This window comes from Triticum urartu, chromosome 5A, assembly GCF_056163025.1.
Source record: "Triticum urartu cultivar PI428250 chromosome 5A, HENAU_Tu73, whole genome shotgun sequence".
Classification (NCBI taxonomy): domain Eukaryota; kingdom Viridiplantae; phylum Streptophyta; class Magnoliopsida; order Poales; family Poaceae; genus Triticum; species Triticum urartu.
Window position 1 is genome coordinate 62,816,817 of NC_141877.1, and position 71,554 is coordinate 62,888,370.

The window sequence follows — 71,554 nt, forward strand, 5'->3', positions numbered from 1 at the left end:
GTTGTAGTAGACAATTGAGAAGTCATCGTGATAAGGTCTCATAGGACAGGGCCCCGGAATTGATTGAACAGAATTTGTAATTTTTTTTTGTGTGTGTGTGTGTGTGGGGGGGGGGGGGGGGGGGGGAGGGGGCGGGATGGGGGGGGGATTTAGACCATAGAAAGGATTCCTGTACTTTTTTTATATAGATTGCTTGGTTTGTGCTCCATTCGTTTTTAAAAGGAAGACATATAACTTCGGCTCTAGTCAAACTGTACAAAGTTTGACCGAGTTTCTAGAGAAAATATCAACAACTATAATACTACATCATAAAATATAGTTTTATATTACTTTTAGTTTTTTTTGCAGGGTACTTTTAGTATTGTAGTTGTTGGTAGTTTTCATGTAAAATTTGTACCCTTTGATTTCATTCAAAAGTTATGTGCCTTTCTTTTGAGAACTGAGAAAGTAGGACTTTTTGCATAACTGTAATTCTATTTTCTTTCCAATCACATGCACACAACAGAACTATACGGTATACCGCAAAAAGAGCACTATATGGTAGCTAGACGCGCCGCTTATGAAACCACGACACAGTTAAATGAAAGGAACGTGGTGCTTGGCATAGCAAGATCCCGGACAACAGGGGTGAGGACACGAAGGGTGGCGACATGTGTTTGTCAGTGATTGTAGCTACAGTAGCAATTGTGTGTAATCAACCACATGTTTTACGGAGTTGGGATACCATCAATGACATTTACGGTGTTATCTATAACCTGATACTTTTCTCTCTCCTTAATACAAGAGACACACAATTCTATTATGTATATTGAAAAAAAAATAACTTCCAGTCTCTGGCACCAATGCTCCTTGTGCCAAAAATATTTCCACTTTTGTAGACACATTTTCCACTTTTTAGGCCTGTCAAAAAATCACCAAAAGAATATACACATTGTTGAACTAATAATTGTTTTATAAAATAATTCCGACGGATGTTTCATGTGCAAAAAATAAGAAGCTTGGCCGTTTTTGTACAAGTTTAAATCAGCCTTTTCGACCCCTGCTGCTTGTATTTTTGTGCAGCATGCTAATCTAAGTTTTAATTTTGAAACTTTTTGCGATGGGAAAGAACACCCCAATCTGCATGCATAAACTTTTATATGTTTTTCAGTATTACTAGAAATTTTGAAGAGAACAACATGCACCAAGAACTTTAGTGCGGGAGTCCCAAAAGGCTGCTTCATACGGAGGAAAAATATTCCATCCCATTTCATATTAATTGCCGCGGGTTTAGTACTTAACTTTGTATTAAACCATCGATTTAATATGGGTGAGAGGGAGTATTTGTTTTTCACTCGCAGAGAAAAGAGTGTTTCTAAAAAAAACTAGATGGAAAAAATATATCTTAATACAACTAGTACTACATTTTCTTTTTGGGTTGAATACAACATTTCAATGGCCCTATAGCCCACCCACTCATCAATTCCCTCTCAACCCCTCAACTCCACACACGGGCACATAGGCGGCCGGAGCCATAAATAAATAGACACCGGCCACGAGCTCCCCATCTCCACCACCACCTGAGCTACAGCCATCCAACATCTTCTTCTCCGGCGGGCAGGGCATCAGAAAGGACAGCCGCCATTAGCGAAGCTTCGTTCGGCATGGCGAGGCAAGCCCTGACGAACGGGTTCCTCGGCGGCTTCATGTACGTGGGGCTGGCGCTGGTGCTCCTCGCATACCTCCCCGTCGCCTTCCTCTGCCGCCTCGTCTACAGGCTGCTGATCAGGCCCTTCGCCGCCGGCGAGGACCTCCGCGGCAAGGTCGTGCTCATCACCGGCGCCTCCTCCGGCATCGGCGAGGTCAGTAAAGCCTGCCTGCCTCCCCCTAGGCTCTTGTACAGTCGTTCCCGACTTCCCGTTGCGCAGGTCATTCATGGCTTGGGTTCCACCCATGCGGTAAGATCTTGACCCGTCCGTCAGTCTCTGACCATTCCCTGCATCTACATGCATGCGTACATATGTACGTACGCGGTAATAAACAGACTAGACTAGACCCGTACGTACGTGTTGGTTTGTGCTGGCCACCCTTTTACAGTTCTACTACTGAAACTATCTCGACCGAAAATTATACGTTAGTTGTTTCTGTTCCATTGCTGGCATACTCGTTGTCAGATTATCGGTTGGTTCAGCAGAATTGGGTTTTCTTTTTCCTTCTAAATTTTATTATAAAGTCTGGTCCTCCTTTTGTTGGTGTATATACATGCTTTGATTTGATGATGATAGCTCGTACAGACCTCGTTTTGGCCCCTCATTTAGATTCCATGTACACTCATGAGGAACGCTGATTAGCAGCAGGCGTCTGAAAATGTTGTTCAAACATCTCTCTTTTGAAACCTTGTGCCGTAGCTAAAATAGCGTTTATCTGTGGCGGCCTGGCCCACGGTTTCCATAATCCACTACCACGTGGGAACGTCTTCTCCAGCGGCTTTCTTCTTTTCGGTTAGCGACACTCAAAACCAGAAAAAAGAAGTAGCACACATAAATTGCGCAATATTTGGTAGTAGTAAAACGCAAACTGACTAGAAAACCCACTCATAGATAGAATAAATAGAGAAGAATTGTTATACGTGTGCAGAAGCTGCAGGAAGAATATAAGGAGAGGAGATACTACAGGAGTATATATATAGTACCACCTTGAAGGCCTTGAAAGCTTCCGGTAACTAGCGTAGTACCAGGAGTGTACAGTAGTACCAAGATGGCATCAATTGCTGATGCAGCGAGTAATTCCCTGGCCGGGCAGGGCAGCGCAGGATGGAATTGATTGAATTGAATTCTCACCGTCCACCCCATAAATCCTGGAGCATGGGCGCCAGTCCTGCCCGTCGCATCGGCCTCCTGGAAACCTGCGAGCACCGGCAGCTCTCGTGCACGCTGCCGCTGCATGTGGCTCCGCGGTCACCGCCCGGCCGGAGTAAATTATGAAGGAGAGCCTCAGTTATAAGGCGGTGGTCATGAATGAACTACAGTATTATTTACAGATTTTGGCTTGTGATTTGGATTTGCAGCACCTGGCGTACGAGTACGCGAGGAAAGGCGCGTGCGTGGCGCTGGTGGCCCGGACGGAGATCGCGCTGCGCGCCGTGGCCAAGACGGCGCGGGAGCTGGGCGCGCCGGACACGCTGGTGGTGCCGGCGGACATCACCGACGTGGACGAGGCCAAGCGGGCCGTCGAGGAGACCCTCGCCCACTTCGGCAAATGTAAGTGCTCTGTTAATCTCAGCGTGCGGTACCTGACACTGACAGCAAGCTCTCACTCAGATAGCGACGGAGTATGATTATATATACTCCTACGTGCATCATTATGGCTATTAGTTGAAGCAAATCACTTTCCGGAGCAGTGATGCATGTGAGGTTGTCCATGCCTAGTCCGGTTGATAGGAATGTACCCCAGCTACTTACGTACGGTTGTTTGCACCGATCAGGCGTTGAGTGAGTGAGTGAGTGCGTGGTCGTAGTCAGTTCAGCTTGCCGATTCAAGTCTCGCTGGATCATTTGGAGTTACTAGCTAGCAAAAAATGGCACTGCTCCAGTGAGTTTCAGCTGCTAATACTTCCTGTCTCGCTGGGTTCTGCATGAATGCACGCAGTGAATCACCTGGTGGCCAACGCGGGCGTGTGGTCCAGCTGCTTCTTCGAGGAGATCACCAACGTGTCCGCCTTCCAGAACGTCATGGTAAGCAACCTACTCACTTGAGAAACAAGCAACAGAAATCCACGATTAGTTTCCTCATTAGCTACTACCTTGTAAACAAGTTTATACCAAGTATAATCATGTTCTTAATTTCTCCACCATATGTACTACGTACGTGTACGCAGGATCTCAACTTCTGGGGCGCGGTGTACCCGACCTACTTCGCGCTGCCCTACCTGAAGGCCAGCCGCGGCAACATCGTGGTCACCGCCTCCGTGGCCGGCAGGGTCCCCGTGGCGCGGATGAGCTTCTACAACGTACGTAAACCCTTGTTTTTGATGTTGCTGATTTGAATTTAATCACCGCAATGAATTCGGGATCAGCAGCTCACCAAACATCTTTATCGATCGCTGCGTACGTGCCACGTTGAGAATTAACGCTCCGGTCGGTGGATGTACTCCATTGCATTTGCAGGCGAGCAAGGCCGCGGTGATCCGGTTCTACGAGACGCTGCGGGCGGAGCTGGGGCCGCACGTCCGCGTCACCATCCTCATGCCGGGCTACGTCGTCTCCAACCTCACCATGGGCAAGGGCGTGCAGAAGGACGGCAACGTCGGCTTCGACGAGGACGCCCGCGACGTACGCGCACACCCAACCATCTCCCTCCCTCCCTCGCTGAACCACCATTACATTCACGGCAGTTCCTCCGTCGATCGATAGGTTGGTTTCACTGATTGATTGATGACGGATGGGATTGCAGATAAACGTCGGGCCGCTGCCGGTGGGGAGGACGGAGACGCTGGCGGAGGTGGTGGTGGCGAGCGTGCGGCGGGGCGACAGCTACGTGACGTGGCCCGGGTGGTACTGGCCGTTCCACATGGTGATGTGCGCCGCGCCGGAGCTCGTCGACTGCTTCTCCAGGGCCTTCTACGTCTCCAAGTCCAGCGACAAGGACGGCGACGCGCTCAGCAAGAAGATCCTCATGGCCGTCGGCGGCGACAAGTTCTACCCCAAGAACATCCGCTCCTCCCAGCCCCAATAAGTCGATCATGACACAGAGCTAAGCCAGCCATGCACGCAGAAAACGTATGCTGGCTTGGTTTAGCACCAAAGTATAGCAGTGGTGTACTTGGGTCTTTCTTTTCTTCTCCTCTCTCGTTTTTTCTTCTTCTTTTCTTTCGGTGTGATGTGATGTGAGTCCATACGATGTGAGATCTGTTGTTGTATTGGTGGTACACGACACAGGCGGTGTTGCAAAGAGGGTGCTTCTAAATGACCGACTGTTGTTTGCTTGTACTGACGAAAAAGCATGAGGGAGACAGGTTGTGCGTGGACGACTGCTTCTCCCGGTCACCGTAATTTGTGTCTGTACAATGGTACGTACCTTCACGCGGATATCAGTGAAATGCGCCAACTATTACAGGGCACCACTGACAAGGAGCTTATCGCAAAACTTTCTACCCGGCGATCGCCAACTCGGCAGCTTACTGTGCTCTGCACTCTGCAGTAGGAGTATGCACACAGCTGACTGCTGACATGCCTTCCCAATTCCCTTGAGAAACCTGCTTCTCACAAGCATTAATTAACATATCAAGGTATATGTCATGAAAAAAGAATGGACATTTTCCTTCAAAAAAGAAAAAGAATTGACATCAGGACTACGGCAAAAAATACGGTTCAGAATCGTGTCACTGGAGCCTGGACATGTCCTACGTGTCAATAAGAGCGTCTAGATCACTAAAGTAGTGATCCAAATGCTCTTATATTTCTTTACAGGAGTAGCTTCCTCTATGCTTGTATATAGTTCTATACATGCTCATGAAAATGTCATATGGTGACAGCTGCTTGTCCACTCTACAGATTATAACTTTCCTTACAAAATTGCAAGAGAGAAAGGGTGCTACATTATTCTATCCGGGCATATACTCACCAAGACCGTTTGCTATATGCATTCAGTTGGGGTAAGAAGATGCTCAAACCCCCCCTCCCGGGATCACACTATGGAGTAACCACTGCTGGACTCGTTGTCAGGTGGTTTCTGCTCCTCTGCCACTTTGCGGGGCGACGCCTTGGGTGACGGCGGCGAGGAGTGTGACGGGGACGATACCGATCTGCGCACCGGGCTCGGCGGCGTGTGCAGCCTCCGCAGTTCACTCATCGAGCTTTTGGGGCTCAGGAGTAGCGGGGGTGGCGGTTGCTGCGCCTCCGGAGCTTCTGCGGCCGGAGGGCGGTGCTGCTGCCCTTGTTGTTGCGGCTGCTGCTGATCAGTTGCGACTTTGTTTAGAAGATTCTGCAGAGTGGGTAGTAGTTTTGCTGAAACAGATAGGATCCCAGGAACCTGCAGAGTAACATCAATTTAATTTATGTGTTCATCAAGATGAAGAGGGTTCAGTTCAATCTGTCACAAGCTTATTTCGGAATAAACAGAGTTAAAGCTAACTAATACTAGGTCTCTTCTGTCCTCCTAAAATGGGCTATTCAATGTTAGGAACAACTGATTTTAGGAGCATAGAAACCCATGCCTCGGAATTGACTTGTTCTATAAAGTACTGTAGCTCAATAGACAATGCAGTTCTCTGGTCTATAGGATTCCTGCACAGTACTCGTGCTTCCTCCACAATATGTTGCTTTCTGATGAAACATAACCAGGCATCAAAACATGTATGGTAAGTACAAAATTAGTTGACATTCTGTGCATTTTTTTCAACACACCTTCTGCACAGATGATTTCACGATAGCATTGTACTCCCTCCGTCCGGAAATACTTGTCGGAGAAATAAATGTATCTAGATGTATTTTAGTTCTAGATACATCCATTTCCATTCGTTTATGCGACAAGTAATTCCGGATGGAGGGAGTACAACAAGAAAAACACTACTACTCTGTTCCATTTTAACAAATGTTCAACATCTTACCATTCCATTTTGGAATTCTCTGCCAATATCTAGCTGCACTGCTAAAACTCTGACAAGTAAATAACCCACAAATAGCAAGAACACGTATATAGGATTCCTGCACAGCAGAACAAGAATGACAGCACACCATGTTAATAGTTTTTAGTTTGTGTAAGAAACCCCTGCGCATACTGTTGAGCTACGTACCTCAGAAGCATCATGATCTCATCAAAACCAAGAACTGCCATAGCAACCAGCGCCCAAGGAGGAGGCAGTCTGCCATTACCGCGCCTGTGAGCTTGCTGGAGTGAGATAAAAAAAGAGTTCAAGTCAAAGACAATACAATAAGAATCTATTTCACCCTCTAGAAAAAAGAAAGCATCATCAGAAAATAAAATCGAATCCACCACTACACAAAAAATGCACAATCATTAATAATCCAATTTATGGAGGGGAGCAATAAATTCTTCAAACTGAACAATTCTCTAATGCAACTATAGAGGTATTCTAAGGCCCTGTTTGGTTCATAAGTCCTAGGACTTTTTCTAGTCCTAACTAAAAAGTCCCTAGTCCCTAAAAAGTCCCTTGCCGTTTGTTTCCAGAGACTAAAAAGTCCCTAGTCCCTTCCTACAGGTTATTAAATGACCATGTTGCCCCTAGTATATAAAAAAATAACAATCAAACAACACCATGGGGTGGCGGGCCAATGGGTGCATGGAGGGGCATTGTTGGAGAAGTCCCAAAAAGTCCCAAAAAGACTCTCCTTGAGAGTCTTCTTCATTTAGTCTCAAATGCCTAATTTAGTCCCTAAAAAGTCCCTCCCGTTTGGTAAAAAAGTCTCTAAGAGGGACTTTTCTAGTCCCTACACAAAAAAGTCCCTGGAAACAAACACCCCCTAAAGCTCTTTACTTCTTAAATGCAAAGGCATCACACCTGCCATGGTTCCTGAAAAGAGTTGTTCTACAGAAATACTCCCTCCGTCCCAAATTAAGTGACTCAACTTTGTACTAGCTTTAGTACAAAGTTAGTACAAAGTTGAGTCACTTATTTTGGGACGGAGGGAGTAAATAATTTGCTAGCACAACATCTCTGAATATTAAATACACTAAAAGAGACCAAAACTATGTACTCCCTCCGTCCCATAATATAAGAACGTTTTTTACACTACATTAATGTCAAAAACGTTCTTATATTATGGGATGGAGGGAGTATTAAATAAATTCAAACCTGCGTTGATACTGCTTGTGTAATGGTGAACTCAGTTTCTGATTGGAACTGCTTCCACACTGACTTGCACTGAGCTGGCGTAATAAGCGTATGCTTTGGATGAACCTGTTTCAGTTGTTTGGTAAAGTGATGGATCCTCGGTATAAGCAATTCCACTTTTTGCTGCATGAATAACAAATAAACACTAAACTACCTCTTCCCAGCTAGTTGAAGCAAGCGGGTCACCAGAAGAAGCACTTGAACTCTTTGACGCAACAGAACCATCTAGAAGTGTGGAAATCAGAATGTTTTCAATCCTATCTGGCTTGTCATCCCAGCGAATGACGGCTAATACAGACAGAAGTTTGAGAGCCTGCAATGTAAGTGTAAGAGCACTTAACAATAAAACAAAGGGATATATTGTTTGTCATCATGTTAGAAAGGCGAGAATCCTGTACAGCAGATCGAGCCTCCTTTGCTATTGCACGGACATCTTCCTTTCCTGTCCAGGTCCTTGGCATTGAGTCCTTGTCATGACTAAACACCACTGTGAACCTGGCAATAACAAGGAACTTTATCAGAAGGTTATAATGTTAATTGGTACATGGAACAAGCAATAAGTATTTCTGTACCTTTCCTTCATATGCATCAAAATTTTGCTAGCTTCTTCTTTAGCCTTATTTTCCACAATGCTTTGACCATAATCCCTTAATTTTGACACCATTTCTTCTGAGAATTCGCTTCCCATTTCAAACCCAGAAAGAGCTTTAAAAACCTCTGGCAGGATGGCCTGTGTCTCACGTTTATAGAGGCTTTCTATTGATGCCCAAGTTGTTTGGCCGGCGGCATCAAAAAGAGATTCCACAGGTTCAACAAGTGCTTTTCTTAGTTTCTCCTGAAAGTATACATAACTTAAATTATGACCACGAGGTAACCAAAAGCTATGGCAAGTGCCAAAAATATGCAGAAGCGAAGTATGTGCTGAGAAACTAATAAAAAAAAACTTCTCTAGGTTTCCATACTTAACCTTAGCATGATTTGTTAGTTCTGTTAGCTTGCTTTCACGAACTGAAAGTGCATGGTCTTCAATATCACGCCGAACTTTCTCTAGGATTTTAGAGTAGTCCCAATCCGCCTGCTTGATTACAGAATCTAGAATATGAAGACTTGTCAGATTGCAGTTTCGGTTTGAAAGGGTTGGTATTCCAAAGAAACAGACAAAATTGCCTTCCCAAATTGCATATCTTACAGGCACATGAAGTAGATAGGACAGACCCAGTGCATAGAAGCTCCCACACAAGGTGGGGTCTGGGGAGGGATTATAGGAACCTAGTCTTACCCCTACAAAGTGCAATGCAGAGAGGCTGGTTCAAACCCAGGACCTCTTGGCACAAGTGGGGAGGACTTCCCCACTGTGCCAGGCCTGCCCTCAGGCACATGAAGTAGATACAGGGATAAAAATGCAATACCAGAACAATAAGGTACACTGGCTCTAGACAAACCCAATGTACTTGGACTTCAAACATCACACTACTTCAATACAGGGAGCATATGATGGCTTGAAAGTTAGATTTATGGGAATCTCAGGATTGCTGGGAATCCTAACCGCAGAAATGAGATAGCAATAAGAATGTGGTGGGAATATCAGATACCTTCCTATTTCAAAGGGAATGCAAAACTCCTAAATCCCAGAAACTTGTTCCTCCCGTAATCTAATATTGCTAACTACTCTAGGTTCTTGTGTCAAACTCAGGAACCTTATTGGATTACCCTCTGATTCCAGGGAAGCCAACTGACATTCTAGTTACCAATCCCCATCAGTGTAGTCCTTGAATAAATTCTACATCATTGGGAAAATAATATTTATACAAATTATCAAGCGTGCAAATTTACCTGCACACCCTTGATTAAATTCACTGAGAGAGGATTCAGTAGTTTCTCGAACAGATGCTGCGAAACCTTTTCCACTCTCAAGAGATTGATTAAGGCCGGTTTTAAATTTTTCAAGAGCCTTAGTACGTAGATGACTCAAATTTTTCTGGAATGCAGGCTGGACAAGCTGCAAAGAATATGGGACAAAATAAGTGAAATGAAGGGGAAGGCGTAACAATGCCTATGTACAATAGCACCTTACATTCAGTATTCTAGATTCCAGCAGTTGCCGTTTGGACTTCCTAACAGCTTCATCAAAATAGACAGCTTCTTTGTCATACCTGACAAATAATGATGCACCTTAGTTTTATTCGTCAACATTAGTTTCCGTTTTTTTAAGAGAAAAATCAACATCAGTTTCCTGTTATCACAAAATATAGGGAATTCACAAAGGCCAATAGACAGTCAAATAACAACTTCAAGATTCAATGCCAGTACTTCAGTGATTGGATCACAGAGACGAGAAAGACACCAGCAATTTTATATGCAATTTAAAAAAATAAGGAGGCAGAGTAAGAAATGTATATTCTGTAATAAATCTTGAAACAGTAGATCACCAATTTTTTCAGTGTTCAGTACCAAAGTATATGCCCTAAATAGTGATAAAGTGTCTCATTCTTGCGACATTGTATGGTTCGGTGGTAGAGTTTTTAGATCTAGTAGAGATGAATTGTTGCTTCAGGGGTGGTTGCTTTGATTCAGAAAATGTTGTATTTTTCTCTGTTTTCTGAGCAAAACTCTGTCTTGTCAGTTGAATGAAATGAAAGGGGCCCCTTAACTAAAAAAACAGAGGCAATCAGGCAAACCAATATTATCTCTTATATAAATATCCCAGTACTCACATTCAAGAGTGCTGGAAATTTTAGAGATTTTCTTTGCGAAGTACAACATGTTTATCAATCTACTGGTAGATGCATAGAACATACAAGTGAACTTTGTGCGGTCGCAAGGACCGAGAATCATGTTGAACAAACTACCAGGATGAACAACTAAAATAACACGCAGGCTTACTCTTCCATGTGGACCTCCACAATAGATCCAAGTTTTTTCCCAAAACTGAGTACTGAACCAGCCTGTACATCATTCTCCAAATCTAGCCATTCCTAAAGATCACAAACATATTAGTGAAAGCAAAACATCCATGAGTATTAAATGATAAGTGAAGTTCTTACAGCATCCGAGGTTAGGCAGCCAAACCTCTCATTTGCAATTTCATCACAGCGAACAGTAGCAACCATTACCTTGCATGATGAAGCAAATGGAATAAATCAACAAGTAGCAAGTTTGGGTCGTTTCTTCTGTTGGTGGTGCTACACCTCAGCATAACATGTAGGTTCGTAATCACAGCAAACAATTATAACTGATGATGTTTGACATGTTCCGTTTCAACTGTTGACAAATACCTAGTCTGCCGCTGAATGAGTCCTACTCCTGTTCTATGGGGTCTGCAAGGCATCTATCTATCCATGCACCAACGTGCTCACACAACTAGCGCATGTAATTCTCTCTCCCTACACAAAATATGACTATCATGGTACCAGATTAATCCCAGATCCTGCCACGGCTCCCAAGTAGGGCCCTTCGCGGCCACAGCCATCTCTGCCCTTTCACGCCCTGCAACCCACCTCCTTCCCGCTGCTCTTCTCCCTCTCTCCTTCCAGTTTCGCGGCATGAACAGGTCATCACCGTCGTGCTCGACCTCTACACTAGGCCATACTCCACATGGAAAGAAGCTCATGGAGCTCCTCGTATCCAGCTACAACGTCGGCGATCACATCGACACCGATGCGGAGCTGCAGCTCGCCGACAACATATGTGATGAGGACATCCCTACCACTGTTACACCCACAACCCCTGCCACTCACATGTTCAACTTAGAGCAAGACAAAGATGAGTCACTAGAGCTCGCGCACACCAATTAAATTATCAGGTACTTCCATTTCTCGGAACTAATTGTAATGTTCACGAGAATATGATACTGCCTAAATTACATATGTTTGTATTGCTCAGGAATGAAGGGACTAGCATGGATAATGGGATGAGCATTAGAGCATGATCAAGCATAGAGATGAAGGAGAGTGCTTGGGGAAAGACAATGAAGCCTCAAGTGGAGATTTAAGAACTAGGAAGCTACCATGATGACACATGAAAACATGGATGAGATATACAAGATGAGACTTCATATTTTCATTCATAGCTGATATAAGGGATCGAGGACAGGGCACACCATACATTCCAGGCTGGTGCAGCTGGTCGAGCACCGAGGATGCCAAGAGCATCACAAAGGGAGCGTCGTGTCAAATGGCATGTGCCATGCCTGAACCATGCCAGCCCAGGGGCAAGGACCTGCTTTCTATGGAGATGGATCGGGGCACCAAATCCACTGTGGATGATGGAGCGCTTGCGCTCAGTTTGACGAGGGTAGGCTTGGCAAGCCATAGGAATTGTGCCCGCCATGGCTTGGCATGGGTGTGGAGGAAACACCATGTGTGCCAGATGACGGGAAGCCAGCAGCCAACAAGCCACATATAGAGAGCAACGCCAACTTGGACGTCAACCTGTTGGAGGAGCATGTTCTACACGTCGACGAAAGAAATCTTCGTTGTCTTTGTCTGGATGATCTTCTCCACCATCTGATGACGTTGATGCTGGTCACAGATGAGAACAAGGACGAGGAATTGAAGATTGATGTGCCGACGTCGTGCCGTGTGTCGGCGATGGACTTGAGGTGAGCGCAATAGTCCTTGGTGCCTTGCACATGCTGGTACAACTTTGACGTTAGATGAAGCACACTGGTGCGCTTGTTGTTAAGGAAGACGGACTCAACTACAACCCATGTCTGGCGCGTGGACTTGGGAGTGTCCATGACCATGGTAACCAACTCTGCAGAGATGGTGACGTAGATCCAAGACCTGCGGATGAGATTGACAAGCCACTACTTGTTTTTGCCGGGCTTTGCATCCGCGTCAATATGAAGGCTGACGTTGTAGCTTGAGATGAGGAGCTCCATGAGCCCCTTTCATGTGGAGTAGTTGTGGAGACAGACAGAGAGAGGGAGAGAGAGAAAGGGAGGGAGGGAGGAAGAGAGGGAGAGGATTACATGCACTAGATCCTAGCATTGCATGAGAGAGAGACAGAGGGAGGATTGCATGCACTGATCCTAGCATTGCATGAGCATGTTTGTGTTTTATATTTATGATGCCTTTTGGTTTTCTGTATTTGGCATTTGGCCTCCCTTCTGTACTTGTATATATGACGACTTTGGCCTTCAGATAATACTAAGTTGCTATTCCTAACATGGTATCAGAGCCCTAGATTTTTTTCTCGCACGCGCAACTCGTGCTCCTCTGATCCAATTTCTCGTGGCGGCCGTCGCGCTTGTATATATTGCTGCTGTTTGCTATACCCATGTTCTTGATCTGCTATGTGTTCGTCCACGTCAGGACGCCATCAATCGTTGGCCGCCGCCACCTTGATTCATCTGCCTTAGTCCAGATTGAGTCACCAAACCAATTCCATCTCCTCCGGGTGCAGACTGTCGACCGCGTCCACCCGATTCCGCCCAAGATTGGCCGCCGGTTCCCGCTGTCGTCCGCCGGTACGCCCAGGTTGCCATCCATGTTCGTCCGTTTCCGCCCAAGATCGGCCACCGGTTCCCATGCTATATCGGCCGCTGACTGCCGATTCCCGTGCTCGATCGGCCGCTGGCCACTAGATCAATGTCACGCGCGTGCTTTGACTGCAGGGACGTGAATCGATCCACCTATGCATGTCTGTGTGCATGCGCGCTCCCTGCACGGCCCGCTCTACTTTGGGCTGCGAGCGGCCGGGCTACTCTGCCAGGTAGCCTGATTCGTTATGCTGCGGCTTGAGTTCTGTTGTCTAAAAGAAGAGTAAAAAAAAGGTACAATGCTTTCGCAAGGTACGCGTCTCCCACGTTGCCCGATGTTTTTCGATGGCATTCCGTACATTGATCCTGTCTCGCACATGCGCTCGGTGCTTGGTGCTCGTCAGCTTGGAGGTGGTGGTTGTCGCTCTACTTCGACACCTTTTGCGAGTTCCATCGGTGCTGCTGGCCGCTCTACAACAACTCCTTCAGTAGTTGCACCGCCTCCTTTAGCCGCTTCTCTGCATGGCAATAGTCGTTCTACATCGATTCTCTTGGCTTCTTCTGTCGTCTATGTTGGTCGTTCTTCATCGAGTCTTCTCACTGACTTCCGCACCTGGTGATTGTAGCCCTACGCCAACTCCCTTAACGAGTTCTACACCCGGTGGTGACCACACCATGTCGACTTCCGTCGTGGCTTCTACCCACAGTTGTAGCCGCTCCACGTCGACTCATTCTATGTCGACTCACCACACAGCCTCCACGGGTGATGGCAACCGCTCTTCGTCAGCAGGTGGTTCTACCTCGACCTCTAACATTGTGTCACTGCCTGCGCATGAGATTGCGCAACTCCAATGACTTTTTGCTACTTGGGATTCTTCACCAAGAGGTTCTATAGGTTCGGCGCCTGAGTTTTGCATTGAGAGACCACCTTCTACTCATTCAGGCACATCCTCATTCAGTGGCGGAGACAGGCCCTAGGCAGCCGGGGCCGCTGCCTGGGGCATGAGATGTATTTCCTTTGAATACTGTAGCACTACTGTAGCTACAGTTCTACAGTGCCCTAAAGGCTGCCTGGGGCGTTGAGTTTTCCTGCCGCCGCTACTGTCCGCATTGATTCTTGATACTGGAGTGTCTTTTCATATGACTTATGATTCTTCGACTTTGACCTCCATTCGACCTATTGAGTCTCCTATTAGTGTTTTTACTATTGATGGTACTCCCCTCCCTGTCGCTAGTCGAGGCACTCTTAGCACATCCACCTTTCATGTTCCCTCTGTTGCTCATGTTCCTCAACATAGCATGCAACTCTTTTCAGGTAGTCAGATTGTTGACTCTCGTTGTAGCGTCAATCCCGACTTTGGTTCATGTTCTGTTCAGGATCATCGCACAGGCGCTCTGCTTGGTGCTGGCCCCGACGCCGTGATGGTCTCTCGGAGCTTGACTGACTTCGTCTTCCCTCTGATGTCGCCGCTGCCGGTCTCCCGGCCCTGTTGCTGCATCTGCTAGCTCTTTTCAGTAGTGAAATCATCGCCTTGGCCATTTATGTGATTCTCATCTCTCGTCTTTAGTTCATCGTGGTGTTCTGGGACTTGTATGCGGTAACGCTTCGTTGGATTGTCTGGGTTGTAGGCTTGGTAAGCAGATTCAGCTACCCTATCCTCATAGCGAGTCAGTGTCCGAGCATACTTTTGATCTTGTTCACTCAGATGTTTAGGGTCCGGCTCCCTTTATAGGCGATTTTACTCGCTACACTTGGATCTATTTCATGTCTTCTCGTAGTAAGGTCTTATCTATATACAAAAAAATGATGCCATGGTTCATACCCAGTTCTCCACTCCTATATTCGTGTTTTTCGCGCAGATTCTGCTGGTGAGTATATCTCTCGTGCATTGCGAGGATTTCTTGTTGAACAGGGTACCCTTCCCCAGTTCTCTTGTCCTGGTGCTCATGCTCAAAATGGTGTGGCTGAACGCAAGCACCATCATCTTCTTGAGACGGCGCGTGCAATGATGATCACTACCTCTCATCTGTCTCACTTTTGGGATGAGGCTATACCCACTTTCACTTGTTTCATCAACATCCAGCCATCTGCTGCTTTGCAGAGTGGTATTTCTTTTGAACGGCTTTTTGACCGTTCTCCTGATTATTCGGTGCTTCGTTTGTTTGGTTGTGTTTGCTATGTTCTTCCACCACGTGAACGCACAAAAATGACTGCTCAGTCTGTTGAGTGTGTCTATCTAGGATACAACGATGATCATAAGGGTTATCGGTGTTGGGATCCCGTTGGTCGACGGATGCATATTTCCCGGGATGTGACCTTTGATGAGTCTCGTCTTTTTTACCCGCATCCATCCTCCTCGACCTTTTCTGTGGAGGACATCTCTTTTATCACATTTCCCGATACACCTCCCTATGTGCCCCATATTCCTACCCCTGCTGTTGTAGATATGGCGCCGTCCTCTCCCACAGTTTCTTCTCCTCCCTTGTCGCATGACTCTCCACCTTCATCCCCGACACCTTCCCTGTCTTCACCTTCATCAACAATGCCTTCCTCGTCAGCACCGATGTCTTCCCCGTCTTCATCTCCAGTGATTCCTAATCGTCCATCTTTTCCTTTCCATTACACTCGTCGTCCACGTGTTGCGGATGCGTCCACTGATGCGCCATCTACTTCCGGTGTGCCCTCTTCCTCTTCTCAGCCGACTTATGGTCTTCGGACTCGGCCTTGTCCTCATCCTGACTTGAGCCTACCTCTTATCGCGATGTTGTTGTTCATCTTGAATGGCAGTTTGCGATGGCAGAGGATATTGCTGCACTTGAGCGCCACTGGAACGTGGGATCTGGCTTCTCTTCTTCCCAGTGTTCGTCCCATCACTTGTAAGTGGGTCTATAAGATTAAGACTCGCTTTGATGGTTCTCTTTAGCGTTATAAAGCTCCTCCTTGGCTCGTGGCTATCAGCAGAAGCATGGTCGTGATTATGATGAGACATTTGCTCCTATGGCCCATATGACCACTGTTCACACACTTCTCGTCGTGGCTTCTGTTTGCCATTGGTCTGTGTCTCAGCTTGATGTTAGGAATGCCTTTCTTAATGGTGAGTAGCGTGAGGAGGTTTATATGTAGCCACCACCTGGGCATTCTGTTCCTGATGGCATGGTTTTTCATCTTCGTCGCTCTCTCTATGGTCTTAAGCAAGCCCCCCCGCGCTTGGTTTGAGCGTTTTGCCTATGTGGTGACTGCAGCTGGTTTTTCTCCTCGTGCTCATGATCCAGCGCTGTTTGTCCACCTTTCTGCTCGTGGTCGCACTCTTCATCTTCTATATGTTGATGACATGATCATCACTGTCGATGGTCTTCAGTACATTGCCTTTGTCAAGGCCCGTCTCAGTGAGCGGTTTCTTATGTCTGATCTTGGTCCTCTTCTTTACTTTCTTGGGATTGAGGTTTCCTTCACCTCTGATGGCTTTTTATTTCCAGAGAAAAGAATATCCAAGATCTTCTTGCTCGTGCGGCTCTTAGTGATGAGCGCACTGTTGCGACTCCTATGGAGCTTAATGTTCACCTTCATGCTTCTGATGGTGAGCCCTTGTCTGATTCGACTCGTTATCGCCATCTTGTTGGGAGTCTTTTCTATCTCGCCGTCACTCGTCCGGATATCTCTTATCATGTCCATATGTCAGTTTGTTTCTTCTCCCACTTCGGTTCACTATAGTCACCTTCTTCATAATCTACGATATCTTCGTGGCATGATCTCTCACCGTCTATTCTTTCCTCGTTCCGGCTCGTTACAGCTCCAGGCCTATTCAGATGCTACCTGGGCTAGTGATCCTTCGAATCATTCACTTTCTGCTTACTATGTCTTTGGTGGTTCTCTCATTGTCTGGAAGACGAAGAAACAAACTGGAGTTTCCCGTTCTAGTGCAGAGGCTGAGTTGCGAGCTATGGCTCTTCTCACGGCGGAGGTGACTTGGTTACATTTTGGTATTTCTGTTACAAGACCTACAACACTCTTGTCAAACAGTACAGGTGCTATCAGTATTGCGCAGGACCCTGTGAAGCATGAGCTTACCAAGCATATTGGGGTTGATGCTTTCTTTGTGCGCGTTGGTGTGCAGGACCATGTTATTGCTCTGCAATATGTGCCTTCCAAGTTACAGCTAGCGAACTTCTTCACGAAGGCCCAGATTAGAGCGCAACATGGGCTTTACCTCTCCAAACTCAGTGTCGTGGATCCACCATGAGTTTGAGGGGGGGGGGGGGGGGGGGGTAGAGTTATATTTATGATGCCTTTTGGTTTTCTGTATTTGGCCTTTGGCCTCCCTTTTGTACTTGTATATACGATGGTTTTGGCCTCCAAATAATACTAAGTTGCTATTCCTAACAGTTTGTACATGTATAGGACATGATCTGCATCCATATTCCATAGATAGATAACATGCATATCCTATGGAATAAGGGTAGGGCTCATTCAGCCGCAGACTAGGTATTGTCTAGCAATTTTGTGTTAGATTTAAGATAATTGGCAAGATAAGCACTTCTTTAAGGAATAGCAAAAATGTTTGAAAATATTGTATCGACAGGCATTAAGTAGGCTCAGGAACAATGCACTCCCATTTCATGTCGTCTCTTTTCCAGAATTGTTTTGGCTGTTGATTAAAAATCAGAGGACGAGTTCTTTTACATAAAAAAAACAGGCTTTAGAGGATTGGTGTAGATGGATACTGTGGATTTTCTTATGTATGATGCATTTGATGCATACACCAACATTATGGAACTTAAAGTAACTCCTTTATGACTCATGTAATACCGATCCAGTGTACATCAAATTGTACCTTATGAGCAGGAAGATCAAGATCCTTGTTCTCTCGGATAATTTTCCAAATCTGCTGTGAACTAAACAAAAAACCTGAAGCAGGAACAACTCCTCTCCTATCACCTGCAAGACCTCCTGGTGCAATTGAATTTGCAAATCTCTGCCTAAGTTGTTGAACCTGGTCGAGATAAAAGTAAAGCGCTTGAAAAATAATATATTTAGATTCTCTTTTTATTTGGAAAATAATGTTGTACATTTATGTAGAAACAACTTAAGACGACAAGTTTCAAGTAATTGTTGAAGTACCTGCTCTCTGAATTGTTCTTCTTTTTCTTCAAAACTGGGCAATGCAGTGACTTGGACCTTCATATTTACAAAAGGTGTTATAATCAGTATAGTCTATAAGTCAATCAAGATTGTATAGCAGAATCAGAAAGCCCACATTGAAAAATTCACTGAGAGGGGTATCCTTGTGTGCCTCTGGCTTAGGAACCGAGTTCCATATCTGATCAAATCAGTCACAAAATTAGAACCAGGGAATGGGAATAAACTACTCCCACTGTTCACCAATATAAGATGTTTTAGATTTTTCAATATGAACTACATACGGACTGAAATGAGTGAACAAACACACTAAAACTTGTCTATATACATCCGATTCAGAAAAAAGTTAGAACATCTTATATTTGTGAACAAAGGGACTCCCTCCGTTCACTATTATAAGATGTTCTAACTTTAGTGTGTTTGTTCACTCATTTCAGTAAGTATGTAGTCCATGTTAAAATATTCAAAACATCTTATAATAGTGAGCAGAAGGAAAAGTAAACAATCATGGAACAAGAGTAGGATACCAGCACCTTTTGAATATCCTCCCTTAGAACTGGTTCTAGATGTTCAAGTGGAGTCTACATGAAAATAATGATGTGTCTGAGATTCGCCCAAATAAATGGAGCAAAGATTATATTTCTGATAATAAAAAGAATTTAGTAAATATATTCAAAATAGGAAGATAACAAAGGAGAAGCAAACCCTTGTTTTATCGCGTATAACAAATAATAGTGTTGTCTTCCTGGGACTGAACAAACGCATCATGACCTACATACCAAGTTGTCCGAAAGTTACAAGTAAATCAGGACATATATCCCCATTGCTATTAAGGGTATACCTAAAAGAACAGAGATTGCACCTTGGTACCTGAAATACTGTCTTTAGAAGAGGTTTATTAGCAGCTTGCTCCCGACCAATATCATGGCACCACCTAGAAGAATACATGCAGTTAAAATATAAGGACTTGAGTGTATGGACAAAATCTCAATCTATAAGCATAAGGGGAGGGGTAGTTATCTTGACATCGAAAAATTGGAGCAGCATCCTGTTATCACAGAGAATGACTCACATGTTAATCAGAACTATGTCTGAAATCGCAAGAGCAAATAATGAACTTTGCTTCTCAAATGCCGTATCATCCTAAAATGAGGCAAAAGCACAGATCATCAGAAAAGAAGTGTCCCCAGTAAGCTCCTTACAGCAGTATGTCTAATAAGCCTCTACCATAATTCCATATGACATGACCAAGTCGCTTTAACTCATGCAAAATCACCTTTTGAACATAGTACTAATCAAACATGATACTCCCCCAGTCCCATAATATAAGATGTTATTACAACCGATATACTCACATATTGGCTGTGACAACATCTTATACTACGAGACGGAGGGAGTAGTTTCTATTTTTGTTCTTTTGAGGATCAATCACGTTTATATTTGTTACTTGAAGACAGGAAAGCCAAATCAGTTGAGAATGCAATGCTCTTGCTTTGCTCAAGCACTATTTGAGAACTAAAATTCGCATTCTATTAAGAAATGATACCATACACAGGAGGAAAATACTCCCAATTATGTGAAGCTTCGGTCAGCACACTAACTGTGTCTGATGCCTGGATTGTATGTAAATTAGGTAAATTATCGCAAAAGACAAATGGAAACAATCTGTTGATATCAGGTATCATTTCATAAATTCGTCCCATTCCATGCTTTAAGGTCCAAGTTTTTCTGGTCAGGGCACTAAATACTCACAGAATGACAGAAAAAAAGAAGGGCAGCCCGGTGCATGTAGCCCCCGCTTGCGCAGGGTCCGGGGAAGGGTCCGACCACTTTAGGCCTATAGTACGCAGCCTTTACCTACATTTCTGCAAGAGGCTATTTCCAGGGCTCGAACCCGTGGCCTCATGGTCACAAGGCAACAGCTTTACCGCTGCGCCAATGACAGAAAGAAAGAGAAAATGCAGTGTCTTTATTTCCAATCTTCTAGGTCTAATTGACAGTTTGGTGATTGTTATGTCAAACTGTACCAGTAACTATTCTAGTTACCAAGTCCATAACCTTCCAGTATCTCTCTAATGTTGCACTTTGCTACTCGAAAAGTCAAAAGAACAAGGAAATTAAACTGTGCAAGTAAGCATACCTCTCCTCTTTCTCTTCCATCAGTACCTTCCAAATCCATTACAACAGTACAGGGCTCAACACCAACACAGCGTGCTATCCAGATGCCTTTGGTAGTTTGGCTCCTAGAGACAGAAATATACTATCAAATCTAAGAGTGTACTACATTTGAACGCACAAATTCATGATAAGATAAATGAAAAAAATGAAAGAAAGATAGGTAAAGAAAATTGAGTATACCTTCCCCTGAACGCATCCATCTCCCTAAAATTAGTCCCAAAGAGTAGGTTCAACAAGGTACTCTTTCCTGCTCAAAGTAAAGTATGATTAATATTATGCCAACTAAATTTTGAAGTGCGTACTGTCAATTTGTGATAAAGGGAAGGAAGTCCACACTCACAGATATCATCCAAGAATACATGTTTAAGTTCAGTATTAGACTATCAGTCAAATGATGAAAATAAGCATTTTACAGCTAATATCAGAGAAGACAAACAAATAACCCCCAAGAAAAAGGATGTACAGTGCATTTATAATTGATTGTTCATCAGTGGACTCTGATTCTTAGATGTCATTCATGTCAGCAAGTGAAGGGCTTCAAAATAGATATGACCCTAGCTACTTTTACAATATACACATGTCACCCAGTTGGGGTTGCAAGGCTCAGTGGAAAAGAGTAAACCATGGTGGCTTACAAGTACTATGGCGCTATTGTCACCATAGCTTTGTAGAAATGGCAATGTCACGCACGAGCAATGCAGATTCCCCTCAATGTACATACACCGAAGCAAACAAGCAATGATGCACCGGTCCCCATGCAGCCACTACGAAATTACCCTCTAAACTGGCAAAGCTTATACTGGCAGTCTGAGTTTGGAATGATATGTATGATATAACATGTTACTATTTTGCAACCCAAACATACTGAGCCCCGTCATTATTCATCGGGCATCGGCGGAGCGTCAATAATCCATCCGAAGACGAGGGCACGCCCTGAAACAACGGGAACATGCTGCCGTTCTATCGGACAAACCGCATCATGCATGGATAGCGGTTGACCTATTCGATCGACAAAATGGGCGTCCCCGACCACCCGCACCAATTAATGCTCCAGAAACAGCACGAAACAAATCGGCGGCGGTGCGGATGCCCAGCGAAATTCACGAGCATTTGATCAAACAGGTGGCCAGCGCCGCGCATGGGACGGGAGCACGCCGGCCATACGATCGAGCCAACGCGACGGGCGTTCGCGCGCAGTGTACGTGCGTGCTTACCGCTGCTCTGGGGGCCCATGATGGCGACGACGGCGTAGGAGAGCCCGCAGCCGGCGACGCCCGCGTACGTCATGAACCGCTCCGCCGACTCGCCCGCGAACTCGCCCTCGCCGTCGATCAGCTGCACCGCCTGCGCCCCGGCCGCAGCCGCGGCCGCCGCGTCCACCTCCGCCATCTCCGGTAGATCCAACGCGCGCCGGTAGGGTTCGTGGGGTGGTGGGGAGGGGACGGAGGCGATCGATGACGGACTGACGCGGTCGCTGGCTCGCTCCGTCCGCCCCGCGCCGCGCCTCGCTTTCTCTCCGGCCTCTCGCCTTTCGCGGGCCACGACACGATTCGAGTGGCCTCCGCTGATTCTTTTGCATATATACCACGCCCCGTTATCTTTTTTCCTTTTTGAACCCTGAAAAAAATTCTTGTTTACATTTTAATTCTTGTTAGATTGCGCATAATTGCATATGGAGTAGATTTTTGTTCTAAAATACGCCCAAACATGCGTATCATTACTCTTATAAAAGATGCGGACACTTACCGTTCGTCGTTTGTAACAATGTTCCTTAGTTTTTTCTGGAGTGCATGCGTATGAGCTCGACTCTAGGTTTTGGCTGGGTTCGTTTGTTTTGGGTAGGCCCTTGGGTGTAATTGTACGAGTGGGCGTGCTCGTGCGCCGTGATCGACCCCACAACTAACTTCCTTACCCAGCGCTTCGCGGCTGCATAAAACGGCGCCATCCGGATGCCCGATAACCCTAATTTCTTTTCCCATTTCTCTCACCCAATCCCTTCTCCCATCCCGTCTCAATCTTTTCTTCGCACGCGGCGGCTGGCGCAGGTCTACGTTTAACACAAACTTGCTTTTCAGAGTGTCAAAAGACTACGGTTAACACAAACTTGCTTTTCTCTCACAACCCGGTAGATTGACCGTCTGTTATGATTGTATATGCCAAAACCAAGTTTCACAAGATTAAAAAATATATACACAAATTTTGGAGTTGTTCCTATTTTTCAAAATGCAAATTAGCATGACAAAAAGTAACTTGTACTACAACTCGTACTTTATCATATCACACTGCTTTGAAGAAACAAGTGCAAGCCCTAAAAACTACACAAAAACATCTTAAATTATATGCAACCAACATTTTTTTATCATATCACATTGCTTTGAAGAAACAAGTGCGATTAAAGGAAAGTTGTTTCTACACAGGCAAATTTATAAAGCAATTCTTCTTTTCTCACATGGCAAAGTCATATCATGTTTGTTTTTCTAATCATGGCCGATTCGTTTTTTCTTAATGTCCACATGGAAATTTAAGAATTTTCAAACTTGTCACATGGCAACATTTGAAAATGTTCACATGGCAAAAAAGTCATGATTACATGGTAAATTTTGAATTATTTGGTTTATAAGACATGCCAATTTTTTTGATATGTTTCTAATAATCACATGGCAAATTTTAGATTTTAAGTTTATAACTTAACAATTATTGCATGTTTTTTTGTCTCATATCACTTGTTATATGTGATAATTCTTATTGAAACTTGTCACGTGACAATTCAAGACATGAAATCGCATGGCAAAGCAATATTTTTTGTCTCTCTAAACATGAATGTTTTTAGGTTTTTTTGTAATTGTAACACCTCGAATGTAACTTTCCCAATTTGTACTCCAACTCTAGCCGTTTTCGGCGTTAAGTTAATTTATTTCCTCGGGTTCGGGTCTTTGTCTCCGTGTGTTGTTATCGTTGTCATGCATCTCATATCATGTCATCATGTGCATTGCATTTGCATACGTGTTCATCTCATTCATCCGAGCATTTTCTCCGTTGTCCGTTTTGCATTCCGGCGCTTCGTTCTCCTCTGGTGGTCATTTCTACCTTTCTTTCATGTGTGGGGATTAAACATTCCCGGATTGGACCGAGACTTGCCAAGCGGCCTTGGTTTACTACCGGTAGACCACCTGTCAAGTTTCGTATCATTTGGACTTCGTTTGATACTCCAACGGTTAACCGAGGGACCGAAAAGGCCTCATGTGTGTTGCAGCCCAACACCCCTCCAATTTGGCCCAAAACCCATCAAAACTCTCTCCAACATCTAGAGCGTTCGATCACGATCGCGTGGCCGAAAACCGCACCTCTTTTGGACTCTTCCAGATCCCTCTATGCCTATAAATAGACCCCCCCCCCCCAAAATCCGGATCCTCCCCCGTCCTAACCCTAAATTTTCGGATCTCCGCCGGGCCGGACATTGTCTGCCCGATCCGCCCGGGCCAATCCCGCGAAGCCAAGTGGCGCCGTGCCCACTTCACCGCCTCCCGCCGCCGCCGGCCCGCGGGGCCCGCATCAGGCCCGCGGGGCCCGTTCCCTCCGCCGCTCCAGCCCGACCCCGCCGCCCCTCCGCGCCAAGCTCCAGGGAGAGGAGCTCCCGAGCTCCGGCGGACCTCGTCGCCGGCGCCCTGCGCGCCGCCAGCCCGCGGGCGCCGCCCCGCGCCGCGGCTGCCGTCTCCTCGGCGTCCGTGCCGCCGCCGCCGCCTTTCCCTCGCCGCCACGAGCTCTGGCCGACCTCCTCCTTCCTTCGGCCACCGCAAACCGCAACTCCGGCGAGGGATCCGGTCAACCTCGGAGTGCGTGCCCGATCTAGATCCGGGTGAACAGTAAACCCTAGGTGATTTTCTTCTAAGTCCCGAAATTCCAGATCCAAGTGCTCCTGTTCATAGCCCCGTAACTTTGCATCCATAGCTCCGATTCATGCATATAGCATATCAAAATGTTCATCTCAGAGAGTACATCATTTCATTCCATTGCATCATTTTCATTTGAGTTCATCTTGATGCCTGAAATGCTATTAGAAGGAGGCTACTTGAGATAATTGTCAGATCTGCTGCTTCATTTAGGTTTTTGTCATTTTTACCATGTTTAATGTGTGCATGTTATTCCCTGATGCTCTACATATGTTTTGTTAAGAGTTTTTCCATCTTTCCAGAGGTGCAACCCATGTATTTTTGTGATGTGTGTGGTGACTAGCACAAGCTTGCAAAGTGGTGCACTTGATAATTCTGATTTCAGGGACTTAGCATTTCCACCAAGTCCTTGATCTGTTTATCTCACATGCTCATATGTTCATGTTGTTTCTTAGTGATCCGTGCCTCTTTTGAGGATGGTCAGTAAGGATGTTTTGTTAATCTTGTAGTGCTCTATCCATCCATGTCTTTATTTGCAATTATGAAGCACTCTAGCTTGAGTCAATCGAGCTCTACTTTTGCTACTTTGTGAATCTGGGCAGATTGTCAACTTGTTTGCAATTTTGCCGATGTTGTTGTAGTTGATCCGTGCATGCTATGCTATTCTTCTTGCCATGTCTAGCTTGCATTTTGTGCCTTCTTGATGGATGTATGCTTAGTTTGTCATGACTTGCCCTGTGGTGAGTGCATCGAGCTCGTAAACATGCCTACTTGAGTTATGTTTCAGCATGTGCCAGTTTTTACCAAGTCTGAAAACTGATTATGTTTTTGCTATGTTCACATGCTTGCAATTGTATTTTCTGATCCCTTTTGGCTCAAGGTCACTAAGGGACTTTTGATAAGCTCTTTGAGTAGCTCCATGCCATGCTTTACTTTGCCATGTTCAGGTCATGTAACATGTAGTTTTGATGCTCCGAAGAGTGCTACCTGATCTGAAATTCCAGACAAGTGTTAATTTCACTAAGTCTGAGATCTGTTTGCCATATGCATTTTTGCCATACTTGTTTGAACCTGTTAATGGATGAATTGGCCGTAGCTCAGTGCTAGACTTTTGTTAAGCATCTTGAATGCATCCCTGCCATGTATTTTGTTGCCATGTTTGGGTGCTGTAGCATGTTCATCTCATTGCATTTAGATGGCTACTTGCTGTAAATCGCAGAACGTGGCCATATTTGAATCGCTTGCCATTTCCAAACCGTAACTCCGATCCCGACGTTCTTTATATCGTTTTCAAGCGATTTCATCTCATTTTTCCAGTGGCACACTTGGATCTCCAAGTTGAGGCCAGGTTCTTGCATTTCCTGTCATATCTTGCATATGCATCCCGCATCGCATCCCGCATAGCATATCATCATTGCTTCGTATTGTTTGTTTCTTGCACGTGGTTGATTGTGTCCTTGTTGCTTGTTTGTCTTGTTTGGGTAGAGCCGGGAGATGAATTCGCTAACGAGGAGCCCGTTGAGTTTGCTTTCGAGGATCCAGTCAACTCTGACAACTGTGCAGGCAAGATGATCATACCCTCGAAATCACTACTATCTTTGCTATGCTAGTTTGCTCGCTTTTTTGCTATGCCAATGCTACGATGCCTACCACTTGCTTTCAAGCCTCCCAAATTGCCATGTCAAACCTCTAACCCACCATATCCTAGCAAACCGTTGATTGACTTTGTTACCGCTTTGCTCAGCCCCTCTTATAGCGTTGCTAGTTGCAGGTGAAGATTGGAGGCCGTTCCTTGTTGGAACATTTATTTACTTGTTGGGTTATCATTATATTGCCATGTTATCTTAATGCATCTATATACTTGGTAAAGGGTGGAAGGCTCGGCCTCTCGCCTAGTATTTTGTTCCACTCTTGCCGCCCTAGTTTCCGTCATATCGGTGTTATGTTCCCGGATTTTGCGTTCCTTACGCGGTTGGGTTATAATGGGAACCCCTTGATAGTTCGCCTTGATTAAAACTTTTCCAGCAATGCCCAACCTTGCTTTTACCATTCGCCACCTAGCCTCTTTTTCCCTTGGGTTTCCGGAGCCCGAGGATCATCTTATTTAAACCCCCCCGGGCTAGTGCTCCTCTGAGTGTTGGTCCGAACTGAGCTGCCTGCGGGGCCACCTCGGGGAAACTTGAGGGTTGGTTTTACTCGTAGCTAGTCTCATCTGAGTGTGCCCTGAGAACGAGATATGTGCAGCTCCTATCGAGATTTGTCGGCACATTCGGGCGGTGTTACTGGTCTTGTTTTAACCTGTCGAAGTGTCTTGAAGAACCGAGATACCGAGTCTGATCGGAACATCTTGGGAGAAGGTCTATTCCTTCGTTGACCGTGAGAGCTTGTCATGGGCTAAGTTGGGACTCCCCTGCAGGGATTTGAACATTCGAAAGCCGTGCCCGCGGTTATGGGCAGATGGGAATTTGTTAATGTCCGGTTGTAGATAACTTGAACCTTAATTTAATTAAAATGAATCAACTGAGTGTGTTACCGTGATGGCCTCTTCTCGGCGGAGTCCGGGAAGTGGACACGGTGTTGGAGTAATGTTTGTGCAGGTTGCTCTCTAGTTTCTCGCTCGTGCTTTGCCTCTTCTTCTCGCTCTCTTTTGCGAATAAGTTAGCCACCATATTTGCTAGTCGCTTGCTGCAGCTCCACATATTTACCTTACCTCACCTATAAGCTTAAATAGTCTTGATCGCGAGGGTGCGAGATTGCTGAGTCCCTGTGGCTCACAGATTACTATTACACCAGATGCAGGGCCTGATGATTCCGCTCCAGGAGACGCGCTTGAGCTCAAGTGGGAGTTCGACGAGGACTCTCAACGATACTATGTTTCCTTTCCCGATGATCAGTAGTGGTGCCCAGTTGGGGGTGATCGGGACCGTGTCGCATGTTGGGTTATCTTTTATTTTGGCGCCGTAGTCGGGCCATGAGTGTTTGGATGATGTAATGTTATTTATGTACTTGATTGACGTGGCGAGTGTAAGCCAACTATGTTATCTCTCCTTTATTATTCATATTACATGGGATGTTGTGAAGATTGCCTAACTTGCGACATATGCCTTCAATGCGATTATGTCTCTAAGTCGTGCCTCGACACGTGGGAGCTATAGTCGCATCGAGGGTGTGACAGTAATGCTCCCATTACAAGCTTCAGGAATTTTCTACCATACTCATGCAATTTTGGAAATGTTTCTAATTTGTCACATAACAATTTTAGATTATTATTTTTGCATTTTTCTACACATTACAACTTTTGTATGGCAAACATATTGTTTGGACCATGGCAAATTTCACTATACACACCATGGCAAATTTCATTGCACACATCACTAAATTTTTATTTTGAACATAACCATGGTAAATTATTTTTGGACCATGGAAAATTTGTTTCACACAATGGAAAATTTATTCAACAAACAATGTATAACAAAATTTAATAGCATGGCAATTTACTTTGAACATACCATGGCAAACTTGTTGAACAGAATACCATGGCAATTTATCTTGCCATTATCTTATGAAACGAGTTCTTTGGTAAATCTTGATATGTGATGACAACAAACAAGGATCAATATTTGTAATGCTCTTTTGAGAAACAATTCCCCCTTTAATTTTCCATGTGACCATTTTTTCCCTAAATCTTGCCATGATTTTTTAGTAAAAATATTTTTTTATAACCATCCTAACTTTTATAAGTTTTGCCATGACCTAGATAAACATTTCTTCTGTTTAAAGTTGCCATCGGACTATTCTTGTAGTTTATAAATTAGAGCTTGGCATATTTTTTCTGTAGATACCTTGGCATATTTATTGAATATACTCTGGTAAAATTTAAATTAGAGGATGGCAGTTTAGCAATGGTAATTTTTAATTTTAGAGTGTGACAATTGTAATTTTTTGTTTCTATGTCTTTTACTCCAAATTTATTCAACAAACCATGTTTAAAAAATTGAATAGCATGGCAATTTATTTTGAACATACCATGGCAAACTTGTTGAACATAAGACCATGGCGGCAATTTATCTGGCTATTTTTCACATTTTCCCTTTAATCGCTTTTGCCATTATCTTATGAAATGAGTTTTCTTTTTTGTAAAATCTTGCTATGTGATGGCAACAAACAATTTCAAAATTTGTAATGCTCTTTTGAGAAACAATTCCCTCTTTAATTTGCCATGTGACCATTTTTTTGTATATGTTATATATCAAAATATTCACTTTTCATACAACCAATTCCCTTTGAATTATATCGCAACCGATTGCCACAACAATGATTTTTTGCGGAGAACTTTGAGGTTTATTCAAACAATCTCAGCGCCAACATGATCAGACATGACATTGGTCATGAGGAAACAGGTTGGGGAGTCCATCCAACAGTCGATGACCCCAAGTATGCTAGCATGTTTCGCACACAAGTGGGCCGATATATTGGCATTTCTCATTACATGTTGAATATCAAACGAAGAAAGGAAAATGCTAGCTCTTCAGCAATGTGCGAGGTATCATTAGTTTCACAAATTTTGAGATACGTACATATGGAGGAGCAAATTACAGTGTCTGTTCGTCGAGCTACTACTTAGTACATGATACCATTGTAGGCTGAAAGAGGCAGAGTGAGCCAATCGTCATTGTCTCCGCCGTCGCTGATCAGATCATCGCCATTGCCGATGCTGTCGAGCGCATCGAACACGTCTTGTGCTATCACGCCGTCTCCTCGCTCGTCAGCCACCAAGCCCTCCAGCGACCTCGCATGCTCATGTTCATGCTCATGCTCATGCTGACCTTGTTCATCTTGGACGTGTTCCTCTGGCAACTCTTCTGCGTCGGAATCAAACCAGCTCAGCAAGTCGCTCATGTCGACCTCTGGCGGCTGGGACTCCGACCCACTGGCCAGCTCGTCCTCGCCAGCTTCTTCTTGGATCGTGGTCTGGTGGCCTCCTTGCTGGATGGTGCTCTGGTCCTCTGCCATTTCAAGATCAGTCTCCAGTGACCTCGCGAAGTCGTCCATGTCCTTGGTCAGCGCGGGACTTGGTTTACGAGGGCTTGTCGTCGCGTGGCACTGAGGCGGCGGCGCCGACAGGAAAGCCGACGGCTCCGAAGGATACCAGGATGGTCGCTTCGACCCACCGATGGCTTGTCCAACTGCGACGTTGAGAGCCGACAGTGCTGCGGACCCGGGGACAGCAGCAGCAGCAGCGCGGATCCGCTTGGGGAGCGGCGGCTCGGCGACGGGATGCGCCGGCCGCTTGGCCACCTGCTGCGTGGACGTCGTGGTCACCATGGTCGCAGGCACCGCCACGCGACGTTTATCAAGGGCACGCGGCGGCACGAGACGCGGCGGCGCTGGCTTCTGGATCACCTGGGGCTGCCTTGCTTCTTGCGGGCGCGGGAGCGCTGGTTTCTTGTTCACCTGCGGCTGCCGTGGATCATGTGGACGCGGCGGTTGCTGCTGCACGGCCATTGCGGCGTGTGCTCCGGCGACTCCACGTTCAACAAGAAGACGATCCCCTGCTTCAGATTGCTGGCGCGTGACGGACCCTGGCTTCGAACCGGGCGAGACGTAGATCCTGCAGAGGACGCGCTCCTCCCCCTTGTCGTCGACGGCGAATTCGTCCAGGCCGCAGATGTGGTACTCCTCCATCAACCAATCCGACTCTTTGCTCTTGTCCTTGTACGTGTACCGCAGGGTATCGATGAACCCGATCGTCTCGCCGGCGTCGTTCTGGACCACCTTCTTGCCGTTCGAGGCCCACCCGCCGGCACCGGCGCCGGCGGTGCGCGAGATCCTGTAGCCGCGCCCCGCTTTCTGACGCTTGCACGTGGTGAAGAAGAAGCGGTCATGGGTTCCCGGAAGCCGAGGGAACACGGCGGCGAGGTCCTTGGGCTCCCAGTCGTAAACCCTCGCCTCGCGGATGACGCCGGCTGCGTCCGGCAGCGGCTGGCGGAGGACCCGGCGCCGGAGGACCCGGCGCCGGAGGTAGAGGTCGATGGCCACCGCGGGCGTCGGGTTGAACTTCATGCCGCAACGGAGCGCAGCCGTCGCCATCGTACTTGCCAGATCGTATCGTAAGAGCGTAAACAGGCAGGTTGGTGGCCTGGCCTGGCTACATATATTTATGCTGCGACGACCTAGTAGACTAGCAGGATTCAGCTAGCTTGCTCCGATTCGGATTTAGACTCATGAATCCGTATATATTCCGTATTAGTATGTTACATTTTACGTGAGCACCTAAATGTCACGCACCCGAAAACGTTTTCACTACCGGAACAGGGCTCTAAGCCGACAATATATGCCGACGGCTACCGTCGGCCTAGTCCGAGATATGCCGACAGCTAGCTCCTGGCCGTCGGCGTACAATGGCCGTCGGGCTATCCACGTCTACGCCGACAGCAACCGTCGGCACATAACAGCCGCCGGCTTATCCCAGACTACGCCTACAGCTGCCGTCGGCATATATAGGCCGTCGGCATAGATGCAGGCCCGCCGACAACGGGCATCACGACCGGCTAACGACGTCAAATCTATGCCGACGGCCGTGACGGGTGGCCGTCGGCATAGATACGAGTGACACGTCACCGATCTAGAGCGCACCGACCAGGACCTATGCCGACGGCAGCCGTCGGCATATCTGACACGTCATCGATCCGCGGCGCTGTCCATCTGCCCTGGCCGCAGCTATGCCGACGGCTTTGCCGTCAGCATAGTTTTTTTTTCTTTTTTCTTCTTTTTTTCCATATAGTATTATTATTATTATTATTACTAAGCATACAGTATGTGTTAATAAGCATACATATAGATTGTGTTAATAAGCATACATATAGTATGAGTTAATAAGCATATAATATGTTAATAAGCATATAGTATGTGTTAATAAGCATACATATAGTTTTTTTTCTTTTTCTTCACTGTTTTCTTTATTATTATTATTTAACTAACTTACATACAGTATGTGTTAATAAGCATACATACATTATTTTTCGGTTCTGTACAGAGCGGTGTGACCCCCCTCATGAACGGTGCCGCCGCCAGCCGGCAACTGGAATGGGGAACAGCCGCATCGGGTCTATACGAAGGGGACTTTGCTCCAAGTGTTTATATATATATCGGATGACCTACCACAACCGGATGGTGTTATGGCATGTCCAAAGAGGCGGCACGCATCTCCGGGGTGCGGCCCCGTCACGGACGGTGCCGCCGCCGGCACCTGGAGGGGGGGGGAACGGACGTGTCGGGTCTACATGGAGTGGATGTATCTGTGGGTTTGGCCCGGATGTTGCTCCCGGGTGTCCCTATGGGCGGACCTGACACAACCGGGTGGAGAGATCCATTAGTCAAAGCCCATCCATGCAAAGTCAAAGGGCTAGATCCCGTGGTCAAACGCTACAGGGTTAGCCGGGACGGGGGCCCTAGGGGGGTAGTAATGCCACCGGAGCATCGTACCGGGCCCTCATATATGCGGGGTGGTGTTGTGGCATGTCCGAAGAGGCGGCACGCGTCTTCGGGGTGTGGCCCCCGTCACAGACGACGCCGACGCCGGCACCTGGAGGGGGAAACGGACGCGTCGGGTCTACACGGAGAGGATCTTGCTGTGGGTCTGGCCCGGATGTTGCTCCCCAGTGTCCCTCTGGGCCGACCTGACACAACCGGGTGGAGAGGTCCATTGGTCAAAGCCCGTCCGTGGGAAGTAAAAGGGCTAGATCTCGTGGTCAACCGCTCCAGGGTTAGGCGGGACGGGGGCCCTGGGGGTAGCAATGCCACCAGAGCGTCGTACCGCGCCTCATACATGTGGGGTGGTGTTGTGGCATGTCCGAAGAGGCCGCACGCGTCTCCGGTGCGTGGCCCCCCTCACGGACGGCGCCGCCGCCGGCACCTGGAGGGGGGAAACTACCGCGTCGGGTCTACACGGAGTGAATTTAGCTGTGGGTTTGGCCCAGATGTTGCTCCCCGGTGTCCCTCTGGGCCGACCCGACACAACCGGGTGGAGAGGTCCACTGGTCAAAGCCCATCCGTGCAAAGTCAAAGGGCTAGATCCCATGGTCAAACGCTACAGGGTTAGCCGGGACGGCGGCCCTGGGGGGGTAGCAATGCCACCGGAGCGTCGTACCGGGCCCTCATACATGCGGGGTGGTGTTGTGGCATGTCCGAAGAGGCGGCACGCGTCTACGGGGTGTGGCCCCCGTCACGGACGGCGCCGACGCCGGCACCTGGAGGGGGAAACGGACGCGTCGGGTCTACACGAAGAGGATCTTGCTGTGGGTCTGGCCCGGATGTTGCTCCCCGGTGTCCCTCTGGGCCGACCTGACACAACCGGGTGGAGAGGTCCACTGGTCAAAGCCCGTCCGTGGGAAGTCAAAGGGCTAGATCTCGTGGTCAACCGCTCCAGGGTTAGGTGGGACGGGGGCCCTGGGGGGTAGCAATGCCACCGGAGCATCGTACCTCCCCCTCATACATGTGGCGTGGTGTTGTGGCATGTCCGAAGAGGCGGCACGCGTCTCCGGTGCGTGGCCCCCCTCACGGACGACGCAGCCGCCGGCACCTGGAGGGGGGAAACTACCGCGTCGGGTCTACACGGAGTGGATGTAGCTGTGGGTTTGGCCCGGATGTTGCTCCCCGGTGTCCCTCTGGGCCGACCCGACACAACCGGGTGGAGAGGTCCACTGGTCAAAGCCCGTCCGTGCAAAGTTAAAGGGCTAGATCCCGTGGTCAAACGCTACAGGGTTAGCCGGGACGGGGGCCCTGGGGGGTAGCAATGCCACCGTAGCGTCGTACCGGGCCCTCATACATGCGGGGTGGTGTTGTGGAATGTCCGAAGATGCGGCACGCGTCTCCGGGTTGTGGCCCCCGTCACGGACGGCGCCGCTGCCGGCACCTGGAGGGGAGAAACGGACGCGTCGGGTCTACACGGAGTGGATTTAGCTGTGGGTTTGGCCCGGATGTTGCTCCCCGGTGTCCCTCTGGGCGGACCTGACACAACCGAGTGGAGAGGTCCACTGGTCAAAGCCCGTCCATGGGAAGTCAAAGGGCTAGATCTCGTGGTCAACCGCTCCAGGGTTAGGTGGGACGGGGGCCCTGGGGGTAGCAATGCCACCGGAGCGTCGTATCGCGCCCTCATACATGTGGGGTGGTGTTGTGGCATGTCCGAAGAGGCGGCACGCATCTCCGGTGCGTGGCCCCCCTCACGGACGGCGCAGCTGCCGGCACCTTGAGGGGGGAAACTATCGCGTCGGGTCTATACGGAGTGGATGTAGTTGTGGGTTTGGCTCGGATGTTGCTCCCCGGTGTCCCTCTGGGCCGAGCCGACACAATCGGGTGGAGAGGTCCACTGGTCAAATCCCGTCCGTGCAAAGTCAAAGGGTTAGATCCCGTGGTCAAACGCTACAGGGTTAGCCGGGACGGGGACCCTGGGGGTAGCAATGCCACCGGAGCGTCGTACCGGGCCCTCATACATGCAGGGTGGTGTTGTGACATGTCCGAAGAGGCGGCACGCGTCTCCAGGGTGTGGCCCCCGTCACGGACGGCGCCGCCGCCGGTACCTGGAGGGGGGAAACGGACGCGTCGGTCCCTCATTTTATATGTAAACGAAACTTTTCAATGCATATGAAAATAATATACACTAAAAATATATTTGAATACAGTTAATAATATTTTTATAAAAATGTTAAACATGTATAAAAGTTGTTGCAAAAAAAATATATTAAAAATGCATTATGAAAACATTAAAAATGCATATGAAATAATAATACATAAAAATATAAAAATATAACTTATGACTATAAAAACATCAAAAATTTATATGAAATAAAAAAACAGAAAGAAGAAAAAATATAAGCTATTAAAAACATTAAAAAAATAAAAAATATAACTATGCCTACGGCTAAGCCGTCGGCATAGGTGCCATGTGGCATCGCTTCCTATGCCGACGGCTAGTTCGCTCTTATCCTCAGCCGGTCGACCTCCACCACTCATTCGCCCTGATAGCTGCTTGACCCGCGCCACCGCCAGAGCTCGACCCGCGCCGCCACCGCCGCTCCCCGTCGCCCGCGTCGCTCCCCGCCGGCCGCCCGCCGCCGCTCCACCCGCGCCACCCCCTTCCCTCGCCCCTCCCCGCCTACATCCCCGCCCCCTTCTCGCGCCGCCGCTGCCACCACGCCGTCGCCAGCTCGTCTCCGCGCCGCCGCGACCACCCTCCTCTCCGCCCCTCACCCCACCACCACCCCCGTCCCTCTGCCACCTCTCGCCAGCGCCGTCCACACCCGTCCCCGACCCCGCGCCCTCCCTGTCCAGCTGCACCGACCGGCCCCGTCCACCCTTCGCCGACGCCCTGCCCTGCTGCGCCCCTCCGCCGACGCCCTGCTGCGCCCCGGCCGGCCCCGTCCACCCTTCCCCGGCGGCTGCCCCCTGGCCTCCCTGCTGCCCGCTGCACCGGCGGCCAAGGTGAGGCTTTTTTCAATTTTTTGCAATTTGTTACTGTTTTTTTACATAGATGGATATATATGTAATGAATGTATATATGCATGTACAGATTGATGCTAGATAGATGGATGGATGCTAGATGAATAGATAGATGGATGAATATTTAGATACATACGCATGCAAATATGCTGCCATTCTGGAAACTTGGATGGGTGTTTTTCCATTGGTTTTGAATGGAAAACATTGTGGCACCTTGCAAACACAGGGCCATGTCATTATCAGGGCACTGCACTAATTTTTTTATGATAGCAAAAAAAGGCTGCAAAATAACAAATTGGAGCAATTTTATAGAAAAATATATACAGAGTTGTCAAGAACAACATGGAAAATAAATAGGTAATAAATGGTGATGGTAGGCCAAGAAGCAGACATGTATGGAGGTCCATGGAGCAAGTTAGTGTTTTGGTAATGTTGATTCATATATAAGAAGCAATTCGAGGCACTTGGTTTCTAAAATATTTAATGAAGTTTTTTTTTACAATTTGACATGTTGTTTCATGTTCATTCATAATGTTGTGTCAATGCTTAATGTGAGGTGACGACCTAATTTTTTTCACTCGGTGTGATTAACAGGATTTGTGGTGTTCCATCTTCGTGGAGTGATCGTTGACGTTGGAGGTGTTGGTCCACGATCGTCCGTCTCCTTTGATCGACTACATCGGAGGGTGAGCAACAATTCCATGACCTCATCCACTTTTTTTCGATGTCACTAGATTAAATTTTCACATCAAGTCGCGTAACCTAGGTCTCCCGTCCGAAAGGGTTGCATCGATAAATATGCATTCAATTGCATATTTATCACCGCAGCTCTTTCGGATTGTCCAGCGCTTTCCACGGACAGCCCGAGGATGTGTAGATTGGGTACGTTGTTCATGCTCTACCCCGTTCCGAGACAGGATTTTGGCGGTGCCTCCCTGTTGTTCTCCGGATGCACATTCTCTCGGAATTTTGCCGAGACGTGTATTTGGAGAACAGCGAGGAGGTGCTGCCGAAATTTTGTCTCAGAATGGGGTAGAGCATGGACAACGTACTCAATCTACACATTCTCGGGTGGGATTAGGACCCATCTTTACCTATTAGAGATGTAGGTGGATTAAATGTCGTTTCTCGTCAACCTTGTAAAAAATAAAATATTGATGTGAGTAATTTAAATGAATCCTTAATTTTGTTGTGTGGCTTTCAATAAAGCAGAGATGACAGATAATCAGTGGATGTATAGTGGGTTTTTCCGTCGGAATCAAGTAACAACAGAGTGGGTCGAGAAAACTGATGTGTTTTTGAAAGAGATATTCCGTAGTCCAATGAGGATGGTGCCAGAATGCCCGTGTGCCAGATGTAAGAGGCGTATCCGCAGAGATAAGAGTGAGATGACTAAGCACCTTCGCACGCATGGATTTATGCCCAACTTTAATATGCCGATAAACTTTGCCCAGCGGGACCGTGGTAGAGAGGATGTGATACGACAACGCGTCGCTGGTTATGAGGACGATGGGGTTAGAGACATGCTAGATGATGTCTTTGCTGCACAGTCGACACCTCCGTCACATTCAGCGAATGAACCGGAGGAGCCGGAGGAAACCGCAAAGGCCTTCCTGGAAATCTTGGCCTCGTCAAAGGAACCTCTCTATGAGGGTGCCAAGCTGTCTGTGCTGGATGCCATCTCGCAACTGATGGCAGTCAAGGCTGAGTACGGCTGTAGCCGAGGTTGCTTCGAAGCATTTCTGGGAGTATGGGCTAACAGCCTGCCTGAGGGCCATGAACTGCCGAAAACCATGTACGCTACGAAGAAAATCATGAAGGCGCTCTCGATGGACTATGAGAAAATACATGTTTGTCCAAAGAATTGCCTTTTGTTTAGGCATGAGTATGCGGATGACAAGTACTGTAGGAAGTGCGGTTCCTCTCGGTATATTGAGGTGGTCGATAAGCATGGTCAGAAGCAGCAGCTAAAAATCCCTGTGAAGGTTCTTCGGTATCTTGATTTTATAAAAAGACTGCAGCGCCTTTTCATCACCAAGGAGTCTGCCAAAATGATGAAGTGGCACAAGGAAGGGAAAAGGTACAATCCAAAAAAAATTGTACATCCATCAGGAGGTGAAGCATGGAAGTCATCCGATATAGAGTACCCGGAGGAAGCAGCCGAGGCTGGGAACGTCAGAATTGCTATAACAGGTGATGGGTTCAATCCATATGGTATGTCGTCTAATCCATACAGCTGTTGGCCCGTATTTGTTATTCCGCTGAATCTCCCTCCCGGCGCCATAATGCAACGCAAGACCATGTTCCTGTCGCTTATAATTCCGGGGCTTGAATATCCGGGGAAGAATTTGAGTGTGTTTATGCAACCGTTGGTGGATGATTTGCACCATTCTTGGTACTTCCCGAGGTTGACATACGACCGACATCTGCAGAAAAATTTCTTGATGAAAGTTTGGCTACAATATTGCATGCATGACTTTCCCGGTTATGCCCTGTTCTGCGGATGGTGTACAAGTGGAAAGATGCCTTGCCCAGTGTGCATGCAGGCCTTGATTTTCATTTGGCTGAAGAAGGGTGGCAAGTATGTTGCATTTGACCTGCATCGACAGTTCCTCCCTCCAGACCATCCTGATAGGGAAGACAATAAGAACTTCACAAAAGGCAAAGTTGTCCATGAAGTAAACGAGATTCCAACGTTTTCTGGTGCGGATGTGCTTGCTCAGCTAAAAGCTCTTAAGCCTGCCGGTGAGGGGAAAGGCAAAGGCAAAGCCACAGGCGAAGACGAGGGCGAGGGCAAAGGAAAAGGTAAAGGGAAATTTTTTTTGAAGGATATGGTGAGACGCACAACTGGACTCACATTACCCCCTTCACGCAGCTTCCCTATTTTAAGGACCTCAAACTTCCATACAACATAGACGTGATGCACACCGAAAAGAATGTCGCAGAGTCCCTTTTTCACACGATCCTCAACATTCCTGATAAGACAAAGGATAATGTTAATGCTAGAGTTGATCAACAGAATATTTGTGATAGACCACGTCTACACATGCAGCCTCCCACAGGCAGTCGAAAATCTTGGTTCAAGCCAGATGCTGACTTCGTACTTAAAAAGGATCATAAGATGGAGGTATTCAAGTGGCTGAAACACGTCGTGAAGTTCACTGATGGTTATGCGTCGAATATAAGTAAGGGGGTCAATCTTTCAACGGGCAGAGTGACCGGGCTCAAGAGTCATGACTATCATGTATGGATTGAGCGGATTATGCCGATGATGGTTCGGGGCTATGTTCCCGAGCGTGTCTGGCGTGTGCTTGCGGAGTTAAGCCATTTCTTCCGCACGCTTTGTGCTAAAGAAGTATGTCCTGAGAAGATAAAAGAAATGCATAAGAAGGCGCCGGAGTTGATATGCAAGCTAGAGAAGATCTTCCCGCCAGGCTTCTTTACTCCGATGACACATCTCATTTTGCACATCCAGAACGAGGTATTGTTGGGGGGCCCTGTGCAGAATCGTTGGCAGTACGGCCCTGAGAGACAGAACAAGCATCTGAGACAGAAATGTGGAAACAAAGCTAAGATTGAAGCTTCCATAGCTGAGGCAGTTATCCTAGAGGAGGTGGCAGTGTTGGGTTTCGTAGTAATTTCAAAAAATTTCCTACGCACACGCAAGATCATGTGATGCATAGCAACGAGAGGGGAGAGTGTTGTCTACGTACCCAACGCAGACCGACTGCGGAAGCGCTGACACAATGTAGAGGAAGTAGTCGTACGTCTTCACGATCCAACCGATCAAGCACCGAAACTACGGCACCTCCGAGTTCGAGCACACGTTCAGCTCGATGACGATCCCCGGACTCCGATCCAGCGAAGTGTCGGGGAAGAGTTCCGTCAGCACGACGGCGTGGTGACGATCTTGATGTACTACAGCAGCAGGGCTTCGCCTAAACTCCGCTACAGTATTATCGAGGACTATGGTGGCTGGGGGCACCGCACACGGCTAAGGAATAGATCACGTGGATCAACTTGTGTTTTTGGGGTGCCTCTGCCTCAGTATATAAAGGAGCCAAGGGGGAGGGGGGGCCGGCCAGGAGGAGGGCGTAGGAGGAGTCCTACTCCCTCCGGGAGTAGGACTCCCCCCCAATCCTAGTTGGACTAGGATTCCCCGAGGGGGAAAGAGGGAGAGGGGGGCCGGCCACCTTCTCCTAGTCCTAATAGGACTAGGGGAGGGGGGAGGTGCGCAGCCACCTTGGGCTGCCCCTTTCTCCTTTCCACTAAAGCCCATTAAGGCCCATATGGCTCCCGGGGGGTTTCGGTAACCTCCCGGTACTCCGGTAAAATCCCGATTTCACCCGGAACACTTCCGATATCCAAACATAGGCTTCCAATATATCAATCTTTACGTCTCGACAATTTTGAGACTCCTCGTCATGTCCGTGATCACATCCGGGACTCCGAACAACCTTCGGTACATCAAAATGCATGAACTCTTAATATAACTGTCATCGTAACCTTAAGCGTGCGGACCCTACGGGTTCGAGAACAATGTAGACATGACCGAGACATGTCTCCGGTCAATAACCAATAGCGGGACCTGGATGCCCATATTGGCTCCTACATATTCTATGAAGATCTTTATCGGTCAGACCGCATAACAACATACGTTGTTCCCTTTGTCATCGGTATGTTACTTGCCCGAGATTCGATTGTCGGTACCCAATACCTAGTTCAATCTCGTTACCGGCAAGTCTCTTTACTCGTTCCGTAATACATCATCCCGCAACTAACTCATTAGTTGCAATGCTTGCAAGGCTTAAGTGATGTGCATTACCGAGAGGGCCCAGAGATACCTCTCCGACATTCGGAGTGACAAATCCTAATCTCGAAATACGCCAACCCAACATGTACCTTTGGAGACACCTGTAGAGCTCCTTTATAATCACCCAGTTACGTTGTGACGTTTGGTAGCACACAAAGTGTTCCTCCGGCAAACGGGAGTTGCATAATCTCATAGTCATAGGAACATGTATAAGTCATGAAGAAAGCAATAGCAACATACTAAACGATCGGGTGCTAAGCTAATGGAATGGGTCATGTCAATTAGATCATTCATCTAATGATGTGATCCCATTAATCAAATAACAACTCTTTGTCCATGGTTAGGAAACATAACCATCTTTGATTAACGAGCTAGTCAAGTAAAGGCATACTAGTGACACTCTGTTTGTCTATGTATTCACACATGTATTATGTTTCCGGTTTAATACAATTCTAGCATGAATAATAAACATTTATCATGAAATAAGGAAATAAACAATAACTTTATTATTGCCTCTAGGGCATATTTCCTTCAGTCTCCCACTTGCACTAGAGTCAATAATCTAGTTCACATCGCTATGTGATTAACACCAATAGTTCACATCTCCATGTGACTAACACCCAAAGGGTTTACTAGATTCAATAATCTAGTTCACATCGCTATGTGATTAACACCCAAAGAGTGATCATGTTTTGCTTGTGAGAGAAATTTAGTCAACGGGCCTGCCATATTCAGATCCGTATGTATTTTGCAAAATTCTATGTCTACAATGCTCTGCACGGAGCTACTCTAGCTAATTGCTCCCACTTTCAATATGTATCCAGATTGAGATTTAGAATCATCTGGATCAGTGTCAAAAACTTGCATCGACGTAACCCTTTACGACGAACCTTTTTGTCACGTCCATAATTGAGAAACATATCCTTATTTTACTAAGGATAATTCTGACCGCTGTCCAGTGATCTACTCCTAGATCACTATTGTACTCCCTTGCCAAATCAGTGCAGGGTATACAATAGATCTGGTACACAGCATGACATACTTTATAGAACCTATGGCCAAGGCATAGGGAATGACTTTCATTCTCTTTCTATCTTCTGCCGTGGTCGGGCTTTGAGTCTTACTCAACTTCACACCTTGTAACACAGGCAAGAAACCTTTTCTTTGACTGTTCCATTTTGAACTACTTCAAAATCTTGTCAAGGTATGTACTCATTGAAAAAACTTATCAAGTGTCTTGATCTATCTCTATAGATCTTGATACTCAATATGTAAGAAGCTTCACCGAGGTCTTTCTTTGAAAAACTCCTTTCAAACACTTCTTTATGCTTTGCAGAATAATTCTACATTATTTCCGATCAACAATATGTCATTCACATATACTTATCAGAAATGTTGTAGTACTCCCACTCACTTTCTTGTAAATACAGGCTTCACCGCAAGTCTGTATAAAACTATATGCTTTGATCAACTTATCAAAGCGTATATTCCAACTCCGAGATTCTTGCACCAGTCCATAGATGGATCGCTGGAGCTTGCATATTTAGTTAACACCTTTAGGATCGACAAAACCTTCTAGTTGCATTGTATACAACTCTTCTTTAGTAAATCCATTAAGGAATGCAGTTTTGTTTATCCATTTGCCAGATTTCATAAAATGCGGCAATTGCTAACATGATTCGGACAGACTTAAGCATAGATACGAGTGAGAAAATCTTATCGTAGTCAACACCTTGAACTTGTCGAAAACCTTTTGCAACAATTCTAGCTTTGTAGATAGTAACACTACTATCAGCGTCCGTCTTTCTCTTGAAGATCCATTTATTTTCTATGGCTTGCCGATCATCGGGCAAGTCAACCAAAGTCCATACTTTGTTCTCATACATGGATCATATCTCAGATTTCATGGCTTCAAGCCACTTTGCGGAATCTGGGCTCACCATCGCTTCTTCATAGTTCGTAGGTTCATCATGATCTAGTAGCATGACTTCCAGAACAGGATTACCGTACCACTCTGGCGCGGATCTTACTCTGGTTGATCTACGAGGTTCAGTAGCATCTTGTTCTGAAGTTTCATGATCATCATCATTAGCTTCCTCACTAACTGGTGTAGGTGTCATAGAAACAGTTTTCTGTGACGTGCTACTTTCCAATAAGGGAGCAGGTACAGTTACCTCGTCAAGTTCTACTTTCCTCCCACTCACTTCTTTCGAGAGAAACTCCTCCAGAAAGTTTTCGAATTTGGTAACAAAAGTCTTGCCTTCGAATCTGTGATAGAAGGTGTATCCAATAGTTTCCTTTGGATATCCTATGAAGACGCACTTCTCCGATTTGAGTTTGAGCTTATCAGGATGAAACTTTTTCATATAAGCATCGCAACCCCAAACTTTAAGAAACGACAGCTTAGGTTTCTTGCCAAACCATAGTTCACATGGTGTCGTCTCAACGGATTTAGATGTTGCCCTATTTAACGTGAATGCAACTGTCTCTAATGCATAACCCCAAAACGATAGTGGTAGATCGGTAAGAGACATCATAGATTGCACAATATCCAATAAAGTACGGTTATGACGTTCGGACACACCATTATGCTGTGGTGTTCCATGTGGCATGAGTTTGTGAAACTATTCCACATTGTTTTAATTGAAGACAAAACTCGTAACTCAAATATTTGTCTCCGCGATCATATCGTAGAAACTTTATTTTCTTGTCACGATGATTTTCCACTTCACTCTGAAATTCTTTGAACTTTTCAAATGTTTCAGACTTATGTTTCATCAAGTAGATATACCCATATCTGCTCAAATCATCTGTGAAGTTCAGAAAATAACGATACTTGCCGTGAGCCTTAACACTCATCGGACCGCATACATCAGTATGTATTATTTCCAATAAGTCAGTTGCTCGCTCCGGAGAACGGAGTCTTAGTCATCTTGCCCATGAGGCATGGTTCGCAAGCATCAAGTGATTCATAATCAAGTGATTCCAAAATCCCATTAGCATGGAGTTTCTTCATGCGCTTTACACCAATATGACCTAAATGGCAGTGCCACAAAAAGTTGCACTATCATTATTAACTTTACATCTTTTGGTTTCAATATTATGATTGTGTGTATCACTACGATCGAGATCCAACGAACTATTTTCATTGGGTGTGTAACCATGTAAGGTTTTATTCATGCAAACAGAACAACAATTTATTCTCTTACTTAAATGAATAACTGTATCACAATAAACATGATCAAATCATATTCATGCTTAACGCAAACACAAAATAACACTTATTCAGGTTCAACACTAATCCCGAAAGTATAGGGAGTGTGCGATGATGATCATATCAATCTTGGAACCACTTCCAACACACATCGTCACTTTACCCTTAACTAGTCTTTGTTTATTCTGCAACTCCCGTTTCGAGTTACTAATCTTAGCAACTGAACTAGTATCAAATACTGAGGGGTTGCTATAAACACTAGTAAAGTACACATCAATAACATGTATATCAAATATACTTATGTTCACTTTGCCATCCTTCTTATCTGCCAATCACTTGGGGTAGCTCCGCTTCCAGTGACCAGTCCCTTTGCAGTAGAAACACTTAGTCTCAGGCTTAGGACCAGACTTGGGCTTCTTCACTTGAGCAGCAACTTGCTTGCTGTTCTTCTTGAAGTTCCCCTTCTTCCCTCTGCCCTTTTCTTGAAACTAGTGATCTTGTCAGCCATCAACACTTGATGCTCTTTCTTGATTTCTACCTTCATCGATTTCATCATCATGAAAAGCTCGGGATTCGTTTTCGTCATCCCTTGCATACTATAGTTCATCACGAAGTTCTACTAACTTGATGATGGTGACTAGAGAATTCTGTCAATCACTATCTTATCTGGAAGATTAACTCCCACTTAATTCAAGCGATTGTAGTACCAGACAATCTGAGCACATGCTCACTAGTTGAGCGATTCTCCTCCATCTTTTAGCTATAGAACTTGTTGGAGACTTTCATATCTCTCAACTCGGGTATTTGCTTGAAATATTAACTTCAACTCCTGGAACATCTCATATGGTCCATGACGTTCAAAACGTCTTTGAAGTCCCGATTCTAAGCCGTTAAGCATGGTGCACTAAACTATCAAGTAGTCATCATATTTAGCTAGCCAAACGTTCATAACGTCTGCATCTGCTCCTGCAATAGGTCTATCACCTAGCGGTGCATCAAGGACATAATTCCTCTGTGCAGCAATGAGGATAAACCTCAGATCACGGATCCAATCCGCATCATTGCTACTAACATCTTTTCAACACAATTTTCTCTAGGAACATATCAAAATAAACATAGGGAAGCAACAACGTGAGCTATTGATCTACAACATAATTTGCAAAATACTACCAGGACTAAGTTCATGATAAATTTAAGTTCAATTAATCATATTACTTAAGAACTCCCACTTAGATAGACATCCCTCTAATCCTCTAAGTGATTACGTGATCCAAATCAACTAAACCATAACCGATCATCACGTGAGATGGAGTAGTTTTCAATGGTGAACATCGTTATGTTGATCATATCTACTATATGATTCACGTTCGACCTTTCGGTCTCCGTGTTCCGAGGCCATATCTGCATATGCTAGGCTTGTCAAGTTTAACCTGAGTATTCTGCGTGTGCAAAACTGGCTTGCACCCGTTGTAGATGGACGTAGAGCTTATCACACCCAATCATCACGTGGTGTCTGGGCACGACGAACTTTGGCAACGATGCATACTCAGGGAGAACACTTCTTGATAATTAGTGAGAGATCATCTTAAAATGCTACCGTCAAACTAAGCAAAATAAGATGTATAAAAGATAAACATCATATGCAATCAAAATATGTGACATGATATGGCCATCATCATCTTGCGCCTTTGATCTCCAAAGTACTGTCATGATCTCTATCGTCACCGGCATGACACCATGATCTCCATCATCTTGATCTATATCAATGTGTCGTCACACGGTCGTCTCGCCAACTATTGCTCTTGCAACTATTGCTATCGCATAGCGATAAAGTAAAGCAATTATTTGGCGCTTGCATCTTATGCAATATAGAGACAACCATAAGGCTTTTGCCAGTTGCCGATAACTCTAACAAAACATGATCATCTCATACAACAACTTATATCTCATCATGTTTTGACCATATCACATCACAACATGCCCTGCAAAAACAAGTTAGACGTCCTCTACTTTGTTGTTGCAAGTTTTACGTGGCTGCTACGGGCTTAAGCAAGAACCAATATTACCTACGCATCAAAACCACAACGATAGTTTGTCAAATAGACTCCGTTTTGACCTTCGCAAGGACCGGGCATAGCCACACTTGGTTCAACTAAAGTTGGAGAAACTGTCACCCGCTAGCCACCTTTGTGCAAAGCACGTCGGGAGAACCAGTCTCGCGTAAGCGTACGCGTAATGTCGGTCCGGGCCGCTTCATCCAACAATACCGCCGAACCAAAGTATGACATGCTGGTAGGCAGTATGACTTATATCGCCCACAACCCACTTGTGTTCTACTCGTGCATATAACATCAACATAAATAACCTAGGCTCTGATGCCACTGTTGGGTTTCGTAGTAATTTCAAAAAATTTCCTACACACACGCAAGATCATGTGATGCATAGCAACGAGAGGGGAGAGTGTTGTCTACGTACCCAACGCAGACCGACTGCGGAAGCGCTGACACAACGTAGAGGAAGTAGTCATACGTCTTCATGATCCAACCGATCAAGCACCGAAACTACGGCACCTCCGAGTTCGAGCACACGTTCATCTCGATGACGATCCCCGGACTCCGATCCAGCAAAGTGTCGGGGAAGAGTTCCGTCAGCACGATGGCGTGGTGACGATCTTGATGTACTACAGCAGCAGGGCTTCGCCTAAACTCCGCTACAGTATTATCGAGGACTATGGTGGCTAGGGGCACCGCACACGGCTAAGGAATAGATCACGTGGATCAACTTGTGTTTCTGGGGTGCCTCTGCCTCAGTATATAAAGGAGCCAAGCGGGAGGGGGGCGCCGGCCAGGAGGAGGGCGTAGGAGGAGTCCTACTCCCTCCGGGAGTAGGACTCCCCCCCAATCCTAGTTGGACTAGGATTCCCCGAGGGGGAAAGAGGGAGAGGGGGGCCGGCCACCTTCTCCTAGTCCTAATAGGACTAGGGGAGGGGGGAGGTGCGCAGCCACCTTGGGCTGCCCCTTTCTCCTTTCCACTAAAGCCCATTAAGGCCCATATGGCTCCCGGGGGGTTTCGGTAACCTCCCGGTACTCCGGTAAAATCCCGATTTCACCCGGAACACTTCCGATATCCAAACATAGGCTTCCAATATATCAATCTTTACGTCTCGACAATTTTGAGACTCCTCGTCATGTCCGTGATCACATCCGGGACTCCGAACAACCTTCGGTACATCAAAATGCATGAACTCTTAATATAACTGTCATCGTAACCTTAAGCGTGCGGACCCTACGGGTTCGAGAACAATGTAGACATGACCGAGACACGTCTCTGGTCAATAACCAATAGCGGGACCTGGATGCCCATATTGGCTCCTACATATTCTACGAAGATCTTTATCGGTCAGACCGCATAACAACATACGTTGTTCCCTTTGTCATCGGTATGTTACTTGCCCGAGATTCGATCGTCGGTATCCAATACCTAGTTCAATCTCGTTACTGGCAAGTCTCTTTACTCGTTCCGTAATACATCATCCCGCAACTAACTCATTAGTTGCAATGCTTGCAAGGCTTAAGTGATGTGCATTACCGAGAGGGCCCAGAGATACCTCTCCGACATTCGGAGTGACAAATCCTAATCTCGAAATACGCCAACCCAACATGTACCTTTGGAGACACCTGTAGAGCTCCTTTATAATCACCCAGTTACGTTGTGACGTTTGGTAGCACACAAAGTGTTCCTCCGGCAAACGGGAGTTGCATAATCTCACAGTCATAGGAACATGTATAAGTCATGAAGAAAGCAATAGCAACATACTAAACGATCGGGTGCTAAGCTAATGGAATGGGTCATGTCAATCAGATCATTCATCTAATGATGTGATCCCGTTAATCAAATAACAACTCTTTGTCCATGGTTAGGAAACATAACCATCTTTGATTAACGAGCTAGTCAAGTAGAGGCATACTAGTGACACTCTGTTTGTCTATGTATTCACACATGTATTATGTTTCCGGTTTAATACAATTCTAGCATGAATAATAAACATTTATCATGAAATAAGGAAATAAACAATAAGTTTATTATTGCCTCTAGGGCATATTTCCTTCAGGCAGACCTCAGGACAGCCTACTATCCGGACCATGTTCCCATGTTGCACAATAAGGTGTCTCGATACAATACAGAAGAACCCAAGTATAAACCCAAGTTGCCTCTATTCATCGGGCAAGGTGGTAGGGCTGGATGCTCGAAACCTTATCTCATGCCATGAGATGAGTGGGAGGATGTCATGTTCTATATCTTGCACAACATCAAGGAAGTTGAGGATGAGTGGATGAGGTAATACCTTTGCACCATTCTTTTAGTCAATTCGTTATGTTCACTTTGCCTAGTTCTTATACCGCTTTTCTTATTGTAGTCGATTCGTTGAAGAAGAATGGACGGGAATGCTGCCTCCTACTGAAGCGGAGGCACTTGCTCTTCTCCGAAAGGGTGCTGATGGAAGTAAAAAATTTCGTTGCGTGGTTCATGGAGAAAGTAATTTTTCACACTTTCAATTAAACTCATGCACCCTATAATTTCAATTAAACTCATGCACCCTATAATTTCAATTAAACTTGTAGGGAAATGATCCGACCGAATCAATGGATGAAGAATTGAGTTGGGTTTCCATGGGTTTTGATCCTGTCGTCATGACATGCGAAAAGTATGATGTGAATGGGTATCGCTTCCATACAGAGGAGCACCAGAACAGTCGGCCTGATCCCAAAACCATAAATACCGGAGTCTTCACTGATGGAGATAATAAAGTAGATTACTACGGAAGGGTAGGAAAAATATACGAGCTTAAATTCAAACGTGGCCGCGAACACCTAAGTCTCACTGTGTTCAAATGCCGATGGTTCGACCCCAAAAAGGGTCTGAGACATACGCCTTCTGTTGGTTTAGTTGAAGTTAAACCATCAACCGTCTATGCCGGAGCTGATCTCTTTATCGCCGCTACCCAGGCCACACAAGTATATTATCTGCCTTACCCATGCCAGAAAGAGTACCTAAAGGGTTGGGAAGTTGTGTTCAAGGTGTCGCCGCATGGTAAGCTACCGGACCCGAACGATGATGATTACTACAACATAAACCCCATGACATACGAGGGAGTGTTCTATCAAGAGGAACATGATGACGTGGTCCGAAACAACGAGGATGATGACTTGGGTTATGTTGACCTGGACCCAAACGACGATGACGCACGGATTGATGGTGAGGCAGTTGTGAATCAAAGAGACATAATTATGCTTGAAAAGTTAAATGAAGACGCCGACGATGAGGAAGAGCCTCCACCTCTGTCAGACAACGAAGAAGATATGAGTGATAGTGATGATGAGACCGGTCCACAAATAGATTACAATAGTGATGATTCATATGGGTTCTAGAAAATGTAAGTTCTTTTAATGATCATTACAATAGTATGCTTAATGTGCTCTTCTGGTATTAATGTTTTTCCTATATGCTTGTTTAATTGATATCCTTACTAATTGTTTATTCTCTTCTCAATGCAGGTTTGCTAATCATGGGCAAGTCCAGCGGCGCTAGTTTCCTCAGTAAATTTAAAGGACTTACTCGGAGTGGACGAGCCCACAAGGTTCCCTCCCGACTACGCGAGGATGACACCTCACAGGGAGGTGGAGGGGTCGGGGGAGGAGACCCTAGAGGAGGAGGCGGTGGGGGGAGAGCCCCTAGAGGAGGAGGAGGTGGGGGAGAGGCAATTGGGGTAAAAAAAACTCCGGGCCGTGTCCGAAATAGGAGGGTCTTCTTCGATGCCCTCCTATACAGAGGCACCTTCTGAGTCTGAGGAGGAGGAGTATGTTCCTAATGGCGAGGAGGAGGAGGCCGAGGAGGAGGGTGAGGAGGAGGAGGCCGAGGAGGAGGGTGAGGAGGAGGCCGAGGAGGGTGGAGGGGAGGTTGATCCTGAGTTGTGGGGTGACTTGCCACCGGGTGCTCCGCAGGGGTGGCTGCGTGGTAATGCTGGACTACCTACACCACCTTCTATCGAGGAGCACAAGTGGCTCATTGAACCTGTGGGGACAGAGTAAGTGCCTCTCAATCATATTTTCAACACATGACAACATTTTCTTATTGTACACATGGCAATCATTTGATTCTTTTGCAGAAACTGGATCCTTCGCGGAAAGGGCCGTAAACCGAACGGCCTTATCACTGTCCTGTTGAAGGAGTTTTGGCCTGGCCTATTCTGCCTGCGGCCAGACAGGGACCCACAGCAGCGGGTTTTGGCCACGAGCTGGGCCCACTACGAGGCTTGCAGCAACGCGGAGTACGGGACGGCCGCTAAGGCCGTGATCACCAAATTTTGGGTAAGTTCTCTTCTGAATCACTTGTCTTCAGTTTCGTTCATAGTTTATCATTGAATCACTCAACTCATGCCTTGTTTGCTTCTAGTTTATGCATGATTGCAGCAACTCTATAGAGTTCTTGACGAGCACAAGGCCAGAGCCAACGTGGTCTTGCTTGCGGCTGCGAAGAAGAAAGCTCGTCAGTTGTAGTACGAGGTGCGCTGGGTTGCCGTCTCGCAGTACTACCACTACTACCTGCACCAAAAGATGACCAAAACTCAAGCGCAGAAGCTACGACTTACCTTGAACAGGGAGCAGTTCATGATGGTAACTATTACTAACTTTTCATTGTTTCAAGCAGTCAACTATATGTTTCGTGCTCACATGTCATGCTTCCAAAATTTGCATAGGTTGTTCCTCGTTGGTGCTATGGAAGGCATGACGGATGGGCAAGTTTGGTGGATAGGTGGCTCGGCGCCGATGCAGAGTTTGCTGCCAAGAGCATCAAGGCCCGGGCTAACCGTGGAGCCGACGGGACACACGGCCAAGGAAACAGGAACCACTGGGGCTTCAAGGCCATGAAGGTATATCTATGTGCATGATGCATTTTTGTTCTTCTTTACCGTCATGTTCTTATGTATGGCTGACTTCTATTTGACGTTGTAGGAGGACAAGTTGAAGAGGCCGCTCTCAGACATGGAGTCGTGGAAGCTGGCCCGCGAGCGGAGTCATCGCAAGGAGGGCGAGAGCCAGTACTACGGCAAGACCGAGGAGCACCTGGGGTCTTACATTCATCACTATCAGGAGTTGCATCCGGATGTTCCTGTTGCTGAGGTCGCCCGGTCTCAGATCGACGACACGGTGGTGGTGGCCATCCAGGGGAAGAAGAATGGCCGGTATCCGTGTTTCGACGGCTTGATCACTCCTTCGATCTCGTACACACAGCTTCGGGCTACCAACCCGAGCCAGTTAGAGAGTACGGGGCGTTCATAGACTCCCTTAGCCCTCCAGCATGCTGTAAGTACTTCCTCTTTATCTTTTTCTATCTAGCATTCTCAGTTTATTTTCAGCATTGCTCACTTAGAAACAACCTAAATTATGTAGGCATATAAGGAGTTTGTCGAGCATAGGAATCTCGAGGTGCGGGAGTACTTGAAACGAGTGAAGGCAAACGATGATTACAACCGTCAGATGATGACGGTTAGTTTTGCCCTCTTAAAACTAAGCTAAATTTTTGCACTTTCATTCCTTCTGATCTTCTAGTTTGCTTGTTTAACTAACATTCAGGCTATGTTGGCGTCTTGGACTAACCGCACGGATCCACCACAAATGGGACCCCCACCACCACCTGCGGGAGAACCCCCACACGTGCCCACGTTCGATGAATGGGTGGCACTAGGCAGTGATGGTCCGGTTAGTACATTTGCCTAACTACTGGCAAACTAGTTCTCGTTCATTCAACACTATCATATCATATTTACCGTTAGAATCTTTTCTGAAACATGTAGGGGACCGGTGGCTCGACTCCTGCTCCGTCGACCCCAGTCACTCCGATCTGGCAGAGTGGTGGTGGTCGCAATGGCGGTTTTGGCGGAGGTGGTGGTGGTTTTGGCGGAGGTGGTGGTTTTGGCGGAGGTGGTCTTGCTTGATGATTCTGTGCATGTGGCCATCGTGCCATGCCTTTCATATTCCTACTTTTATGATGTTTCATGTCTTGCACTACTTTTATGTTCATGAACTTCCGTCGGTGATGATCTTTAGATGATGTGATGAACTTGAGTATGTTTAGATGATGATGGTGAACTTGAGTATGTTTAGATGAACTTGAGTATGTTTAGATGATGAATTGTCATATTTCTGCATAATTTCATATTGTTCTGTTTTGAAATGCTGTCAAATGAATTGGAAAAGAGAAAACAGGGGGAAAAAACTATGCCTACGGCAAAGCCGTCGGCATACATAAGCCCAGGAGTTACCAGGGCTCGCCACGTGGCATATCTATGCCAACGGCTTTGCCGTAGGCATAGCCCTGCTGCCAGGAGGAACACGGGTTGCCACGTGGCAGAGATATGCCGACGGCTAAGCCGTCGGCATACCTCTACCACACGGCGTTTCGTGATTCGTCAGCGCTTTTGACGGCGCCGTACGTTGCCGTCAGACGAAAAACACTGCCGACGGCTAAACTATGCCGACGGCTGACGTCAGGCCGTCGGTATAGGCTCCTATGCCGACGGTCTGACAAGACTACGCTGACGACATCTACGCCGACGGTCCTATGCCGACGGCCACCGTAGGCATAGATCTATGCCGACGACCTAGGGGCCTATGCCGACGGCCCGTGGCCGTAGGCATAGTCCACGAGTCCGGTAGTGTTTGTTTTTGTGGCGTCAGTCATCCTAGACCTACGTAAAAGCAGCTGCAAGGCGCGCATCCGTTTGTTTCGCGAAACAAAAACAAACCGCGGTCCAACGTGCGATGCAGACGGACGGGCGTCCGTTTTTTGTCCGCGCGCGATGCCAACCCATGTTTTCCCTGGCCCTCCAGTCAGTAGCATATTGGACATTGCTCCCCCCTCCCATCTGCAGCCAAGACACCCGGCCACCCCCACCCCTTGCCGCCGACGCTGCCCAGGCCGCCGCCCGCACCCACACAACTCCCCAGGCAGCACGCTACACCCGATGGCCGCTCTTGCCGACATTGATGGCCTGCTTTAACTGTCGTCGTAGCACCCGCCACGACCACGCCACCCCTGGCCACCGACGCCATCCGCAGCTGCCGAAACCGCTCCAAGTTCGGCGCGCTCCACCGCCATTGTGTCCACCACGCCCGCAAGGTTTTGGACGTTTCACCAGCATGATACAAATGGATAGTGGAGATGAGTACTTTTTCAACAACTTCATTTGGATGCGGACGATTCATGGTCGGACGATGAGGAGATGGTGGTCGCTGCATTGGTCGTCAGTGACCACGTTGCTAGGCAGAGATCAATGTTTAGGGGCTCGATCCCGGGCGATGCTCGGCGTTCAGTCATAACAGAGAGAGCGGTCATTGCCTACTATGAGAAGACTACTTCAAATCTGGTTCCACATTGTTCAAACATAAATCATTGCGACATCACTTCCGGATGGCTAGACATGTGCTCAATCGTGTATTCAGGAGGGGGTTTTAGATTTTGTTTTGCTTTTTCTAAGAAATGTTGTTTCTACATAGGCAAATTTACAAAACAATTCTCATTTTCTCACATGGCAAAGTCATATCATGTTTGTTTCTCTAATGATGGGAAATTCACATTTTTTTCCTTGATGTCCGCATGGCAATTTATGATTTTTCAAACTTGTCACATGGCAATATTTTTGTAATGTCCACGTGGCAAAAAAATATCATGATTAGATGGTAAATTTTGAATTACTTGCTTTATAAGACGTGTTAAATTTCTAAATATGTTTCTAATAGTCATATGGATAATTTTAGATTTTAAGTTTAGATCAACTTAACAATCACTGCATGTTTTTTTCGGTCTCATGTCATTTGTTATATGTGACAATTCTGATTGAAAGTTGTCACGTGACAATTCTAGACATGACAAATCGCTTGGCAAAATCATTTTTTTGTCTTTCTAAACATGAATTTTTTAGGTCTTTTTGTAATGGTCCCATTACAAGCTTTAGGAATTTTCTACCGTATTCATGATAATTTTGGAAATGTTTCTAATTCCTCACATGGCAATTTTAGATTATTATTTTTTGCATTTTTCTAAGTAAAATTGTTTTCTACACATTACAATTTTTGTATGGCAAACATATTGTTTGGACCATGGCAAATTTCATTGCACATACCACTAAATATTTCTTTTGAACATAACCACGGTAAATTATTCTTGGACCGTGCAAAATTTGTTTTAAACCATGGCCAATTTATTCAACATACCATGTCAAACAAATTTGAATAGCATGGCAATTTACTTTGAACGTACCATGGCAAACTTGTTGAACATAATACCACGGAACAAGCTTTCTTTGGTAAATCTGGATATGTTATGGCAACAAACATTTTTCAAAATTTGTAATGCTCTTTGGAGGTGACTGGCTCGTCGAGTTCCGGCAGGAGCGTGCTCGGGGTCGCCGGGGTGTTGGAGCGGCGGTGAAGGAAAAAGAGAAAAGGGGAAGGAGAGAAAATAGAAGGATGAAGGCGCCGGGTCCAGGAGGAGTTTTGAGTGGGCCGGCGATGTCGGAGTTCTACGTGTTTGCTGTTCGGACTTTTGCAAATCCCCAGGTTGTCTCGTGTTTGCACAAAAAAGTGCATCCCGACTGCTCGACGGAGCGGTACAGAATGACGTTTGATCGAAAAACATGTCCGAACTGTGTAATTTAAATCTTGGAGACGATTTGAGGGTTCGCTTTGAAGATGTAGTGATAGAATAGACCGTCCACGATTGTTACCGCAGGACAGATAATTCACGGCAGAAACAGGCTTTTTATTGTGGCAGTAAATTTCATTCGCTCCGCCTCGGTGCGGAGAGTCATCATTTCATCTCGCGATGCGCGCCGCGGCCGCCGAGGCCAGCAGCAGCGCGGTGCTCGACGACGACCCGCACTCGCTGCCGGCGAGCGACGCGCCGGGCCTGTCATGCGGTGTCACACGCCCCGCGTCAACGGAGCTCCTTGGCGAGGGAGCGCGCACCTGGCCGGCGAGGTCCCGCGGGTCGAGGGACGCCCTGCGCCGGCCGCCGCCCCCACTTGGCGGCCGCTCGTACGACCGCGACGGCGAGGCCGCCTCGGGGCGATGCCGCGGCGCGCTCTGCGACCGGGCCTGCTTGGCGCGCGATGACTCCGTGTTGGCCATGTAGCTCGCGGCGTGGGCGTGGCACGCCTTGCCGCGGTGGCGCCCGCTCGCCTCGGACCCCGCGGCGGAGAAGGACGCGGCCGAGTAGTGCTCCTCGTCGAACCGGCCGCTGAACGTCCGCACGCTCAAGTCCGACGTCAGCCCCGGCGGCCCCGGCGACGCCTTCTGGTTCTGGTTGTAGTACAGCTCCGCCTTCGCCGGCGTCGAGCAGCAGCTGTTGCGCCGTGCGCCGCCGCCGCCGCTGTCCATCTCCCAGTTCTGCTCCTGCATTGCCGCGGATAGTGGCTTCCGGGGGGAGCAGTGATGCTGCGGCGACCGGCGGCTCGTCCGCGCCGGCGGCGTGCCGTCGTCGAGGAGCCGGAGCCGCAGTCGCTCGGCGCGCACGCGCCTCTGGGCGGCGACGAGCGCCTGGATGCGGCGGAGCGTCATGTCCGCCTGCCGCCGCACCAGCTGGCCCCTCACGATGGCCTGCAGCTTCACCATCCCGCGCAGCGCGCACAGTGCCGTCCTCGCCTGCGCATGGATTTCACCACCCCCATCAACCACGCTGCAGCACAAGCACGTAGTAGCTTCCATCTCATAGGGACGTACGTACGTACGGAGCGTCACATACCAGGTACGATCGGAAGGCGGCCTGAATCTTGACGGCCGCGGCTTCCTCGGCGTCACGGGCGCTGCCCTCCGGCGGCGCCGTGGCCGCGGTGATCGCGACCTCGTGCGGCGCAGCAGCACCGACGGCATGCTGGTCCTGCACCGTCACCGCATGCACCTCCAAGAAGCAGTGCGAGGACGTGGACGCGAGCTGGCCCTTGCCGTGGCAGCCGGACGTGGCGCTGCTCGTGTCCCTGGCGCTCGCCGACGCCGCCGGACGCCGGAAGCTCCAGCGTCTCCTCTCCTTGGCGGCCGGCGCCGGCAGGCCGTCGTCTGCCCCCTTGTCCCTGGCCTTCTTGCCGGTGAGGAAGCTTCTGAGCCACCTGCCAGCCTTGCCCATCTGCAGAGAACACGCTACAATTCCGCAGCTGCAGCCGCCGCCACTACTTGCTCCACTCCATCACGCGTCGATCTTTGCAGCAGCATGCAGAGGCAAGTAGCAGAACGAGGAACGATGAAGAATGATCCAATGGTCTCAAGTTATCAACACAATGGATCTCCTCTCCCATTCTCTCACACTCTCATTGCGCTCTGCTTCTGCCATGTGCAGGGAGATGGTCTGGTGGTGGTGGAGGGCAATGTGAAGTGTTAAATATCGGTAGTAATTTCTGTACCCCAACACAAACGACCCTCAGCTTTTACTGCAAAACTTCAAGCGTGGAAAAAGGGGGCCTGTCTGTCCTCGCTAATTACATATGGTCCGGATAAGCTTAATTGCGATTTACGGTTAAAAGGAGCCTGCATGTGGTGAGTAGAGTACGCTGAATGAAACCCCAAATTGTCAATGTGGGCAGCACAGATCCATTGATGGTCCACGGTACTCCTCCTCATCGTGTTGCAGAAAGGAACTCCTCACATGGCACAACTCAGCACAAGACGGCGATTGCTCATGATCCAAGGGAAGCTAGCTAGTATATATAGGCTATAGCTAGCTAGATACTACTAGCTAGTACTCTGAATGATGCACAAGATTGTGCTGATGATGAGTACTTGTAGTAGTACTAATTTTGCTACTAATGTGCCCATTTGGCCTTTGCATTGTTGATCTGTGTAGTAGCAGGTGCAGCTTAATTTGGAGCTGTTGCGTGTAGGGTTTTATGAGGGTGGTGGACACCGTGGGATTAATGTGCTAGCCTGGACCTTGGAACCCTGTGGCAGGGACCGACGGAGTACGTACTGCTGCTACCATATGATATGCTGTCGCTCATTCAAGTCGGGCAATGAATCTAGGGCTGTGCTTCTGATTCGGTTTGAATGGACAATCCAGGAGCTTGGTCTTCTCCCCAGTCAGAGCAACTCTAGCACGTCGCATTTTGCTGACCCGCAAAATGTGTTTGCAGGTTGCATGAGAGCGGTTATGCAGGCCGAATTTTACGACGGCAGACTAGAAACCGCAAATAAACCCTTATTTTTTTAAAAAAAATTGTTCCGTGCGAGAAATTTAAGCAGCAGCTCGCCGGAGCTCGCTCACATAGATGGTTCTTCTTCGCATAATAAGTTCGTACACGCCACATATATACATAAAGGTTAGATTTGCTAGACAGGGCCTACGCTACCGCACCACTACAACAAAATTGAGCTCACCGGAGCTCCTGCGGTAGCTGCCCACCGGCAGCGATCAGTCGGAGTCGGAGTCGACCTCGATGTACAGCTTCGCCTTCATCACGCGCAGGTCAGCCTCCTTCGATGCGTGCGCCTGCGATGCCGTGAGGCCCATCTCGAGGAAGAGCCGCTCGTACTCGAGCTCGCGCCGGATGCGCTCTTCCATCTCCTCCTGATCTCTCGCTGACCGCTCGAGGAGCTCCTCCTGCCCCGGTGGGAGGTAGTCCTCGGGTCCGATGACGCCTCGGCGCGGCGGCGCATTGGGCACGGCCTCCTCCGGCTCCCTCATCACCGAAACGAGCCGCGAACTCGATGCGCCCGCGGATGAGCACCCCGCGGAACCGTGGCCGGATGAGCTCCCCGGGGACCAGTTGCCGGAGGAGGCGCGGCGGCGACGGGCGTGCCCGAGTTCGAACTCGTCGAGCTCGCGCCGGTTGAATGCCGGCGGCGACCGGGCACCGTGGTTGAGCCACCGGCGCGCCCCCCGCTTGCGCGCGGCGTCAGATCTGGCGCGGCGGCGGCGCTCCGCCTCATCTCCCGAGTCGGCCATGGTGGTTCAAGGTTCGCCGGCGGCGAGAAATCGAGCGGCGCGGTGGGGAATTGGAGGGGAACGCGGCTGCGGGGGAATAGGGTTTCGACCCCGCATCTGCTCCGCAAACCCGCAGTTATAGTGGCTCGGGGTTGCGTTTGCGGGCTGCGGCAAAAATATTTATGGCCGGACACCGATGCAGGCTCTGGTCTAGCCAGAAAAATAGGCCGAATCTGTATAATCGCCGGAATTATGCGGGTTTGCGCCGGATACGAGGTCTGCTAGAGTTGCTCTCACTAGCTTGTTCATTTCGTTTCATCACATTCTCTTCATCTTTTAGCCATGTCTGGTACTAGGTTGGAAGAGAGAAAACGGTGGCGGCGGCCGTAGACCGGAGGTGTCGGACGGGAAAGTATCAGGTGCTACCAGCTCATAGATGCTACCGTGATACGGGCTTCTAAGCCGTTGGATCCCAGATCCAATGGTTCTTAAGACCTCTTGAACATTTTACAAAAACGTCATCCTAAAGTTTAAAAATTACGCGCAGATACAATAGCTTTGTAGATGTCGTCGGATCTGCGATCCAACGGCTCCTGGATGCTCATATCACGGTAGCACCCCGATATTTTCCCGGTGGCGGACGAACGATACACACAAGCCGGCCAACGGGCCGGGATCTGCCCCCTTCGCATTGACGGACATTTGCTCAACGATCAACCGAGGGGCCTGCGGTCCGAACAAGAAAATCCATCAATCTCGGCAAGGCACTCATTCCCAATAATCAGAAAAAGAAAAATTTAAGGCCCCAATAAATACTATTAAATAAAATGGTCCAAATAATTTGAAGTAGACATAACAAACGGTCCAAATGATTTGAAGTAAACACAACATTGAAGACATTTATTGTCCATGGAGCACCCACAAATACTCCCTCCGTCCGGATTTATTAGGCCTAAAGACAACTTCTCTTAGACCAAGACACATAGTAAATTGCTCATATTAATTCTTCCATTCCACTCCCAATGCACTCTCTCACATGCATGCAGCCAATGAAAAAATATGCATGAAGTGAATTAATTTCCCAGCCATGGCACCAACAACAATGGCTTTCAATACAACCAATGAAATAGTTGCATGCATGCACCTTTCCAAAGCAAGGCCTTATAAAAAGGGACATGCTTGTGATGCTGAGAGGCCTAATAAATCCGGACGGAGAGAGTACTCAACAAGCTCATCGTCAACTTGTTCATGTCCTGTGAAATTTATTGTCCATAGAGCGCCACAGTGGGCTGGCCAAACAGTGCGGTTCTGGGAAGTTGGACCGACACAGACCGGTTTTAGAATCTTCCGTTTGGTTTTTTCTTTTCTTTTTTGTGTTTCTCCATCGGTTTTCTGTTTATGTTTTCCCTTTTTGTTCCATTCATTCCTTTTGTTTTAAAAAACCATGTCATTTTTTAATACACGTTGAACATTTGAAGTATACATGCTCAACTTTTTTGAAATACACATTGAACATTTGAAGTATACATGCTCAACTTTTTTAAAATACATGTTGAACATTTATCCTAATACATGTTGAACATTAGTAAAATGCACATTTAACAATTTTGGAATACACTGTGGACATTTTAAAACACAAGTACTGACAGTTTTTAAAAATATCATAAATACTTTTTAAGACACGCAAACATTTTGTTACGTTTTACAACATTTTTTGTATGTTATGATTTTCTTTCTAAAACCGTGCCAATAAATTATTACATTTCATGATTTTTTTCTTAAACCTATTTTAAAAGCACGAACATTTATTAAATTTATGAACACCTTTTTTACAAACTAGGCAATAAATTAATATTTTTAAATATTTTAAAAATGTCATGAACATATTTCAAAACATGTGAACATTTTTAGATTGGCACAAATAATTTGGAACTATATATGCCATTTTCATAATTGCACAGATAAAATTTTAAATTTCATGACACTTTTCTGATTTGGTGAGCATTTTTTAAGTAATCACTTGAAAATATTTCAACATATAAACAAAAGTAAAAGTTACGAACAAAGCTAACAAATGAAGGAAACTGATGAACGTAAACCTACTGGGCCAGTCCGCTAAACGATCTACTTGAGGCAGACGATGACAGTTGGACTTGCTGGAAGCAAGGCGCAGACGTCCATCACAGTACATGTTTTTGCCTCTCTTTTTCTGGCGAGGGACATGGTTTTGCCTTAGAGGACTAAGATTGATTGAACAGTTCTTTTTTAGGAACTGACAGCATAGCATGTGAGCAAACAATAAAGATATGGAGCGACTAGTGGTCGTCCTGACCCGACCTAAAACATGCGGAATCTATCACAAGAATTAGCTCTAGTGGACTGGGCGGTCTTTTCTAACCACGACCCGACGTACGTCTTTTACCTACACGTCCGGTGTCAGCTTTGCCACATGCAACCTAACCACAAGCATCACAACATGCAATGCATAGTGATGGGCAGTGGAAGGAACCCAACAACACATGGCGACTCCCTGCGATTTAGTACAAAGATTTCAACAAAAAACTGTTGTACAATGGAGGTAACATACACAGTTCCAAGCCTGCAGAATAATTAGGATGGCGATTGCATGAGTTGCATGGTTTTAGTAAGTGTGAGCTGTTAACCTGATGACCAAAATAAGAAAAAGTATCGCTTGCCTGAAACTCTAATACTTGTGGTGGTGTCACCTTAAAGAATACAGAAACAAAAATAAAATTAAAGAAATAAAATTACCATTTAAAATGAATGAAACCGTGGAAATACCAATGAATTAGTAGTTTCCTAATAATGAATGAATTAGCAGCATTGGTATTACCCTTAAAAAGAAAGAAAAAATAAGAATAAATAAATAAATGACACAATTTAGACAAAAAATGCAATTTTTTAAAGTATGCAATAATAAGCATATACTCCAATGTAAGTTTCATAGAAAATAAGTTTTCCAAAAAGGAATGAATTAGTCGCATTGGTATTAGCCTTCAAGAAGAAAGAAACAAAATAAAAGCTAAAGCAAAATCAAAATAATGAAATTTTAAAAGGAAGAATGAATTAGCAGCATTGGTATTACCCTTAAATAGAAAGAATAAATAAGAATAGATAAATAAATAACACAATTTAGACAAAAAATGCAATTTTTTTAAGTATGCAAGAATAAGCATATACTCCAGTGCAAGTTTCACAGAAAATAAGTTTTCCAAAAAGGAATGAATTAGTCGCATTGGTATTAGCCTTCAAGAAGAAAGAAACGAAATAAAAGCTAAAGCAAATCAAAACAATGAAATTTTACAAGGAAGAATGAATTAGCAGCATTGGTATTACCCATAAAAAGAAAGAAAAAATAAGAATAAATAAATAAATGACACAATTTAGACAGAAAAAATCATTTTTTAAAAGTATGCAAGAATAAGCATATACTCCAGTGGAAGTTTCACAGAAAATAAGTTTTCCAAAAGGAATGAATTAGTCGCATTGGTATTAGCCTTCAAGAAGAAAGAAACAAAATAAAAGCTAAATCAAAATCAAAATAATGAAATTTTACAAGGAAGAATGAATTAGCATCATTGGTATTACCCTTAAAAAGAAAGAAAAAAAATAAGAATAAGTAAATGAATGACACAATTTAGACAAAAATGCAATTTTTTAAAATATGCAAGAATAAGCATATACTCCAGTGGAAATTTCATAGAAAATAAGTTTTCCAAAAAGGAATGAATTAGTCGCATTGGTATTAGCCTTCAAGAAGAAATAAACGAAATAAAAGCTAAAGCAAAATCAAAATAATGAAATTTTACAAGGAAGAATGAATTAGCAGCATTGGTATTACCCTTAAAATGAAAGAAAAAATAAGAATAAATAAATAAATGACACAATTTAGACAAAACTGCATTTTTTTAAAGTATGCAAGAATAAGCATATACTCCAGTGGAAGTTTCACAGAAAATAAGTTTTCCAAAAAGGAATGAATTAGTCGCATTGGTATTAGCCTTCAACAAGAAAGAAAAGAAATAAAAGCTAAAGCTAAAGCAAAATCAAAATAATGAAATTTTACAAGGAAGAATGAACTAGCAGCATTGGTAGTGCCTTTAAAAAGAAATAAAAATAAGAATAAATAAATAAATGACACAATTTAGACAAAAATTGCAATTTTTTTAAAGTATGCAAGAATAAGCATATACACAAGTGGAAGTTACACAGAAAATAAGTTTTCCAAAAAGGAATGAATTAGTCGCATTGGTATTAGCCTTCAAGAAGAAAGAAACAAAATAAAAGCTAAAGCAAAATCAAAATAATGAAATTTTACAAGGAAGAATGAATTAGCAGCATTGGTGTTACCCTTAAAAAGAAAGAAAAAAATAAGAATAAATAAATAAATGACACAATTTAGACAAAAAACGCAATTTTTTAAAGTATGCAAAAATAAGTATATACTCCAGTGCAAGTTTCACAGAAAATAAGTTTTCCAAAAAGGAATGAATTAGTCGCATTGGTATTAGCCTTCAAGAAGAAAGAAAAGAAATAAAAGCTAAAGCAAAATCAAAATAATGAAATTTTACAAGGAAGAATGAATTAGCAGCATTTGTATTACCCTTAAAAAGAAAGAAAAAATAAGAATAAATAAATAAATGACACAATTTAGACAAAAAATGCAATTTTTTAAAGTATGCAAGAATAAGCATATACTCCAGTGCAAGTTTCACAGAAAATAAGTTTTCCAAAAAGGAATGAATTAGTCGCATTGGTATTAGCCTTCAAGAAAAAGAAACGAAATAAAAGCTAAAGCAAATCAAAATAATGAAATTTTACAAGGAAGAATGAATTAGCAACATTGGTATTACCCTTAAAAAGAAAGACAAAATAAATAAAAAATCAATTTAGACAAAAAATTCATTTTTTAAAAGTATGCAAGAATAAGTATATACTCCAGTGGAAGTTTCACAGAAAATAAGTTTTCCAAAAAGGAATGAATTAGTCGCATTGGTATTAGCCTTCAAGAAGAAAGAAACGAAATAAAAGCTAAATCAAAATCAAAATAATGAAATTTTACAAGGAAGAATGAATTAGCAGCATTGGTATTACCCTTAAAAAGAAAGAAAAAATAAGAATAAATAAATAAATGACACAATTTAGACAAAAATGCAATTTTTTAAAATATGCAGGAATAAGCATATACTCCAGTGGAAGTTTCACAGAAAATAAGTTCCAAAAAGGAATGAATTAGTCGCATTGGTATTAGCCTTCAAGAAGAAAGAAACGAAATAAAAGCTAAAGCAAAATCAAAATAATGAAATTTTAAAAGGAAGAATGAATTAGCAGCATTGGTATTACCCTTAAAAAGAAAGAAAAATAAGAATAAATAAATAAATGACACAAATTAGACAATGATTGCAATTTTTTAAAGTATGCAAGAATAAGCATATACTCCAGTGGAACTTACACAGAAAATAAGTTTTCCAAAAAGGAATGAATTAGTCGCATTGGTATTAGCCTTCAAGAAGAAAAAAATGAAATAAAAGCTAAAGCAAAATCAAAATACTGAAAATTTACAAAGAAGAATGAATTAGCGGCATTGGTGTTACCCTTAAAAAGAAAGAAAAAAATAAGAATAAATAAATAAATGACACAATTTAGACAAAAAATGCAATTTTTTAAAGTATGCAAGAATAAGCATATACTCAAGTGGAAGTTTCATAGAAAATAAGAATGAATTAGTCGCATTGGTATTAGCCTTCAAGAATAAAGAAACGAAATAAAAGCTAAAGCAAAATCAAAATAATGAAATTTTACAAGGAAGAATGAATTAGCAGCATTGGTGTTACCCTTAAAAAGAAAGAAAAAATAAGAATAAATAAATAAATGACACAATTTAAACAAAAAATGCAATTTTTTAAAGTATGCAAGAATAAGCATATACTCGAGTGGAAGTTTCACAGAAAATAAGTTTTCCAAAAAGGAATGAATTAGTCGCATTGGTATTAGCCTTCAAGGAGAAAGAAACAAAATAAAAGCTAAAGCAAAATAAAAATAATGAAATTTTACAAGGAAGAATGAATTAGTGGCACGGGTATTACCCTTGGAAGAAGAAAGAAAATAAAAAACTAAAAAAATAAGTATTATAAGGAAGAATGAATGTGTGGCATTCATATTACCCTTGAAGAAGAAAGAAAATGTAAAAACTAAATAAATTCAAAATACTGAAGTTTTAGATGGAAGAATGAATTAGTTGTATTGATATTACCTTAAAAAAATAAAATTAAATTAAAACTATAAAAGTTCAAAATAATGAAGTTTTTGAAGGAAGAATGTATTAGTACCATTAGTATTATCCTATAAGAAGAAAATTTTAGAAAATGAAACAAATAATTGCAAAATTTGCACATAATTTGTGTTTTTTCATAATATGCAAGGATAATCATATCATAGTGAATTCTCTTTGTAAAAAACAAGTTTCTTAAGAAGGAATGAGTTAGTGACATTAGCATTTTACCTTTACAGAATAAAGAAAATATAACAAAAACAAATACAAAATCAAAATAATGAAGTTTTCTATGCAAGAATGAATTAGTGGCAATGGTATTAGCCTTTAAGAAGAAATAACATGAAAAACATGAAACAAATAATGAAAAAGTTTGCACTTTATCATAATATGCAACTATAAGCATATAATAATGAAAGTTTTGCAAATAAGAAGTTCCTAAGAAGGAATAAGTTAGTGGCGTTGGTAGTTTATCCTAAAAAAGAAAAGAAATAAAATAAAACTACAAAAATTAAGATAATGAATTTTCTAAGGAAGAATGAACTAGTGGCATTGATATTAACATTTAACAAGAAATCAAAATAAAATAGTTGCACAAGACTTTGCACTTGAATTACACTTTTTAGATATGCCATTTTAATGAACATATAATAGTGCATTTTCACACTGTAGTGTAATTTACAAACATACTCTACAGTTGTTGTGCGTATACATTTTCACTCATCTAATATGCAAAAATTATTAGTGAAAAATCGATTAAAAAAGAAAAAGAAAAGGAAAAGCAAAAAACACATAAAAAGGCATTGTGTAACCGGCTTCAAGCCTAATAGGAAAATTGACTTACCCCGAACAAGGGCAAATCAAAAAACCGGCCTAAGAAAAAAATGACTTACCCTCGTGGGGCAAGTAAAAAACTCAGCCTAAAAGAGAGTTTGAAAGCCCACTGCAGAAAGGGTTTTGGCCAGCTAGTTAGATTGCCCTGTTTAGCTATTCCTGAACCAACTTTCTCCCTAAGAAAGCTTTCTTGAGATCCATTTTCTTCATTTTCTTGAACAATGTGAATCTACCTCACTCCTCATCATAACTCAAATACAAATTCAAGTTTCAAATTGATATTTCCTCACGTATCGGCTTGATCCCCAAAAGGAAATCGCAATCCAAAATCCCTATATACGATGTTGAAATATATTGCGCACCTCGCTCCAACTGTTCGGACTTTTGAAACAGCTGGCCGGAGCATGAATTCAATATGGTATCCGAGCCAAGAGGTCTCCAACAGTTCATACTTTTGAAACAACTGGCAGAAGCATGAATTCAATATACGATATGCGAAAAAATTAAGGTACGAAAAACAGGGTAAGTAGAAAATCAGTAAACACACCCAAGAAAAAAAAACCGCACAAATCTTGATAAAAAAATCAACAATAAAAAATTGACTTACCCAAATTTATAATTCAGACGACTTACATATAGCTAAAGTGATAAAGATACATGCCTTACAGCATGAGGTTTTCTTTTTTTAAACTCAACACACGCTTCGTTTTATTGCTCAATAAAATTTAGAGGAATACAGTCGATAGGGATTGCAAGAGGAAAAGATGGCGCCCTAGAGATGAAACCTCGTGTTGTAAGATTACACAACGCATGCAACTACGCTACAATCTTGTGTCATTGTAGTCAGATCTTCCTGTGCTCCAATAATGGTAGTGTAGTCGCATGCATGCGTTGCTTGATCCAGTTATTTTGGGATCCGTGTTATGTGAGGGCTACTTTATCACATTGTATCGTTCAGTTGTGTACCTTATTTGTTTGTTGTTTATATATAAAACAGGGCGAAAGTCTGTTTCGAAAGAGACAAGAAATCACATGTTTAGCAAGGCAAATAGACAGAGCTTCAATCTGGCTCCGGTTCTGGAGTATTATCAGTTTGATCCAGACATTTAGGGTTGGAATAGTTGGAGATACCCTAAGCCTAGAGCGCCCGTTGTTTATTGTCTTTCCACGTCAGGCCCGTGACTCTGTGTGCCCCCGATAGAACCTACTACATCAATAATGGTCTAAACAAATACTCCCTCCGTTCCAAATTACTCGTCACAGAAATGGATGTATCTAGATACATCCATTTCTGCGACGAGTAATTCAGAACGGAGGGAGTACGTACTAGATCAACCATGATGCACACACAAACTTTGTTTACTCACGAGGACAAGATAACATGATCACACAAAACAAAAGATACTAATCCATCACAATAGAGGGAAGAAATTACAACGCAAAATACTACCCCATGGCCGCCCAGCTTCATCGGTGCCCACCCTTTGGCGCCGCAGCCGCCGGGGAAGACGCGAATGGATGCACCCTCCCTGCGGTCCATGAGTTGCAAGCTGCCTTCTTCTCCTCTTCACCCATAGAGCCCTTCTTCCTCTGCCCTTCTTCGCCAGCCATGAATTTGCTCATCGTGGTCGTTGCCGCGGCCTTCTCGCCGTCGCTGATCTTCCTCCTCAGTCTCTCTTGCTTCACGTGTACCTGTGCATAGCTAAACCCTATGGAAGACATGTTGACTACTAGAGAAGACGTTGGCTAGAAGGATGAAGGCTTGAGCTAATGTGAGTGGTACGTTTGGGTGTGCATACGTGCGTGTATTTATAGGCGCCAGATGGAATTATTGGGTGGGAACCTGTGTGTGCTGACTTATTAATTTCTGTGGGCTTATCTCCTTTGCCGGCTTAGGTGGATCACTGGATCATAAGCCAACCAGGGTGGACTCACTTGCCAATACTCCTAAAAGCATCATCAGATTAATTTGCTTGCCTGGCAGTGCAATCCACTGCATTGCTGTCCTTAAACTGAGTTGATATTGGTTCGACAAATTTTATAATCTTCTGATTTGGTGGGTGGTACTCGCACTCTGAAGGAGTTAAATTAGTCTGAAGAAATCTCGACCACTACTGTAACGAGCTGTAGTATATAAAACTTCAGATATGGTAGGGTTTTGCACTTTGAAAGTCCACAGCCGGAGAGATCTCGACCACAACAGTGCACTACAACAGTCAGTCGTGCTGCAGAAATTGCATACTACTATTTTAGCCTTAAGTCAACTGGAAGATATTATATCTAGTCACTGGTGACCAAAGTAGGGCTCACAAAAAATATTCAGCACTATATACTTTAAATTAAGACTTCCCTTTTGAGGAAAGATACGTTACTTTAACAAGGAAAAACACTCTTAGCTGCTAGCCAATTAGTCATTGCTCGCTATCCTAAGCAATTGAGTGATCTGTTATCCTAGTTGTCACTATTGTAATCCTCTCCATGTTCTCTCACTCGTCGAACACTTATTCATGGGCTATTTATATGCCTCGGCTGTGTTTAAACTGTCTGCTGATCATCTTCTAGTGAATCAACATTTCCACAGGCCTTTATCTGATCAAGCCTTCAACCAATTCAATGAACTTCAATACTTGATCAGTGAAAATCAGAACCCACAGAGGCAGTGGATACTGTTGTGGTGCACTGGATACTCTTCACTTGACAGATCCAACAGTTTCTCATGGAGGAGTATCCAGTGCTCTTCACTTGACAGATCCATCAAGTATTGAAGTTCAGATTGAGTTGTAGTTCAACAGTGCACCACAACAGTGAAACAATGTGATTTGTGGTTTAAGTTCAAATTTTGTGAAACAACTAATATGTCAAATATGACATACTGAAATAGTGACATGTGAAATATGATTTTGGTTCAGATTTTCTGAAACAAAGTGATATGGGAAATATCAAATAGTGAAATCATTCTTGAGAAAGTTAAAATCACTGGTTTGAAATACTTTTTTCAAATGATAATATAGCTCAACTTTGTTTGAAATAATAGAAAATTGTTTCTGAAATAATTGAAATCATTTCTGGAAATAGTTGTTATCACTTGTGAAATTATTTCAATCAATTTGTGAAACAATGAAATTTAAACTGGTATGATAAATAACAAATATTTGTCTTGTTTGAAATGTCTTGTCATCAGGATTTCAAATATATAAAAAATCATAAAGGAATTTCGATTTTAAACATATGAACCATCTAAATTATCAAAAGTAAATAAGATGGGTTGTGTTTTTTTAGAGAGAGAGGAGAGATAATGGCAAAGCCATGCATTTGACATTGGTTTGTGTGTGTGTGTGTGTGTGAGAGAGAGAGAGAGAGAGAGAGAGAGATGTGATACTTTTAATTTTAGGAATGACTTCGGAAATTCGCAGGGGCACGTGAGTGCGGGGGCACTCACCTACCAAGCCCTGCCGCCAGCTCCATTTGCTTGCGATTAGTGAAGTATTTGAATCCCGCGCGAAGGCACGATAAAAAGGAAAACGGAAGGACTAAAAAGCACTCGACTGATTTCTATCGAAGTCTCAGTCGATGCCTTCATTGATTTTTTTATGCTAGCTGCTTGTCACGTTTAAATCAGCCTGTTAGGATGACACGGCCGGCCTGTTTCTTTTTGTTTTTATCTGTTGGGCTACGATTGAAAATAGACCATGCAAACTGCAGAGAGCAAAGCGTTGTGTTGTTTTTTCTTACTAGATCAACATGTGTGTCCAATGTTTCCCTATATCTTCTACTCCCTCTGTTCCTAAATATTTGTCTTTCTAGACATTTTAAATAACTACTACATACGGATGTATGTAGACATATTTTAGAATGTAGATTCACTCATTTTGCTTCGTATGTAGTCACTTGTTGAAATGACTAGAAAGACAAGTATTTAGGAATGGAGGGAGTAGCATGTCATAATCAATGCACACTTCTATTTTCCTCCATGCATTTTTTTTATTTTCCTCCACTCTGTGGGTCAAACTTTGCTCGTATAAGATTTTGTAATGTGATAAACTGTTTAATCTATGCGCCAATTCATGCAAATTTGTGTTGCATTTCCTTTTTCTGGTCGCAACATTCTGTACTGTTTTTTTTTTCAAAATGGCTTGTGCTAATTCATTTTGGGTTTCTAGGATAGTTTCCCTTTTGAATTTTTTTGTTTGTTCTTTTAAAATTATCAATTATTTCCATTCTTCTCATTTTTTCTTGTTCTTTGCTCTCTCATAATTCCTTCTTTGAAGTATGTTTGTGTGTTTTTCCATTTTTATTTTTTTGAATTTTATTAATTATTAATTGTTCACGCTTATTTTTGTCATCAGCAGACATTGTATTCGTGTGTAACTATGTTTTTATTTATTCTTTATTTTTAGCCTCGAAGGAAAAATTGATTGTATGTAGCATGTTCGTTTATCTGTGCACAACTACACACGTCTTACTCCACATGCAATTGGTGAAGGACTGACCTTTACGTATATTTTTTCTTTTTTCGTCAGGAGAGGGGGCAGTTGCATGTCTGCCACTAGGCACGCAACTCCAAGTGCGGTCCCCAACTACAACTACATGTCTTCGACGCGATTGCAACTCAGTGGTGTGTTTGTCAGGGGAGGGGGGTAGTTGCATGTCTGCCAATAGGCATGCAAGTGGAGTGTCGTCCCCGACTGATATTGCAACTCAGTAGTGTTTTATCGGGAAGGGGGAAGTTGCATGTATTTCACTAGTCACGCAATTACAAGTGTCACATCCGCCCGAAATTCTATGGTGTTTTGTGGAGGGAGGTGGTTGCATGTCTGTCACTAGGCACGCAACTGCATGCCCACACCTGACTGCAACCGGCCTTTGTTTTGTAAATCAGCCGTGGGAGAGGGGGGCGGTTGCATGTCCAACATTAGGCCTTGCAACTGCAAGTGTCGCCCCCGTTTGCAATTGCATGTCTCCCTCCCAAAATGCAACTAGCCTTGTGTTTTTGTCGGAGGGCGGCGAGAGAAGGAGGGGGCATTTGCATGTCCGACACTAGGCTTGCAACTGCAAGTATCGCCCTTGACTGCAACTGCATGTCCACACACCCAACCACAACCGACCTTTTCTTTTGTAGGTAGGCGTCGAAAGAGGGGGTGGGTAGTTGCATGTCCGACACTAGGCTTGCAATTGCAAGTATCACCCTCGACTGCAACTGCATGTCTACACATTTGTTTTGTAGGTGGGTGTCGAAAGAGGGGTAGGTAGTTGCATGCCCACACACCTGAATGCAACTAAACTTTTGTTCTATAAGTGAGTGGCGGAAGAGGGGGCGGTTGTGTGTCCGACTCTAAGCTTGCAACTGCAAGTGTCGACCTCGAATACAACTGCATGTCTTCCAACATGGTTGCAACTGGATATTATTTTGTTGGACGGGGTGGGGGAGGGGGATAGGCGAGGGGCTAACACTAGGCCTGCAACTACAAGTGTCGCCCCCGACTGCAACTACATGCCCACACACCCCGTCTGCAACTAACATTTGTTTTTGTAAGTCGACGGTTGGAGAGGAGTTGCATGTCCGATACTAGACATGCAACTGCAAGTGTCATCCCGACTGTAACTGCATGTCTCCCCTCAGACTGCAATTGGTCTTGTCTTTTTGTCAAAGGGCGACGGGAGAAGCGGGGGCAATTGCATGTCCGACAGTAGGCTTGCAACTGAAAGTGTCATCCTCAATTTCAACAGCATGTTCATACATCCAACAGCAGCAGGTCTTTTTTTTTTCTCGATAGGCGGCGGGAGAGGGGGGAGGAAATTGCATGTCTGACACTAGGCTTGCAACTGCAAGTGTCGCCCTTGACTACAACTGCATGTCTACACACCCGACTGCAGCTGACCTTTTCATTTTGTAAGTGAGCGGCGACGGGGGGGGGGGGGGGGGGGGGGATTGCATGTCCAACACTAGGCATGCAACCGCAAGTGTCACCTTCAAATGCAATTGCATGTCTCCAACATGGTTGCAACTGCAAGTGTCGCCCTCGACTTCAATTGCACGCCTCCTATGATGACGTGGGATAGCGATTCGCTTTTTTGGAGATCGGCCGTGCATGCATGTACATGATGCAGCCGTATGTTTTTGATGCAGGAGCGGATGCGTGTACATGATGCAAACGATTCGTGGTACCTTTTTTAGATGTGTGAAAAAACAAATTTATAGCCCAGCTAATAAATATAATAGTAAAATGTAAGTAAAAATGAAAAATTAGAACCAAAAAAACTGATAGAAACCGTTAAGAAATTTGTGCGTACAACAACTTTCCATTTTGAGGGGTACCTACAGCAGGTTTTTTTGAGGCACCTACATCAGCTTTTTTTGTTTTTGAGAAATGGCACCATCAGCAGCTAATATCCCAGCTGTTGCACCACCGAGATGAGCAGCAGCTGCTGGCCCAACGCTGCTCCAGTACGCACGAAGACATTGCCAGCCCAAAAAGCAACAAGGGAGGAGGACATGGGCTGGCTTCACAACCAACAAGCAACGAAGGGATGAAGTGTTCTAGAAAAAAAAACTGATGATGTCGGCCGACTTAGACTTCGCGATTGAGACCTAGACAGACCCAAAGGAAAATCTCTCAAAAAGCTTTAAGTTTCAATGATGTAATTTGCAGTTTATGCATTTAAAAATGCCAAGTTTCAACAAGTTTCAAAGATATAATTTTAAGCAACTTTTTATGTCGGTCGTAGACACAAAATAATTGATTCTATCAGTCACTCGTACAGTCGTACTAAGTTTCTTTTCTTTTTGCGGGAAGTCATAGGAATTTTATTTCAAGATAATAGAGTTACAATCCTCGGCGACTAAATCACTGGCACACGAAGGAGCTTGCCCCAGCCAGCATGCTGTGCTATCTCCACACCGTCCAAAGTTCGCTAAGCAATCTGCAACCCTATTTTGATAATGAGAAATTTTTACAGGAACAAAAAACCTATCACTTAAGAGAAATTTAATCTCCTGGATCATATGGCCGAGCGCTGATCTATCCATGGATGCATCAGATACAGCTTTAAGTGCCGAAGCACAGTCTGATTGTATGATGATCATTGAATTGGAGTGCTCCACTGTCAGTTTAATTCCTTCTAATATAGCATGTAGCTCCGCTTCAAAGGCATCGTTGCAATGGAATAACTTTCGGTACGCAGCAAAGATTACATCCCCGCTTGCGTTCCTCAATATCATACCCGATCCAGCCGAGCCATCTGTAACGTTAAATGAACCGTCCACTGACAGCGCCACCGCACCTATCTCAGGGGGTGGCCAAGGCTCACGATGCATGGGGTTTATACTGCCCTCTCTCTCGACAAAAGTTTCAGTGAACACCGGAGACTTGCCCTTGATTATCTCATCCACCCCACGTGAAATCTGACTGAACGTA

At 45.2% G+C, this 71,554-nt stretch overlaps 4 protein-coding genes across 4 annotated transcripts; 1 reads left to right on the forward strand and 3 right to left on the reverse strand.

Annotated features, from left to right (window-relative positions):
• Positions 1–1,505: 1,505 nt before the first annotated feature.
• On the forward strand, positions 1,506–4,967 carry LOC125530524 (11-beta-hydroxysteroid dehydrogenase A). Its single transcript, XM_048694907.2, has 6 exons — positions 1,506–1,841; positions 3,047–3,239; positions 3,628–3,713; positions 3,857–3,988; positions 4,146–4,310; positions 4,432–4,967. The coding sequence occupies exons 1-6, from the start codon at positions 1,644–1,646 to the stop codon at positions 4,711–4,713; spliced, it is 1,056 nt and encodes a 351-aa protein (XP_048550864.2). The 5' UTR covers positions 1,506–1,643; the 3' UTR covers positions 4,714–4,967.
• A 240-nt stretch (positions 4,968–5,207) lies between these two features.
• Positions 5,208–22,185, reverse strand: LOC125530523 (protein ROOT HAIR DEFECTIVE 3 homolog 1-like). Its single transcript, XM_087525510.1, has 22 exons — positions 21,843–22,185; positions 20,809–20,875; positions 20,591–20,693; positions 19,523–19,593; positions 19,321–19,384; positions 19,156–19,221; positions 18,984–19,031; positions 18,569–18,631; positions 18,433–18,489; positions 18,146–18,304; positions 10,876–10,944; positions 10,715–10,806; positions 9,906–9,984; positions 9,665–9,830; positions 8,799–8,923; positions 8,404–8,666; positions 8,230–8,326; positions 7,986–8,144; positions 7,793–7,897; positions 6,773–6,867; positions 6,587–6,683; positions 5,208–6,009 (listed from the first exon to the last, which is right to left on the reverse strand). Exons 1-22 carry the CDS (start codon positions 22,015–22,017, stop codon positions 5,665–5,667), a joined length of 2,565 nt encoding a protein of 854 aa, XP_087381636.1. The 5' UTR covers positions 22,018–22,185; the 3' UTR covers positions 5,208–5,664.
• A 6,953-nt stretch (positions 22,186–29,138) lies between these two features.
• Positions 29,139–30,608, reverse strand: LOC147968043 (uncharacterized). Its single transcript, XM_087523366.1, has one exon. It carries the CDS (start codon positions 30,606–30,608, stop codon positions 29,139–29,141), a length of 1,470 nt encoding a protein of 489 aa, XP_087379492.1.
• Positions 30,609–53,748: 23,140 nt separating this feature from the next.
• Positions 53,749–55,774, reverse strand: LOC147968044 (protein IQ-DOMAIN 19-like). Its single transcript, XM_087522615.1, has 2 exons — positions 54,845–55,774; positions 53,749–54,744 (listed from the first exon to the last, which is right to left on the reverse strand). The coding sequence occupies exons 1-2, from the start codon at positions 55,220–55,222 to the stop codon at positions 53,917–53,919; spliced, it is 1,206 nt and encodes a 401-aa protein (XP_087378741.1). The 5' UTR covers positions 55,223–55,774; the 3' UTR covers positions 53,749–53,916.
• Between the last annotated feature and the right edge of the window lie 15,780 nt (positions 55,775–71,554).

Bases quoted from the DNA above. Each gene is read 5' to 3' on its own strand.
- LOC125530524 (XM_048694907.2), top strand. From the start codon at position 1,644: ATGGCGAGGCAAGCCCTGACGAACGGGTTCCTCGGCGGCTTCATGTAC. The intron at 1,842-3,046 runs GTCAGTAAAGCC...TTGGATTTGCAG, and splicing joins CCTCCTCCGGCATCGGCGAG to CACCTGGCGTACGAGTACGC. The intron at 3,240-3,627 runs GTAAGTGCTCTG...GAATGCACGCAG, and splicing joins CCTCGCCCACTTCGGCAAAT to TGAATCACCTGGTGGCCAAC.
- LOC147968043 (XM_087523366.1), bottom strand. From the start codon at position 30,608: ATGGCGACGGCTGCGCTCCGTTGCGGCATGAAGTTCAACCCGACGCCC.
- LOC147968044 (XM_087522615.1), bottom strand. From the start codon at position 55,222: ATGGGCAAGGCTGGCAGGTGGCTCAGAAGCTTCCTCACCGGCAAGAAG. The intron at 54,745-54,844 runs GTATGTGACGCT...ATCCATGCGCAG, and splicing joins CCGCCTTCCGATCGTACCTG to GCGAGGACGGCACTGTGCGC.
- LOC125530523 (XM_087525510.1), bottom strand. From the start codon at position 22,017: ATGGCGGAGGTGGACGCGGCGGCCGCGGCTGCGGCCGGGGCGCAGGCG. The intron at 19,032-19,155 runs GTTTGCTTCTCC...ATTTTCATGTAG, and splicing joins TTATACGCGATAAAACAAGG to ACTCCACTTGAACATCTAGA. The intron at 8,924-9,664 runs GTAAATTTGCAC...TTCATATTCTAG, and splicing joins ATTTAATCAAGGGTGTGCAG to ATTCTGTAATCAAGCAGGCG.